The 72,089-nt window shown below is 34.2% G+C and overlaps 1 protein-coding gene across 2 annotated transcripts; it reads right to left on the bottom strand.

Moving 5' to 3' along the window:
- Positions 1–39,167: 39,167 nt before the first annotated feature.
- On the bottom strand, positions 39,168–69,426 carry LOC149549201 (uncharacterized). Of its 2 annotated transcripts, none has more exons than XM_089792622.1 (2): positions 68,356–69,426; positions 39,168–39,742 (listed from the first exon to the last, which is right to left on the bottom strand). In XM_089792622.1, the coding sequence occupies exons 1-2, from the start codon at positions 69,313–69,315 to the stop codon at positions 39,539–39,541; spliced, it is 1,164 nt and encodes a 387-aa protein (XP_089648748.1). In that variant the 5' UTR covers positions 69,316–69,426; the 3' UTR covers positions 39,168–39,538. The 2 variants fall into 2 exon arrangements, with proteins under 2 accessions (XP_089648748.1, XP_089648749.1); XM_089792623.1 differs by having other exon boundaries at positions 68,362–69,426.
- Positions 69,427–72,089: the final 2,663 nt, after the last annotated feature.

The following is a 72,089-nucleotide window of genomic DNA, read 5'->3' as shown; positions in this document are numbered from 1 at the left end:
ATATTACAATATGTGAAGCTTAGTGTGCTTCTAAGGAAGACTATATGAACTATATGTGATAAAAATTCTAATGTACGATCAAAGGAATATGAATATTGTGATGAGCAGCAAGTGAGATATCATATATTTTTGAAGATATCAACAGCAAGCAAAGAGGTTTTTGTACCTATCATTTTGTATCAAGGAACTACATTATATATTGCATGTTTGGGCAGTGGGATCTTCTTGCATACATTTTGTATTTGTATATAACAACTACTAATAGGGTTGAGGCTTCTAACAAGGACTGAGACACTATACATATGTAATAGACTCCTAAAAGGGTCAATATCTTTAACCTTATACTTTTGATTTGTGGATAATTTTGTGAGTACCATCCCTATTAGGGTTTCCCCTTGGCTAGGGTTTTCCTAGTTAATAAAATATGGTGTTATGAGTTCTCTTATTGCATGGTTCTATTTATTGTTTAGCATAATTAGCTTACCTTCGTATGCAAGTTAGAAGGTAATTAATAACATCCAATTTTGGGCTATAGTTTGTAGAATGTTGATTCACCTCTCCCCCCCCCCCCCCCATTATTCCCTATTTCTAACAATTGGTATCAAAGTTAGTCAGAAGAGGCTTAACTGCTTGAGTAAGATCCTTATGAATATGGAACAATTACAAAAGAACATAGAATAACCTCTTGAGAAAATTGACATTCTCACTAAAGAAAGAGATAACCTAAAAGAAAGATATGAAAATGTAAAAGACTACATTGGAAAGCTTAAAGACAAAATTCATCATCTCAAATCCAAAAGAGGATCTAAAGATTAGATTAAGGATAATGATGAAGTTTCAAGATTGAACAAAGAAAATGAGATCCTGAAACATGAATTGAGGATCGTCGAACTGAAATTGAGCTTAAAGAAAGATGATGGAAAAATGGAGTCAAATCTGAAATCTGAAAATGCAAATCTAAGATCCCATCATACAAAGGTCACATCTAAACTTGAATCCACCAAGTTAGAGTATGTAGAACTTGAGAAGTACAACACTATTGCAAAAGGAGAGATAACTTAGACTAACCAACAATTAGAGAAGTCATATTCTAATAGTGAGAAAATTGATGAGCAATTATATTTTCAGAGACCTTCTTATGATAAGACTTGAATTGGATACTTTATTGAAGAAAAATCACCCAAGAATTCTAAAGCTAGAAATGAAACTAGTCCTAAAATTCATTAGCCTACATAAGAGAAAGAGGAACTGAACAAATTTGAGCCAAATGAATCTGATAATTCACCTAAGGAGATTGAACAAGTTGATCAACTTAATCAAATTGATGAACCTAAGCAACTTGAACAAACTAAATCACCCAAGGAAGTAAGGTATGAATTCAAAGGTAGATGCTTTGTATGTAATGAAATTGGTCATATGAAAATGAAATGTATAGGTAAGCCATTTAAACATGTTACATATTTTTATTGTTATAATTATCATGGTTTTGGTCATAGAGAAGTTAATTGTAAGAAACCTAAATTTGATAATAATAGTAGCAACAGTAGGATGTTTAGAGGTACTAACCCTGTAGGAGAAAGAAGGAGATCCAATAAAGGAACTAATGGAGCAAGGAACAATATTGCATGTTGCAAATGTAACAACTTTGGACACATAGCTAGAAATTGCAACACACCTATAAACCAGCCTAAACCCAACTTTGGAAACAATGCACCAGTATGTCAGTTATCCAATAACTTTGGTCATATAAAAAGATTTCATAGAATGGATATGAGGAACATCAACATGAATCCAAATTTTACAAGGAAAACAAACAGAAATGCTAGAAGGAATGATATCAACAATAATAGTCAAAAAGATGAGTTGAAAAAGTATATAGAAGAATTCAAAGAAGTATTTGTCAAAGCAAATGATCCATCCAGTTCACATGTTGTATTAGAAGATCAAACATTTTATATACCCAAAGGAAGATTGAAGTTAGCAATTGTATGTGATTCATCCTATTTGAACTAAGTACTTTTCTATTAAAGATCGAGTATCAAAAATATGTATGAAATGATAAAGAGTGAGTTAAGGGTTGTGAAGTTAATATGAGGTACAATAATATATGTTGAAGTATTGGTTAAGTGTGCAGATAATTTGGAGATCACATTAGGCTATACAAATCAAAACAAGCTACTAGTAAAGAATAAAGAGCTTTTTATATATTATGTACTTGCACAATTAATGAAGTTGGTGAATGAAAAGGATTAAAGGGACAAAATCAATATTTTGAATACCATTAACTCACTCTTTATCATTAAAGCAAATTCATTAGAAAACCCTACATTCCATGAAATTAAGGTATTTATCAAATTTTAAGAGCTCGTCTATGAATTTAAAATTAGAATTTGTGATAATAATGGATAGGAATTTGATTCATAACATTTCAGATCAGGCTAAACTAAAAATGAAGATAAACCTGTTTCAACCTTTTGAAGAAAACCTTGCGGAAACATTTTTTGCTATTCCAGACAAAGTCCTATACTTAGAAGACATTGGAAATTATCTTAAGAGAAAGTTTGAGGTAGTAGGAGAAGCAAGAATAAAAATTGAGTTTGAACACATCTATAATCAAGACATGAGTTTCAAAATTAGTTATGAACACCTTGAACAAAATGAAATGATAAAGTTTATATTTTCACATGAGTTTGAAAATGAAGATTGGGTAAAGATAGTATTAAGAAAAATTCATGGTGGACAATTCTGGTTAGGAGACAATATAGTAGATATTTTAGCTAACCTAATTCATGATTTAATAGGATTATGTAATAAATGATATATTCTAGTAAATGAGAAGAATGTGAAGAAACTTGTGTTAGAAAATAAAAAGTTTGAATACAATGGAAGAGGTATTGTGATTAGCAAGATAACACAACATGATGTGAGATTCATAAGAAGAATTATGGCATCTCAAATTTGTGTCATCCCTAGAGATGATGATATGGCAAGAGGTATTCTTAGTGCATCTTATATGATCTATGTTGAGGGAGAAAAGGTAAACATGTGTGAAATCTTGAGAGCACAATTGATAGAGAACTTGGAGAAGATAACAATTATGTTTGAACACATCTAGAATCAAGACATTAGTTTCAAAATTAGTTATGAACCCCTTGAAAAAAATGAAATGATAAAGTTTCTATTTTCACATGATTTTGAGAATGACAATTGGGTAAAGATGGTATTGTGCAAAATTCATGGTGGACAATTCTATTTAGCAGACAATATAGTAAGTATTTTAGCTAACCTAATTCATGAGGTAATAAGATTATGTAATGAATGGTCTATTCTAATAAATGAGAAGAATGTGAAGAAACTTGTGTTAGAAAATATAAATTTTTTATAGAATAGAAGAGGTATTGTGATTAGAAAGATAACACAACATGATGTGAGATTCATAAGAAGAATTATGGCATCTAAGATTTGTGCTAGCTCTAGAGATGATGATATGGCAGTAGGTTTTCTCAATGTAGCCTATATGATGTGTGTTGAGAGAGAAAAGATAAACATGTGTGAAATCTTGAGAGTGCAGTTGATAGAGAATTTGAAGAAGATCAAGAAAGTGAAAAATAGTCAGTTCATATTTAAATCATTGATTATTTACATGTTTTTCCATATGATTAAGAGGTTTCCATTTCTATCAACTGATAATTTTCTTAATAATGATAAATGAACTATTGGAAAGATTACTTATTTGTATATCAAAAATCAAATTGATAAGATTGATAACAACGCAGATCTTATTATGAAAACCTTTCAAGTAGAGATGAAACAAAGGTTTAGGATCCCACGTTCTATTTTAAGGAAATTCAAAGATGATAAATGTTTTATGGTTGATACATTTTTTACCTACATAGAACTAGTTGAACCAAGAATGATTTATGTTGAACCTCTTGGTTATGAGATCGTTGAGGATAAAATTGAAGTTTATTTAGAGGTAATTCTAAAATCAGCTAGAGATGAAGAATTCAATAGGTTTGGAAACTATGAAGAGATAATGCAAGTGACATCTCAAGCTTAGCTTGAGAAATCTTAAAAGAAAAAGGTTGAAGCGACAATGAAGAAGATTATGAAGGAAGCAAAGATGAAACCTAAAGAAATTTAAACAGTTAGGAAGATTGTCACTAGAATGAAGCAAAGTGGACAACAAGAAATTATGTATGTATAGCCACTAGTAGTAGCAGGACCATCAGAGGGTATAACTGTGGAAAAATCATAGGAACCTACATCAACTATTCCTTATGTAGTTGTGTCATAGGAACTACCAACGAGTGCACCTTTTATTCAATCAGTAGAGTGAAGAAGAAGAAGAATTAAAGATTATGGAGAGAAAGAGGAAACCACCTGGATTATTTGAAGTTAAACAAGAGAAAGAAGAAGGATTGAAACATGAGAGAGTAAAGAAGATGGAAAGTGAACTAGGAAAAATAAAAAAGGTCTTAAAGACCTCTGAAGGAAAAAATATGGGAGGATAGGTAGAAACACTTGAGAAGGAAAAAGACTCAAGACTAGCCAAACAGACAAAACTAGAGTCTGTGAGAAAAGAGAGGCAACCATGGAAGCCTAAGATTGAGAAATTGAATAGTGTAATTACTAATGAAGGTAACTTTGGGATAATTAAATAAGTTTGATGATTTATACATCAACGTGAATAAGTTACAGATAGAGAATGCCACTATAAGATGTATGATTTTGAATAAGAAGAAGGTTGAGGATATTAAGGAACATATTCCTAATGATTTGTATGAGAGGCTAATTAATAGAAAGAGGAGAGTGCAAGAGGAAGACAAATAGATTAGAGAAAACATGATTAGAAAGTTTTGTGTTGTAGAAAGTGAAGAGTAATTGAAGAATTTATTACAAATTATTGAACCCTTTATAAGGAACAAGACTAGGGCTATACTAATCATGGGTGGAAACTATAAGGAGGTGAGAGAAGAGACTAAGGAAGCAAATGTAAAAATGATGAAGAATTTACACCTACCAGCCACCAGACTACAATAGCTACAACAAAAAATCCACAAGTAATAGTAGGTATAGATACCATGTAGATTGATATTGCTAATGTTACTATTGATACCAAAGAAGATCCTTTTAAGGATTTTGGTGCAAATGTTGACAATTTGGTTTGCTATGAGAGCTTAGAAGAAGACAAAGAAGGAGAAGGAAAAATAGAGAAAGAAGAAGAAGAAAAGAAGAAAGAAGAGGAGAAGAAAAAGGAAAAAGAATAGGAAAACTAAGAAGAAGGGGAAGAGAAAGAAAAGGGGGAAGGAAGAAATCAAAAGAAGAAAAAAGAGGAAAGTAGAAGAGGAGAAAAAGGAGAACGAAGAAGAAGGAAGAGGAAGAACAAAAGAGGAAGGAAGAGGAAAAGAAGAAGAAGAAGAGAAGGAAAAGAAAGGAAAGTTAGTCCTAGTAACCACATTGGAGAGCTTAACTGGTGATGATGATCTACAAGGTTTGATTTCATCATTAAGTAAGTTATTTTAAAGAAATAAGAAAGTTAAGAGTTTGGAAATAACCTTAAGCGAGGTGTCTAACAAACTACAAGAAGTTGTATATTTCAATATAGCAGATATTGATCCTTAGGTAAGAGCAACAAAATTGATAAGTTCATTTGATAGTGAGCTTACTTAGTTGGCAGAAGTTGCAACCAGACAAGCATAGATAAAACATGATGCACAATTGTTTGATACTGCTTACACAAATGTGAGGAATTGCCTACAATAACTTGTTGTTTACATGAAGGAGTTGAGAAGATGTTATGAAGAAGGCAAAAAATTGTATGGACAGTGCACCCTGTCATGCAATTACATCAAGGATATGAATGATGAGTTTAGTACTAAAGTGAATGAGTTACAAGTTTTGACATCCATATTATAGAATCCAGACACAAACATAGAAGATTTAGAGGAAAAAATTACACATGTACATGATGATATCTGAATTATTGATCTGAGAAAAGAGAGACTAGTTAAGAGATTCTCTTTACTAAGAGAACGTTTGACACTAAAAATTAGTAATGTGCAAAAACAACTTGAGGAGTGTCTTGCAGCTAATACATCCTATAATAAATTTGTATGTACAAACTTGAATGTGGTTGAAGTGGAATCATATGGCCTATGTATGTTACTAAGAATATCAAAGGTAGTAAGGGACACCTGGTAGAAAGAATTTGAGAGCTTGAAGAAAAGCTTTACAGACTGTATATATAGAGTCTCAAATTCAACATAAAGAAGAAGTAATATAATTTTGACTTGTAAATAAGTTTAGACACCTTTTTCATTTATGTCAAAGGGGGGAGAAAGGTAAGGAAAATTGTATAGAGGTTGTATAGATGTATGTATATAAATGAAGAGAAAGATAATGAATGTACATGTATAAAGGAGAAATAAGATATAAGATAGGGGGAGTAATTTAACAGCTAGAACTATAGTCAAAGGGGGAGTAGTGTAATAAGGATATATAAGGAAAGATGGTTGAATACAATAATCCGCAAGTTTTGAATTTTGAAAATTTTGATAAGGCCAATTTTATAAAGTTTTGAAGTTGTAAGTTTTTGGGACTTAGCCAATTTTTCCACATGTTGTCATCAATGCCAAAGGGAGAGATTGTTGAAATTTTGGCTAAGGTAATCATTTCACACTATCACTTATGGAAATGTATTAGTTGTGTAAAGAAGGAAGATCATAGAGATCTAGTTATGAAAGTTATACTTAGGAAATTATCTAAATATCACTCAGTTTATTTGACAGAACAAATAAATTTTTCGTCAGCAATGTTTATTGAAGCATATTAGACATGTGTAGAGTTAGGTATAGCTACCTAACATCATGATGATGATGCATGTGAATCTATAGGTCAAAATGAATAGTACAAATAAGTTATGGGTAAATTACCAGCGACAATAGAGAACGGGCAGAACAAAGCATTACAAGAAATAGATCATTATAGATTAAGGAATTATTTTGTTTATGAAATAATTACTTAATTAATTAGGGATGACATCCTAAATGTTAACCCTAATTCAACAAGTTATAATAATACATTTTGTAAAGCATGTGAAATCTTGAAGGTCGACTAGACAATACTTTGTAAATTGTAAAGGTATATAAGAAGATTACAATATGTGAATTTTAGTGTGCTTCTAAGGAAGACTATGTGAATTATATGTCATTAGTAAATTTGGACCTATTTTTCAATGAGCCTTGGTCATTATTTTGACAGACAATGGTCAAAAAATTGTGTCACTATAATTTCATCAAACTTTCAACATAATCTAGGGCTGTCAATATATCGACGAAAAACCCTGTTGAAAATGATCCCAATCTATGTCACAAGCCAATGTCAAACTACTACTAGGAAACGTCAAAAATTTGATGATTATGACATTGTTATCAACAGCAATTCTCATCTAATATTCAATATTTAGGAAATTATTATTGATGATCTTGTCATGCCCTCGACAACAGGCCTTGTCAAAACATCAACAATTAGGAGATTGTTATTGATGAGCTTGCCATGCCATCAATAGCAGGTCTTATCGAAACATCGACTAATGGTCGTTGAAACTTCAACGATAGCCCTAGTTTTTTTTTTTTTAATTCAATGACAAAATTTCAAAGCAAGACCTCTCCAACTGAACTTGGAGTTGCCATGCGAAGATATCTTTTTCCCAAAATAGATAGTGGAAGAATCATCGCCATGGGAAACTCATTGATTTAATGAAATTCTTATTCTCTCTATTCTATGATATTCAATAACATATAGATTGTTTCTCATCTAATCTTATTTCATACTTTGAATTGAGAAGACAATGAAAATGAAAATTTTACATTGTTAGCACCCTAGATCTAGTAGCAAATTGACCATTTTAGACCACTTTCTTAGCTCAACTTTCCAGTGCAAACATAAAGAATCATTGGGGATGATCAAACCTATGCTGGGAGGGGATGGATTATCAAAAAACCTAGGAATTAAGCATTATGAGTTCTCAGTTCTCCATCCAAGAGAAAATTTAAACACATAGTGACAAAGAAGATGTGGAATAAGAAATTGAGGAACTAGATGTTGTATTATATCACTACCAAAATCCTTTTTCAAAAATCCATGTTTCTTCTTAGGCTCCATCCCTAACCCAAGCCCTAGCCCCTAACTTGGAAATAATAGTTCTCAGCAATTGAATTGGAGCTTTAGCACATGAGTGAAAATTGTCAAAAAAATTTAAGATATGATGTATAAATTTTTGGGAGTGGATCAGTAACAGTCAATTTATCATAAAGATTGCATGTTCCCAATGCCTCTCTCTGAGGATATTCTCATCAAAGTCCACCACAAACCCTAATTTCTTGGGCCTTTATGACAAAGCATGCTTTGGTAACGTCTTCCAACCTACTCCTTGTTAAGACTCATGTGACCATTCCCACAAAGAGAAGACCCTATAAACTATTGGAGCTACCAACACACCCCCAATACCTTGAAGGCTTCATTCCATGAAGAGAGAGAAAGATCTAATGGAATTCATGAAGTGGGATACTAAGGGAAAAATCAAGATACAACACATTTACCACATAAGCTAGCCTGGGTTAATTTTCATGGTTTGTGTCAATGTGTTATTTTTTTTCCTAAATGCAGCTAGATACATGGTAATTGATAATTGAACAATTCGATATGTTATTTTTGAAGAGTGTATGATTCTACAATGGTGTGGAATTGGTTGGTGCTTTTATATTTCATAATCCAGGTATTCTTCACTTTTATGTTTCCTCGCATTTTTTAGTTGTATGAGCAAAGAATCCTTCATTTTCTTAGAAAAATGAAAATAATACACCCATTAATTACACTTGATAAATTATACAAAATGGAACTTCATTGTTAGTAAGCAAGTATCTATTCACCTTGTGATTTTTAAAAAATCTTGCACATATTGCAAGCTAATTTCTTTTACCAAAGAAAATTAAGATTGCTATGAAAGAGTAAGTGAAACAAACATTCTAAGAAGCAACACATGACTCACACACATTCTTTGATATATTGATTAAAGACAGGATTACGTGCAATGATGGTGCTTTCAACATTTTTCTAGGGAGAGTGATCGATCCCTATCATTTTACAAAAGCAATCCAACCATGTTGGAGGCTTCAAAGTTGGAGCATCCCCATCTACAATAATGATAATAATGCCTATAAGGGACAATAATGGCATGATATAGAAATAAGTTATAAATAAATTTCTTTTAATAGGGAAAAATAAGTAATTTTTTAGCCAAATCATAAATTTAAAAATTGTCCATCCCTGTGAAGCTACAAGAGAGAGTACAAGGTGAATAGAATTCATCTTGGTATCAAGAACAAAGGTCTCAAAGTAATCAATACTGTCAACCTGTGAAAATTCCTTTGCAACAAGATGTGCCTTGTACTTGTCAATAGAACCATTTGCAGGATACTTGGTATGGTACACCCACTGGTACCAAACAAAATTTATTCCTTTCAAAAGAGGACAAAGATCCCATGTGTGGTTCTTCATCAAAGAAGAGTACTCATAATCCATAGACCTATTCCTCTCTAAGTGTCCTATCACCTATGAAAAAAATTGTGGATCATCTGAAGTGGCACGAATCAAGAGGCCAATACTAGTGGTCTAAGCACGATTATGATGAGAATATATAGGATCACCTGCCATAGGTCCTACTACATCAACAATATCACAAGCCCACTTGAGCACTTGCAGAACAACTAGTGGAGGTGGTGAAGGGGGATCAATATGAAGATCTTCCTTAGAGGATGCATAATTTTGTGGAGGAGTAGAGGAAGTATTGGGTAGTGAGGGAGAATCTGGTGATGGTGGCTCCATCTGAGGATAATGCTCATTAAATTGAACATCTCAACAAAACAAGACATATCTAGAATTAGGATCAAACAACCTGTATGCCTTCACATCCTCATAATAGCCAAGAAAGATGAGTGGTCGACTCTTCTTCTTCATGGCTTTTCGCTAAGCATCTAGAATAAATGCCCAAGTCTCACTACCAAAAATGTGGAAAGTAGAAACATTTGGCTTGACATGAGTCCAAGCCTCCACAAGAGTCATGTGTCACAATGCCTTGTGAGGCATCCAATTCTAAATATAATTGGCACAATTGATAGCCTCAACCTAAAATAAAGAACTTGTAGCTCAAGATTGTATCATACAATAGGCCATCTCCCGTAATGTCTTGTTCTCTCTCTGCAACCCCATTCTACTAAGGGGTACGGGGAGCTATGAATTGATGCTATAAACCATGCTTAGTGCAAAAATATCTGAAAGATTGATTCACATATTCCCCCCATTTTCAATGTGTATACACCTGTTAGAAAGATCAGATTGCTTCTTCACAAATGTCTTAAAGATTCGAAATGAATCAAAGACATTAGGCTTGTACTTCAAAAAGTACACCCATGTACGTCTAGAGAAATCATCTATGAAGGTAAGCACGTATCGAGCACCTAAAAAGGATGGAGTGGGGAATGACATAAGATCATTGTGTATCAAATCCAATGGTTCCTTAGCATATGTGGATCTACCTAACAAAAATGGATCTCTATGATGTTTTCCAAGTGTACAACCTTGACAAATACCATTAGTACAAGAGATCTGAGGTAGCCCAATCACTAGCTCTTGTGTACTCATTTGTTGTAGATATTTGTAGTTGACATGGCCAAAACATGCATACCAAAATTTTCTCACTATGTTTGAATGAGAAATAAGAGAAACATCTATAGAATTGGAGCTCTCAAAGCCATCAAAATGACATAAGTGAGACTGGAGATCAACACTCCTAGTACCAACAACTAAGTCAGGATCATGGAGGTCTCAAATAACTACATCATGTGGTAAGAACTCAACTGTCTTACCAAAGAATGAATGAAAAATTTGAAAGATAGACAAGAGGTTCATAGAAATGATAGGAACCAAGAGAACATTTTGTAGTTAACCACCTTCTAAAGAGATAGTTCCTAAACCTATGATTAAAAGCTGCATAGAATCACCAATTGGAATCTATGTAGTAACACTATGAGCGAGTGAGGTAACCATATTAAGTGAGTGTTTCATATGGTGTAAAGTGTCATTTCCCTGAAGGAGGAGGTGGTGGCTTTGGAGAAGAAATAATATGTTGCTTCATGGCCTCCTCTAAAGCCTCAAGACATTTCCAACACTTGGAAACTAGATGTCCTTCCTTGCCACAAAAACTGTAAGGATCACCTATGTACTTCCTAGTCTTGGAGGAAGACTCACCAGACTTGGAATATTTACCCTTCGAAGAGGTTTTATGAGCATCTAATTTAGGAGAAGACTTGGATGAACTCTCACTACCTGTTGAATCTATCTTGTGCTTTGATTTCTAGTTCGGCTTCCCTGTAGATGTCTAAGCAACCAATGCCTATGTCTTTGAGATGGTGATAGTATCCAATTGCTTAGCTTGGACTACTTTCTGTTCAAGCGATCATAAAAGACCTTGAAAGTGGGCATGAAAAATCTAGGACCCAAGGCATCCATATTGGAATGGAAGGTAGAAGAGAAAATCTGAAAGTTTCCTTTAAGCTTTGATAGAATCAGATAGATGAACTCATTATTTGTCTTCCATTTTCAGCATCCCTGTAACAAAGTTCTCTATTTTTTGAACCTCATAAGAAATTCTTCAATAGAGGGGAAAGCATCGAGTACAAGAGAAGTAAGCTTTGCCTTAATTTGAAGTGCTTTGAACTCATTGATGGTACTAAACAAGTTAGTAAACTTGGCCCACATTTCTTGAGGAGTGGAACACTCATCAAGATGAAACTAGAAGCTATCTAAAACACTCAAAGAAATCAGACCCAGGGGTTCATCCATATTATTCTTGTGCTGCAAAGTTTGATATTAGCTCTAAAATACTAGTCGCATTGTATCTAAACAAGACCACAAACCCTTTGAAAGGAGAAGTCACTAAATATGAGACTTCCATGTGTGATAGTTGTATGGGTTTAAAAATACTAAACAAGAAGAGGTCTCGACCATTATTTTAAGAAAGTGTTTTGAAGTTTTTTCATATGCTAATATTATAACCAAAATTAATGAAAAAACACACCCCACAATGCAAAAAAAATTGAACCCCATCTTGCAAAAGGAATGTGTATACAAGAATAGAGAAAAAAATCTTTAGTTGAGTATCATAAGTACCTGGTATTAAATACTAGTTAAATGATAGAGAATATGGAAAGTTCTTAAGAAGAGCTTTCTGGTGCTTTTTTTAGATTGAAAAATTGAGCTATAGCGAACAACTTACGCCTCGCAAAAGATTAAAGACATCATCAGACTTCAAGTGCAAAAACATGTACCAAACTAAAACAAATCCAAAAGATACATGTACCATTGTCTCTATCTCTTAATCCACTTTTTGATGCTTCTTTTGAATCGAAAAAAGACCCCTGTATGCTCAAGTTAGAGAAAAACATCTGACATGGCCTCTGGAAAGCAAAAAAAGATTGCAAATCCCTTTTTCAAAATGTCAAGGGGCTAAAAAAATTGGTCCTCGGGCCTCCATGTGGCCGCAGTTGAGCTGAGAATAGGTTGGTGGCATATGAGTAGTGGAAGGGCAATGGATCCACGTGTGAGCAGGTGGAGACATAGGTGGAGGTGGCAATGTGGCTATAGCTGAGCAAAGGTGGTAGACTAGAGGCTCAATAAGTGGAGATCGGGTGCGGGCGCGAGGACGGTGATGCACGGGTTGCACTGGTGGATCAGCGGTAGCCAATCCACCCTCTATGGTGGTGTGGTATTTTTAATAGTACATGCATTTTTTTGCTACATTTTTAAATTTTTTTAATTAGAATTTGTGCTAGAGGTCATATAGCCTTGGTATGTAAATAAAATTGCCTCCCCTATAAACGTTGTCCAAAATTGACAAAATTTATATGAAAATGGGGGTTTTAACACCTTTTGAATCTAGCTATGAGGCATATTTGACCTCAAAGTGATCTGAAAATCAAAGACCCCCTATTTTTACATAAAATGTCAGATTTGTTCTATCAAACCCTCGTTCTTCTTTTTCTCCAAAAACTGAACAAGCTACAATAGATCCATCTCTGATACCATAAAGGATTTGAGAAATAAAAATCAACAAAACCTAAAGAATACCTACATGAAAGAACCTATCACAAAGAAGAAAAAGAAAAATAGAGGCAAGGGTTTTCCTCTGAGAATATGCAAATTGTATTATCAGACTAAAAGAATGAGAGATATTTACAAAAGATCAATCCTTATAGAAGGAGATCAAGAAACCTAAAAGGAAAACCCTAAGAGGTAAATGATATTTAATAATTACTAATTAATTATTAAATAGAAATACAAAGTGCATAAAGTGAAATCTTAAGAAGAGAGTAAAGGTAATTTAATAAATTAAATTAATGCTTTACTCTAACATATGGAAGCCAATATACAAGATAAACTACAAGAAACTATACACGATTCCAATGTAGGTATGTGAAACAATCTTCCATAAACAGGTTAGACATAAGGCTTACCTAGTTGCATTCATAAACATCCAAAATACAATCTACGAGCTTAGAATCTCAAGCTTACATGGCCAAATCTTGAGGTTTTCCTTCTATCTAAATTCGTTTTGTTTATCCTAACTCTAGATCTCAAAATATATAGCCACCAGGACCACAAGTTGACCTATCAAGTTAGTTATTAAAAAATATAGGTCATTTTCCAAAGGAGAATTCAATGACCTCACAATTAAGCAAGATAAATTATGTGGGGACAATGATAGCTCCACACATGATCCAAGAAGAAAACCTCAAGGATGCAGAAGGCCTTGATACCATACAAAACCTTATCAAATCCATATCCACATGTTACTCAAACTACCATGAAAGAACACACCACAAGAAAACTAAAAGGATAACTCCAATATGTGAATGAATCATTTTTTGTGAATAAAGGACAAGGATCTATGATAGGTCCATATTAAGGAGCCAACTGCACAGAAAGAGAAAACACAAACAACAAGGGTCATTCCTCAAACAACACACATGAAAAACTAAAGGGAAATTTTAATTTTGGTTGATGCAAGATTTCCAAATTACCCAAGATGCTCCTCCATCAAACACTTGGGGTAAGGATTGATGTCCACATCAAGAAGCTCTGACACTCTAAGAAGTATCATAAATATCTAACTCAACTTGTGATATCCAACAACTATCTTCGACTGGTTTATTCTTCCATTTAACCAAGTATTTGTTGTAATCCTTTCCTCTAGTGCTTTTATTGACTATGGTATCTAAAATTTGGTCAACTCCCTTTGTCTTTTTCTTCAGATAATCAAGTTCATCATGTGTGTCTTCATCAGATTCATAGTGCTCATAAATGTCTGAAATATTAAAGATAGGTAAAATATCCATGTCACTGGGAAATTCAACTTCAAAGGCATTTCCACTATTACACTTCCTTGATATTTTACATGGACCATACATTTTCATCTTCAAATTTCTATAAGTACCGACAGAAATATTTTCTTCTTCAAATATACCATTACTTCATCTCTAACCTCAAAATTCTTATGTCTCTTCCTCTTATCTAATTGTTCCTTATACTCCTAATTATTGTTATTCAGACTGCTCCTCACTTTCTAATATAAATTTTTCATAAAGTCCACAAATTCCTCTCCTTTAGTACTATGTTTCAACTCATTATTCAAGTTCATCTAGGATGAATTCCATTCTTAATCTCAAAATGTTTCTTCTTAATGCTTTTGTTCACCAAATTATCATATGAAAATTATTTTTGTGTCAAGATTAAGTCCTAATTAGTAGGTTTGTCTCCAATCAAACATCTCAACAAGTTACCCAAACTTTTGGTTACAACTTCAATTTGACCATCTATCTCTGGATGAAATGTAGAACAAATTTAAGCTTAGTGTTCAACTTCTTCCAAAGTGATCTCCAATAGTAACCAATAAAATTTGTATCTCTATCTAAAACAATAGTCTTAGGAAATCCATGTAATCTCACAATCTATTTGAAAAATAAGTCTTCTATGTGTACTTCGTATGATGTCTTTTTACAAGGTATGAAATGTGTCGTCTTAGAAAAATTTTCAACCACTACAAATATAGAACTATTACCTCTCTAAGCTCTAGTTAATTTCATAACAAATTCCATACTGGTATCTTCCTAAGGTTTACAAGGAATAGACAAAGGTGTAGATAATCCAACATTTTGACTAGTCCCTCTAGAAACTTGAAAATTTCTACAACTCTTCACCATCTTTTGAACATCCTTATATATCTATGGCCAAAAGTATCTCTCTGAAATCAATTTCATTGTCTTATCAATCCCAAAATGTCCTACAATTCCACCATTATGTTTCTCTTTAATGATACTATCTCTCATAGATCCTAATTTAGGTATATGAAACTGAACTCCTTTAAACAAGATCTCTTCCAAAATGAAATAATCAATCTACTTATCATGTTCATTAGTCACAAGGTTCTTACAATATTTCCAAGCTTCTATAAAATCAAGATCATTTTCATACAAGTTCTTCAAATCATCAAATCCAAACACTTCAATTCTCATCTATGCCAGCGAGTTTCTTCTATGTTTCAACACCAAAGAAATTTTTTGCATGTACTCAACCCATTTCATGTCTCTGATTCAACTTATTCTAACTTATGAAATACGGTAAGGATTTATGATTAGTGTACAACAAAAATTCTCTAAGCATCAAGTAATGTCCCCATTTCTTCAAGCCTTGAATAATAGCATAAAATTACTTATTTAAAACTGGATATTTTCTCTTACCACCATTCAACTTGTCACTGTAAAAAGTTGTAGGCTACCTTCTTGACTCAAAAAAACTCCAATTGCACTCACACTAGCATTACAATCAACTTAAATTTTTTTAGTAAAATTAGGCAAAGAAAGCACAGGTAATTATGCTACCTTCTCCTTCAATGTTTCAAAGCTTTTATTTTCTCTATGTGCCAATATGAATTCTTTTTTATCACCTCTTATACTCTTTATCATAGCATTACAAACTAAACCTAAATTTTTGATAAACTTCCTATTGAAACTTGTGAAACCATAAAATGACCTAACTTATTCAATGCTCTAATGCATAGACCACTGAAGAATATCTTTCACTTTCTCAAGATCCATCTTCAAACCATCAACAAAAATTGCAAAACCAAGATACACAATCTCCTCTTGAATAAAATAACATTTCTTCAAGTTTATCAATAATTTTTCTTCCTTCAACCTCTAGAATACTTGTCTGATATGCATTAGGTGTTCTTCTTTTGTCTTACTATAGATTAGTATGTCATCCAAATATACAATCACAAATTTACCCAAGAATTCCTTCAAAACCTCATTTATCAACCTCATAAAAGTACTAGGTGCATTAGTTAAACCAAAAGGCATAACCAACCACTCATACAAACCTTCATTAGTCTTTAAATTAGTCATTCATTCATCTCCTACTATGATTCTAATATGATAATATCCACTCTTCAAATCAATCTTTGAAAAATATTTTTCTCCACTCAAACAATCCATAATGTCATCCATCCTAGGAAAGGGAAATCTGTACTTAACTGTTATTTTGTTTATAGATTTAGAATCAATGCACGTTCTCCATTCTCCATTCTTCTTAGGTATCAATATAGAAAGTACCCAACGAGGAATCAAACTTTCTCTAATCAAACCTTTCTCAAGAAATTCATACGCTTGATTTTTGAATTCTTCATTCTCTGTAGGTGTTAGTCTATGTGATGCTTTATTAGGAAAACTAGGTCCAAGTATCAAATTCGTATAATGACTTACACTTCTCATAGGGGGTAGACCATAAGGTACATTATCATAAATAATATCTTCAAATTATGTCAACAAAGATCTAACCTTGGGGGCATGCTCAAGTTCATCTTGCTTCTCAGTCTTTCTAGGAACCGAAGCAAAAAAAACATTTTGTCTTTTCATCTCTTTAACAAACTAATTTCCTATAACTAAGAAAACTCTAATTGTAATAAAATGATTCTCTTCAAGTTTCTCAATCAAAGGAAACAATACTTGTTTCTTCTTATTAGCCCAATAGTATAATAATTCAATCTACCATCAAGTAAACTTTTTTTTTCTCATAAAGTCAAAGTCATCCAAAAGAATATGACAATAATATATAGCCATAATATCATACAAAACTTCATCAAAGTAGTTCTCAATCTTGAATTTCACAAGGCATTGTTCTCTTACCATTAATTTAGGTTCATCCTTGATCCAACAATGTGATAAGGGTTAGGGTGCTTCAATCGTTTCAACTTCAACTTAGATACCAACTCCCTAGATGCCAAATTATTAGAACTACCATTGTCAATGATCACCATTACCTTCAATCCTACATCTTGTTTTAAAGAGACTTTTTCTCAAAATTGATTCAGTATCCAACTTCTCATTCCACAAGGTTCTTCTCATCATCGGGTTCTTTCCTTTTTAAGGTTCATTCAGAGAATCAATAGCTTCCTCTTGAATCAAATAAATTATGCTACTCCTCCATGTCTTCTTTCCAAAAAATATACACTCAAAGGGTGGAAGCAAGAAGTTGGGTCTCAAAACTGCGAAAGTCTGCAGATTGAGATCATGATCCTTTAGAAATGGGCACCCATATTAGGCTCGGATGCTTGATCCAAATTTTAAAAAATGGGCATCCATTTTTAAAAAATTGGATGCCCATTTTTTATTTTCAAAAAATGGGTGCTTGTTTTTGAAAAAATAAAAAATTGATTTTTTTACAAATGGGCACCCATTTTTCAAAAATTGGGTATCTGTTTTTAATTTTTTTTAAATGGGTGCCTGTTTGTAAAAAAAATAATTTTTTTTTTGGGATTTAAAATGCATTTAAAGCGTCGACTTTATTTTTTCAAAACGGACACTCGTTTTTTGAATTTCAAAAAATGAGTGTCAGTTTCTTGCAACATGGGGCAGGATTTTTTTTCTTGCCTCGAATTTCGGTTTGGGATAGGCTTGGTGAGACCAAGCCTATGTCTTGACCTCTCAAGATTTGGCTAAGGCATTGAACTAACAAATTCAAGCCTTGCCATAAATTTTTAGAGGGTCTTCCCAATCAAATTATTTTACAAAACAAAAATCCATTAGAGTTCTTGATATCCTAATTTCATAATATAAATGTTATAGTGTTATGATATTATTTACTATTTTTGCATTATATTTCAATCAAAGGTGGTACCTAAATGTAAAATAGCGAGGTTCACTAAAATTTTAATAACTTTTTAATTTTATGGTTTTTCTTAAACTAATTTATATCATCAATCTGCATACAATTCTTTTGAAATATATATATATATATATAATTTTTGAAAAAAGTGAAATTTTGATCAAATTATGGTGTCCGTACATGGGAGGTTTTTAAATTTACCTTTATAACCAATTAAAAATTAATGATAATAAAATTGTTCAATAAAAAATTAAGAAAAATATTTTCATCAATCTTTGGTGTGTTAGGTAACTTCCTTTAAAACAATTTACAAAAATTCATTTATTTGTGTCGAATTATGGTGTTCGTACTCAAGTGTAGTACGGTCCTGAAATAGGCATTTTGGAAAAGTGGTTTTTAAATATCCATACCAAAAACAAAATATATCATATAGGCACACAAATAAATTACATATTTAAAAAGTAGATTCTAAGCACTAAAACTTTTATTTCTGAAGTTTTTTTATATTCGATCTCTAAATGCCTCAAATTTTGACATCAATTGACAAGAAATTTCAAAAACAAGAAAAACACTTCCACTCTTTGCCCAAAAGTGACACCCAACTTCTTGCACTTACACCAAAATTTATGTCCTTCACATTTAAAACAAGTTCCCTTAAACCAAGCTTTATCTTCATTCTTTCCATTATTGTTATTTCGAGGGTAAGTAGAAGAATTACCTCCAGTGTAGTTACATCTTCCTCTATTAGCATTATCATCTTTCCATTTAGATTTCCCACTATCATAATGTGTATTGTCTGATTTATTGCTTTCTCCATAAGATCTACCTATGCTCCTCTACAATCGTCCACCTCTTTCTTTCTGTCTATGTTCTTGATTCTTTGTCAAAATCTCTTCATCTCTCAAGGCATACATTTCTTTAACACTTTCCATCTCTACAAATCTAATTTCATCTTCAATAGAAGTCCTTAAATTATTCAAATATCTAGCAACTTGCTCAACCTAATTATCAACATGTCCAAATCTGATATCTAACTTATAAAATTCCTCAGTATAATCTTTCATATTCATACCTTTTGTCTCAAATTTTGCATTCTTCTCAACAAATTAACTTGATAATTAGTAGGAAGGAATTTCTTTTTCAACTTACCAATCATCTTTACCCAAGTCTTGATGTTTTCTTTTCCTCTTCTTTGTCTATCAATCTGCAAGTGTTTCCACCAAAGAAAAGTGAGGCCTCTCAACTTCGTAGTTGTTATCTTCACCTTTCTATCCTTGGGGATACTTAAATAAATAAAAAATATTTTTTCAATTTTAGAGATGCAATCTAACAAGGCATCAATGTCCAACTCTCCACTATAGAAAGATAGTTCAATAGAAGGTTTGGAAATCGCTATACTCAAGGCTCTTATGAGTCTTTCTTCATCTTGTTCAACCTCAAGTTCAAGATTAGATGCAACCTCTTCATCACTAACATCATCAAGGTGTGCTCCTTTTCTCTCAATTCTTTCAATAGCTTCAAATCTAGCTTCAATTTGTCTCAACATGCCCATAATAGCATTATCTACATTCCCTCTACCTCAAACCATTTTGACTATAGTTCCTGGAAGAATCATAACCTTCTACAAGTTATAGGTCAAAAACATAGTCAACTACCCTACAACCAATCCACAACAAGGTTCTCCACAATCCCAAATTTTGCAAGGAAAGAAAATAGACCCTAATACCACCTAATGCAAGAGCTAGCTAGTAAGCCAAAGAAGGAAATCCTAAGCTACCCTTGTTAAGAGTTACACATGGAAGCCAATATACAATAGAAACACAAGAAATTATGAATAATTTCAATGCGGACATGTGAGACAATATTCCATAAACATGCCAAGCTGCATATGGCCCACCTTCTTATAGCCATAAACATCCAAAATACAATTTATGAGCTTAGAAGCTTGGGTTTACAAAGCCAAATCGTGATGTTTTCCTTCTATCTAAATTCATTCTATCTATTTTAACTCTAGATCTCAAAATATATAGCCAACAAGACCGCAAGTCAGCCTATCGGACAAATTGTTACAAAATATACATCCTATCCAAAAGGATAATTTGGGTAACTTACAATTAAGTAAGATAACTTTCGCAGGGACAATGATAGGTCCACACATGATCTAAGAATAAAACCTCAAGGTCGTGAAAGGCCTTGATACCATATGAAACCTTATTGAAGCCAAATCCGCATGTTACTTAGATTGTCATGAAAGAACATGCCATGAGAAAATAGAAAAGATAACTTTGGTATGTGAATAAATTAGTTTCCACGAACATAGGACAAAGATCCACGATAGTTCCATATTAGGGAGCCAACTGCATGGAAAGAGAAAATGCAAACAACAAGGGCCATTCCTTAAAATGCAAACAAGAATAACTAAAAGGAAATCTTTTTGGTCAATGCAAGATTGCCAAAGTACCCAAATGCTCCTGCATCGTTCTTCTTGAACATCATCTACAAACTCATGAAATATAACATCTCTACTAGAAAATACCTAATGAATGGTAGTATTATACATCTTGTAGGCCTTGTGATCAATACAATAACCAACAAACATACATTTGAATGACCATCAAGTTTCCTTCTATCCTCTTTTGGAATATGACAATATGCCTTACTTCCAAAAAATCTCAAATGATTTACAACTAGCTTAATTTCAAGGAAAGCTTGCTACTTCATAATGAATTATATTTGCAAGATTACTTGGCAGGGATTCTATTTAATAAATAGATAGTTGTATTAACTACTTCATCCCACAAATTATTAGGCATGTTTTTTTCTTTCATCATGCTTCTAGCACATTCAACAATTGTTATTTTTTCTTTCAGCTACACCATTTTGTTCAGGACTATGGGCAAGTGCATATTGCTTAAGAATTTCATGTTCTTTGCAGTATTTCACAAACTTTTCTGAAGTATATCTCCCCTTGATCTGATCTAAGAATATTAACATTGTGAGTTATTTGTTTTTCTTCCATTATTTTGAATTCTTTGAAATATTCAAAAACTTCACTCTTGTTCCTTAAGAAATACACCCAAGTGTACCTAATGCAATCATCAACAAATATAAGAAAGTAAGATGCTTCCCAAGGTGATTGAATTTTCATAGGACCACACACATTTGAATGCGCTAGTTCACGAATATTTCTTTTATTTTCATTGGGTTTTATTGGATATTCATATCTATGTTATTTACTTACTGAACAACCATCACAATTGATTTGCTCATACTTAAATATTGGAATACCTTGCCCCATCTCTTTTCTTTTTAGAGAAATGAGATCTTTTAAATTTAAATGACCATACCTCTTATGTCATAACTCTTCAATAGATACACATGTAGCAGTCATTTCATGATGACTTTCAATTTTGACATCAAATTTATACAAACCTTGTAATGTCCCCACTTAGGCTTCACCTTTACTTCACTCTTTTGGAACATTTCCCTTTATAAAAAAATTTAAAATTCTTTTAGGATCCCCTTTGTTATCTATTTCTGTTGCTCACGTATCCTTTCTTTTATTTTAATGTTTAATGCATTCATGCCTTTGAATTCTTCGTGTAAAATTAAAAATATGGTGAGTGGTGGTTTTTATTTTAGATATTTTTTTCAATCTTTAATAACCAATCTCCATGTTGATCTCCAATCTAAATTTGGCAGTTTAATAATACATGGCCTATGTTTGGCCTTTTATTCAATGGTCTTCCTTCTATTTCATGTCATTTGATAGTTGTGTTTTTATACATGTTGCTCAGAGTGGGCCAATAGTCACATCCCTTAGGTTGTGTTATAGTTATGTTATAATATATATTATCTCATATATTGTTATTATTATTATATGTTATTTAAATATATTACATTATTTACTTTTATATTTATATATCCATATTGTATTATCATTTTATATTAATTATGGTATCATATTTATTAATATATAGAATATTATATCAATTAATTTATTAATCAATTTATTATCATTAGTTATTAATAGTATTTATATTCAAATGTGATAATACTTAAATATATTATTATCTTATTGGTTTATAATGTAATTATAATATTTATTTGTTCTTATATCTTGATATTATTATTTTATTATTAAATTATATGTCAAAAATAGGGATATCACAGTCCTCCCTTCTTGAATTTGCTTGTCCTCAGGCAAAATCATTCATACACAAGTTTCTTCATAGACACAAAACATATTTTCATACAAAAGGCCTAGAAAATTTAGGAAATATACATCTTTAATGAGTGAAAACACGAAGCAGACACGAAGTAGTCACATGAATGCATGAAAATACGAAGCATACACGATGCAAACACATCATATGTTCTTTACTAATTTTATAATTTGTTTCTCACAATGAAGTAAAGGAAATGATATACAAAATATACTTCCCTAGTGCATTTAATTGATCATGAATCCTGCAAGAACAAGTAATCATTAGAATGCATATGTATATAATATCTTTGAAGAAAAGATGAGTCATGATAAATTAGTTCTAAACCAATATCCAACCAAGCCCAAAGCGAAACTTTGGCCCTCTTGGCCTCAATGGAAGACATTAGTCATCCAATGAGGTGGTCTACTTGGCAGATTCTTAACTGAATTAAGTTGAAATGATGTCAATTTTTTCTTAATTTGACCAATCTAAGCCCAAGAGCAAAACTTTGGCCCTCTTAGCCTTAACGATAGCATTTTGGCATCCATCAAGGTGATTTACTTAGATGAAAATTTTTCCTACCTAAGCCCAAGAGCGAAACTTTGGCCCTCTTCGCCTTGACAGTAGCACCTTAGCATCCATCAAGCTGGTCTACTTAGGAGGTAATCTGATTCACTTATTATTATAATATTTGTTATTACATATATATGTATTCTACTAAAATTGTAGCTCATCTAGTTCTTGTTGGTCCTTCGCATTTTCATTACTCTCTTGATTATATTTAGGTCTCTTGTTCATCTTTTTTTTTACTTCCTCGTCGAGTGTTGTGTCCATTTTTCGAACTTGGCTTCTCTTTCCACATATGTGTCCTGGTTCCCAACTTTCTTTGCAATGAAAGCATAATTTTTTTCTTTTTAGTTTGTCAAGATAACTTTTGAGCTCTCTTCTACATTTATGGCCACGTTCCCATGGTTCCTTGCAATGGTAACATAACTCATTTTTCTAAAATTCCTTGGAGTGCTTTCTTTCTTTTTCATAATGCCTAGAATGTGTGCTTGGTACATGGTTCTTGGACCTATCCCTTGTCGGTTGTGTATCAAATTTTAATGCCTTCTAGATTGCATCTTCTAAATTTTTTGGTTCATGCGCTCCTACTGTGCTCTTGATTGACTCCTTCAACCCATCTATAAATAAATGAGTCTCTTTTGTGATATTTCAAGTACCATAGCTGACAACTTTTCAAATTCCCTAGAGAATTCCATTACTGATCCTTCCTATCTAAGTTGAGTTAATCTTTTGAAGTACCATTCTAGGACTAATCAATCAAATCACTTTATGATTTTTTGGGTGAATTCATCATAACTCTTAATTTTTTTATGTCCCTAGTCGTTAAGGCCATGTTTCCACCAATCTTGTGCTACTCCTCTTAAATGAAGTACAACAAATTGAATAGCACATTTTTCTATCATAGGATTTAAGGAGAGATATGTGTCCAATAGTTGTACCCATGAGTGTGCTATAGTTTTTTTTGATCCATCAAATTTTGGGAGGCTCACTTTATTTATCTCCTCTCTCAGTCCTTTCTCTTGTTGTATTTGTCTCTTTCTATTAGATAGTGACTTCATCCAAGCATCACAATAGTCTTTAAATGGTATCTCCCTTCTAAGTTTAGGATCAATTCAAGAGTACTCATTTACAATGTCATTTATATTATTTACTTCATTTACCCCGTCCTTATCTTCTTGTTCTTCTCCAAGTAGGAAGGGGGGTCTTGTGGGTCTATGCTCTGATTCCAGTATATGTAGCTGATTATCATCTTCAGATTGGTGAGAGTTTGTATCTCTCCCATTTTTGTTTATATTATGAAGGGCTTCCAAGAGGAGCCAATTCGTTTCACTTTGCTTGGTTATAGCTTGATCATTTCTTTCTGTTTATTCCATGAGTGCTTGAATAGTTTGGTTCGTCTCTTCCATGAAAGCTTTTAATTCATTACTTATTTGATTGTTCATTTTGGTGGACTATTTCCTTCCTTCCCTTTCTAATGCTCTCTGATCCTTCTGGCATTTTTGCATTAATTATTTTCCACAAGCTGGCAAGAAAGATGCTCTGATACCTCTTGTAATGTCCCCACTTAGGCTTCACCTTTATTTCACTCTTTTAGAAGGCTCCCTTTTATAAAAAAATTTAAAATTCTTTTAGGATCCCCTTTGTTATCTATTTTTGTTTCTCATGTATCCTTTCTTTTTTTTTAATGTTTAATGCATTCATGCCTTTGAATTCTCCATGTAAAATTAAGAATATGGTGGGTGGTGGTGGTTTGTATTTTAGATTTTTTTTAGTCTTTAACAACCAATCTCCACGTTGATCTCCAATCTAAATTTGGCGGTTTAATAATACATGGCCTATGTTTGGCCTTCTATTCAATGGTCTTCCTTCTATTTCATGTCATTCGATAGTTGTGCTTTTATACATGTTGCTCGAACTAGGCCAATAGTCACGTCCCTTAGGTTATGTTATTTTATATATATATATATATATATATATATATATATATATATATATATATATATTGTTTTTATTATTATATGTTATTTAAATATAATACAATATTTACTTTCATATTTATGTATCCATATTGTATTATCATTTTATATTAATTATTGTACCATATTTATTAATATATAGAATATTATATCGATTAATTTATTATCATTAGTTATTAATAGTATTTATATTCAAATGTGATAATATTTAAATATATTATCATCTTATTGGTTTATAATGTAATTATAATATTTATTTATTCTTATATCTTGATATTATTATTTTATTATTAAATTATATGTCAAAAATAGGGATATCACAAACCTCCTGTCATGATTCCTTCATCAATCATATTATTGTGACTTTTTCATATGTTTAACTTGGCAACTTGTCTTCAAGAATTCAAATTTTAGACCCTAATCAACAATTGTTGAGACAGAAATCAAATTCTTTTTAATTCTTGGGACATACATAATATTAGAAAGTTGTTTTACATGATAATTAGGCAGTTGTACACTTATATCACCACATCCTTTTACATCATATAACCTATTATCTCCTAAATAGATCTTTCTACCATCAGCTAAAAGAACATAATAAAAAATAAACCATTTTAAATCATGAAGGTCATCACTTATTGTATCCTCACTATTCACAAAATTACCCTCATATTTGTTGTATTTGGACTGACTATTTTTCTTTTTGTAACATTCATATGCATAATGACCAAGTTTTCCACAATAATTATGATTTCTATTCTTTTTACATTTGATTTGTATGATGCTTCATCATGATACATTTTTTCTTCTTTGTTCCTTTGGTTGTCAAATTTAGCCCATCCTTGTTCTTTGACTTTTGTTTTCATTTATATGACTTCTTGTCTTTCACCGTCAAAGTTGACTCTACATTTTGAAATCTATTAACTACATTCTTCTTTCTCTCTTCTTCTTGTAGAAGGATACCTACCAAATTCTCAAAAGAAGGTGTATTTTCCCTTACAGCCAAATTAGTAATGAAAACTTGTTAGTCACTAACCATTCCATTCAAATTAAGTATTACTAGATCATTACTAGATAGTTGTTCACCAACATCAACTAACTTACCCCTCAATTCCTTAAATCTTGATCAAATTTACTAACACTTCCATTTACTTCCATTTTGATAGATAATAATTTTCTCTTTAAAACAAAATTCTATTTGAGCTTGTAATCTCATACAAACCTTTCAAAATTGACCATGTACCATTAGAAATTGTAAATGTCTCTTATATGAGGGATAACTGAATCTTTTACTAACATATGCAAGAGAATCTTAGCTTTTGATTCTCTTTTCTCCTAGTCTTGGACAGCAGCTGGTGGTGTTGTAGGTTTGGACTCTTTGTCATTAACAATGGCCCAAACATTATGCCCCTCCATTAGAGTATGCATCTTGAAATACCAATCAACATAATTGACACCATCTAACTTATTTTATTCAGTTAGATAAGAATCTATAAGATTGGCAATCACCAAAAAAAAAAAAAAAAAAAAAAACTAAAGAGAAATTTTTACCAAAAAAATAATTACAATTGAGAGTATTGTCACAATGAGTATTGTTCCCAAATAACACCAATGATATCAACACACTAGCTGATATAATTTACAATAGTGACCAACACACTAGCTGATATAATTTGTAGTGGTGACCTCTATCACACAACTCCTCCTTTTGCAAGCATATTGCATCTTCAACACTCCAAAGGAGTTTGAAAACACCACTGGATGAATCTAAGACTTGGCTATGATACCATATTAAAAACAGAACTACAATACGCAAGAAAAAATAGATAAAGAAAAGAAGAACTAGTAGCTTAATTTTATTGAACAATAGAAGTCTATTTATAAAATAGAATGATTAACCAGCATACCTAGAAGATTGCTAAGAAGATTGACAACAAACTAAAAAAGTTTAAAACACTAAGAGGATTTGACAAGTAGACTCATTTTGACAACTAACTTGATCTGAGAGATAGATCTACAATTAGTTATTTGATCAAACTAAAACTCTATGATACAACTAAACTCTCATTGCCAGCAACTCGGAGATAAATTGTCACATGTGCAACATTGGTTATTCACTACTCTAACAGTCTAACCATTGTGAGCTAACTAACAATGTCCCACAATTTATTAACTCTCCTAAAAATAGGAATTGTGTCAAAAACCCCTAAGTAGATCCAAAAAGTCTCTTGGTGTGTTTCAATCAACTTTTAGTTCATTATAAATAATAAATGCTCCTAAAATCTAGGAGCCTATCTCAAAGTAGTCAAACTGACTCACTAACCCTTAATATGCTAAGTGACCAGCCTAAATAGAGGTCAATACATCACTTCATCATCAAGATCTCATTTGCATTTTTATTCGAGAACTTGTGTTCAACTTAATCCAAGGATAAAAACTCTCTAGAATTCTATCTATTAAACAAGTGTTAGAATTAAAAAATAGTAATCTAGATTTATTTAATTTATTAATCCTTAATTAATTTATCATGTCCCCTTCTTATTTTATTACGCTTAAACTAAAGTTTAAACTAAGATAGAATTTTATTATTAGTTCATGAGTTTATTTTGTTTCATACCTACTAAGAACACTTTGTCAGAGTTTAATTTAATCCTAGTGTAAGATTTCCTCAATGGTGGTTTCTTAATCATCCAATTCAATTATCAATTGAATTCAGAAGCTCAATATTCGTCAATTCAAAACTAGATTATAAAATTCTTTGTAATATATATTTTGGTTACAAGTAATTTATAGTTTTGGGATTCAAAAACCAATGGTATAATAAAAAAAGTCTCATCTTTAGATATAGGAAAAAATTTCATAAGGTTTGTATGTTGAGCTAATTTAGAGCAAGTCCGCATGCAATTGCTAAGCTTAATTTGACTAGCAACAACCACTCAATTTTTGTAGCAGCATTTTCTGTAGCTGGAGGTACACAAAACCAGACTCGAATATATTATCAGCAACAAAGTTACAACACAATTTTTTAAACAATTCTCTTTGTTTCATAATGTTTTACAACAATGTCTTGTACTGATAGAATTTCCATACAAAATAAAATAATTTCTTAAACGTCTACATTCCTAACAACTTCCAATTATTTTAGAACTTTCTTTCTGTACAACTCTTGCCAAAAAAATAAAGCAAGTCAACAGTAGAAAAAAACTGTGTGTTGCTCTAAGTCCATCCTTGTAGAAAATTTCTTCTTCATTTAGCATATTTTTAAAAAGAACAATAAAAAAGTAAATCATAATAAGACCGAATCACCTTATCCGGACAAATTTATAGTTGTCAGGTTGAATATATATCTCATTTCAAATAACTATTACGACTATGATGGATATAGAGATCAATCTAAATATTTGAAAATTAAGTGCCACTTTGTCATAATTTCTGAAAATTTTATTACCGTTTTTATTAAATTACATTTCTAGCTAGTTCTACACTTTGGTTGTTATTCGACATCTTTATGAGATCTAGTAACTGATTTTGGGCACTGTAACTATACATTTTCAATATCAAAGGGATTCATAATAGTTATAGTTATTACCTTTCAGATCCAGCTTGCAGAATTTTGGCTACTCTTTTCAGATTAAAAACAAATGGGAATGTTAGTCCATGCACTTATTTAAATCTTAAGTCATATGAATACGGGAAGCGACTATCCTTCTTACAAATTGTACTGTTGACTAAATTTGAAAAAAACAAAAAACACAATGAAATTTTTTGAAATTTTTAACATTTCTGTATATTTTATGATCGAAAACAACAACAAAAAAATTTAAAATTTCGCTATATTTTTCGTAAAGAGCTTAAACTTATCTTTCAGCTTTCTCGCATTTACAAGGAATGATCTAGACCTCTGTAGATGAATGAAGAGCTTAAATTTATCTTTTGGCTTTCTCACATTTACGGAGCTCTTTGTAGACCTCATAAAGTGTGAAGTGGTCTAAAAGTTCCATTTCAAAACATTCGTCCAAGGGGCTTCCTAAGACAATTCAGCGGGTACTCTGGAGATTTTTTAGGATTATTTTAAAGTGGGAGGTCCCATCAATTTTGTATTAGAGTTATTCTTAAAAAGTTTAAGCCCAATAATTTATCAAAGCGTGTAGTCTCATGATTTTTTTATTATTTTAACATATTCAATTCACTTACTAAATAAATAAATATGTTTTAAAAATTTATTGATAAAAAAAAAAAATTGGTATATGATTGACAAGCGGCACAAGAAAAGCCTAAGTTGTTGGGGCAATTTCTATACTCTCTGAAATGGTAGGAGAGAATCTAGGCAGGATGCAAATATGAATGGGTATAAGAAAAACAATGCAATGTAGAGAGGATGTCTATGTTATTAATGACAAGTATGGAAGACTCTGAGATGCAACCATGAGCTTTTGAAACCCATTCTTAAAAAAAGTATGTCATCCACAACTATGTTACCAAAAACAAGAAACAAGAAACAAGACAAGAAGAAATTTTTGAAAAGTTGCCATAAGAAACGTATATATATATATATATATATTTAATAAAGTTCATATAACTAAAAATAAAAAAATTAACTTCTTAAATAATAATATACAATTTCAAATATAACTACAAATAAATTTATATTCAAAATAAAACCATAGAATTTATAAAAAATAAAAATACATATCTATGTTTTATTTTTATTTTTTTTTAACTATAAACTATTTTTAAAATGACTAAAATAATTAATTATTTCTAAAATTAAAACTCTCATAATTCTTGAGAGGATATACTCAATAATGTCTCTGTCACTCTTTATATTTAACCAATCAGAATTTAATTAACCAATGGTTATGCTCTATTGATCTGCAATAAAAGTTAGTTAAAATCTAATTGTTTGGTACAATTAATGCTAACATCCCTACAACTACACTTTAACCTCTTCAAATTTTGAATTTTGCATCACTAATCTGACAAACATTGCTAGAAACAGACATTTGCAACGGCAAAACTAGTTTCGCCTATTGAAACATGAAACGGTGGCCTTTCGTCATGTTTCTGGCAACATAGATCCATAGGGAGACATATCCTCATGAGCAGCTTATTGGTTGGGTTCAAGTTGTAGCCCATCATTATCAAACGAGACATTCCTATAAGGGCATTCATAGGAATAAAAACAAATCCTAGAACTTGGTAAACATTCAACTAGCCAAACATGTTTATGATCAAATAATAATCATATGTAACAAGCATACGATTGCAGAGAGAACTACTTTCCATTTCAAATATGGTCAAATACAAAGATTAGGTTGCAGGAGGATAGAAGTATAAAAGTTTACCACATTGAATGACATTTTTCCAAGATGGAGCATCCAAAAGTCATAACAAGAATATAGGTCAAGGAATCCTCATAGCAATCTATCTCAAAGGTACCAAGTACACAAGTAACATCTAATCCTAGAGGCAACAAAGACATGTAGGAAACCTAATATTCATGTGGGCAAGTGTCATGACATGAGTCAACTCTAAGGTTTCCCTGGCAGTCTCTCTGGACTCCGACCCCCTAGTGACTCTATGCAGCACCGGTATCCTTTCTTATAAACAAGGCACACTAACTAATCAAGGTCCCAACCAAGCATCTTCTCTACTCCAATCATAGCCTATACTAGCACTTGAGGCATGGGCTAGGTAATACACTGATTCTTGTTAATTCATTTTAATCTCATTAATGAAATGTTATCACTCATTAATACACTTACAATGGGTTACCCAAGCAGCCTCTTTAGGGCTTCAACCTCCACTGCAAACCACTTCCCAGCATACACATAGATAACCTATCCTAAGCTCATAAAAAAAATATCTCATAAAATTACAATATTCACCTTAGTCCTATACAATCAATTAGAAAGCACCAATAGGTAATTGATTGAAACCTCATAGGTTACAGCAAGAAAATTACAATCGTTAACTCAGTCCTATACAAGCAACTAGAAAGCACCAATAGATAATTGATCAAAAATCGCATAGGTTACACCAAGAAAATCACAATACATGAGCTTACAAAGAAGAACTCGATCTCATCATACAAACACGTGAATATATCACATTGGTAGGGAATGAAATAATCACGACAAAACAACATCACATAGCAACATCATAAAACCATCACTTCCCAAGCCTCGAGTAAATAATCCTATTTAGTTGCACTACTAGGTTTCTTCGAAAAAATCATCACAAGATAAAACATGACATTTCGACATACATGTAAAACAAGTGTAGTTATTTAGTCTTATTTTGGTTTTTCAATAATTCCATAAAAATTGATTTGCGTCAAATTCAATTTTTCATTACAAAATCGTTTCACAGCCAAGGTTATCAATCATGCAATATTATCATGTTATTAATTTAAATAATCTTGATTTAATCAATAACATAAATTTATATTATTAGATTAAATTGTAATATCAATTTCATTTCTAAAATATTAATGTCACTTCTATTTAAGTCTAAAATAAATAAATATATATGCTCCAAATTTAGTCTTTTAGTTAAATCTTTAAATTTATTTCTTCCATTAGATTAATTTCTCAATTAAGTACATATAATAGAATTGATTTTTCTTTATGAAATTTGTGTTTAATTAAATCATTTAATAATCTCTTTGGTTGATTTTATTATACATGAAAATCACAACATACCCACAAACTCCATAAGATAAAACTCGACTGAAAAACAAAGTACGAATCAAACTCAAAAGTTAAAATTTTAAATTCACGTCACTTTGACGAATGCAGAAAGGTGAAGAACTCATCTACTTGTCCTATATTCTAGGACAATTAGGCTTGAGTTTAGAATTTGGACTTAGGAACTATCTCCCCTCTTTTACCATTGAGATATTGTGATAGGGCGCACTCATCCTGACAATTCAGGGAAGTTGATGTCTGGTACCTACAATCTGCATAAAAGTCAAACTTGTATATATATATATATATATATACACACTAAACAGGCAATGGAAGGGAGTGATACATCATGTAGATCCTAACTAATAGGTGACTACAATCATTCCCTCAACCACATCAGATATGTCAAACATAAAGTAAAACATACATGTACACCATACACATGCAACTACGATATAAGTAACCATAAAACCATATATAAATCATCCATATAATTGTCATCATGAAATCAACTAAAATCACTATATGAAGTATGTAAAACATGACCATCATAACCATGAACACATCAAATATCTGAGTATAAGGTTTCTCATCAAATATATAATCCAAACATGTAAATAGTATCAACTAAATCAGGGAACCAAATACCACTAAATCAAATCATGTAACCATTAAAATTGGCCTAAAAGAATTCGGCAATATAACATAAAAGCAAACTAGGGGTAGGCACTACATGGAAGCTGTATAAATTGCTCATGAAACACTTCATTCGATCAATACTAATCAACTCTCTAGTTGTATTATAAAATTAGATATGATGAAAGCCTATGATAGGGTTTGTTGGCAATTTCTTTTGGATGTTCTTAAAAACAAGGCATGTGATGGGAGAATTATTCTATTAGATTGCAATGGATTATTCCACATATTATTTCACAAGAATGAGATGAATTTGTGCCAAGAAGAGACACTATGTTGAGAGTATTAATTGCTCATGAAACACTTCATTCCATCAATACTAATCAACTATCTAGTTTCATTATCAAATTAGATATGATGAAGGCCTATGATAGGGGTTGTTGGCACTTTCTTTTCAATTTCCTTGAAAACAAGGCCAATGATACAAGAAATATTCTATTAAATTGTAGCAAATTATTCCACATTATTTCACAAGAACAAGGTGGATTTGTGCCAAGAAGAGAGACTATGGAAGGAGCATTAATTTCTCATGAAACACTCCATCCCATCAATATTAATCAACTCTCTAGTTTCATTATCAAATTGTATATGATGAAGGTCTATGATAGGGTATGTTGGCAATTGCTTTTGGATGTTCTTAAAAAAATTGGGTTCTTGTATCAGTGGTGCAAATGGATTATCGTTTGTATTTTCGGAGCATGATTTTTTGTCATTATTAATGGAGTCCCTACTAGTTTTTTCAGTCATCTTAGGGGGTATAGTAAGGTGATATTATTTACATACAGTAAGGTGATATTATTTCCACTTTTCTTTTATTATTATGGTAGAGGCTCTTAGTAGACATACAATTTAAGCATAGTCTTGGTCTTTGGAATGAAATTAGACTTTTGGGTACCTCGATCTCAGTGATGCATTCTTTGTTTACAATGACACTTTACTATTTGGGAGTGCATCTATACAGGAAGCCAAGTAGATTAGAAGTGCTTTAGATTTGTACATGTTTGTTTCTAGCCAAAAAATCAATGCACATAAGTCTAAGATATATATGCTTAATATGGATGAAAATGTTGCTAATCAGATTGTTAACGTGTTTGGCTTTCCAATTGAGCAATTGCCTTCCTCCTATCTTTGTCTTCCTTTCTTCATGAGACCTAATAAAACTTGCTATTGCGTTATTATTATTGACCAGATCAAGGCTAGAATCTCAGGAAGGAAAGCTGGGTGGTTGTTCCTTGCAGGTAGAATTTTATCAGTAAAAGTTGTTTTGTTTGTGATTCCAAATTATTATATTGCTATTCTTAAAGCCCCTATAGCAATTGTGACATAGATTGAGAAATTTATAAAGAATTGTGTGGAAAGGAAATTTATCGCAAGAACAAAAGAAACCTCTTTTCTACTTCAAGATATGGCACAAACACAAGCAATTGGGGGTGCAGGTATTCATAATATATCACTGAGGAATAAAGCCTTTGGTGGCAAATTAGTTCAACACATGTATAAGAATCATGAAAAGAAATGGTGCCAATTGTTGCAACAGAAATATCTTGATTGCAATGATCTAAAGCGGGTGCTTACTATATTGGATCCTCCAATGGGATCTGCGGTTTGGAACTTCATGATATTGTTTAGATAAGATAAGATAATTTATTAATGTCCAACAAAAGACCACAAATGGGTCTAAGGGACTAAGAGTACAAACAGGTGTCAAAAGGCAACAAGACCACCAAACGGTGTCCGAGCACAACAAAACACAAATGGAAACAAGCAAGGCAAGAAGAGGAAAAACAACAAGAAAGAACAAGGGTGGTTACAAAACCGCAAAAACTAGCAATTTGTAACAGTGGAAAAGTAGCTCAAAACAGAAAGGATAACTAGCTATGTGCAGAGAAATCTAAGCTCGATGTCAGAAAGAGGAGGTGCATAGCAGTTGGTGGTGCAAATGGTCTCTACGTAGTCTCCTCAATCTAGTGTGAGTATCTGTGGACAGGCACCGAGGCCACTTGGTTCCCCTAAGAGAGATGACCAGAGTAAAAAAAGAAGTGATAAGCAGATGAAGAGACATAGACCTAGGGGCAAATAGCTCCCGAAGGGTGAAATCCCAAAAATGGAAAGCCTCCTGTAAATATAGATCAAGGCACCGCTGGTCCTCATACTTGAAAAAGGAGGACAAGGACCTACACTCTCTAAATAAACAATGGAAACTCCCTCTAATCTCATAGTATATGGGACAATAGAATATAAAATGTATCTCATTCTTGACCGCATCCATGCCACAACACTGACAAAACCTCTCAACTCTACTGGTCTGATGATCTGTCTAATTTCGAAGCCGATGAGAACCAGCTCTGAAAGAACCTAGATGTATACTTAAGGCATGCGGCCATTGTCGAGAAGAGTAGTAAGGACGAACAATGATATCGTCATGTATGTCAATAAAGTGCTCTGCATAGAATGCCATATGAGGATGGAGACCCCCGCGGAGGGTCAACCCAAGTCACTTGGATATACCTCTTGTAGATGTCCATCCTGGTAATCTCGTTCAACTCCGACTAAGATGGAAGGAGAAGAGCGAGCACATCCAACAAATACTAAAAAGGGGGAAGATGATCAATATCAATACCAACAGTGTTGACAAGCCTAGAAACCTGAGCATACCAACAACGAGCATCACTAGTCAGATCTGAGGCAGCAATCAAAGGTGAGGAACAATAAGCCAAGGAAGAATAATGGTATCTACCATCAACAGAGTTCGCAAAACCCCCGAGTCTATGAAGTAACCAAACTAGATCAAATATTATGTAGAGTCTGAAGGGATGAGCACCGAACTCAGCTAAGATAATACTAGTAGGAGTAGTCGGCTGACAACGGATGAGGCGTCGCAAAAGGGAGAGTCTGGACTCTCTCCACCAAAGCTCAATCAGTGATCAAGAAGGATGGCTCCCAGATGGTCGAACCATAAAGGACAGTAGGTCTAACCATGAAGTCTAAGATAGACATCATAGACGTAGTGTCCTGAAAGTGGTGTCTAAAGCACTTTCACTCAAGCAAGGCCAATGAACCTAGCCATTTATTAACTCGCGGTGTCATGGCAGGTCTCAAACTGAAACACAACAAAATGCCCAAATAGGTGTTACTAAAGAAATAGTTCAGAAATATGTCATGGGAAGTGAACATGGGGGACAATGTCAACTTTTGGGAAGACTCATTGAGCGGTATTGCCCCTTTACTTAATAATTGTCAATTGAATATTGTTTTAATGCCTCCACTCAACACTGGGGGGAAAACTTATCAGATTATATAGCATCAGTTGAATTATCAGGTATGGTAAAATGGAAGATCCTAGTGATTTGCAAATTGAGATGGAGTAATGTAATATGTTCCAAGACATTATGATGGATAGTCATTTATTTGTCAAATAGGGAGGATAGGCTCTTTTGGGCCCCTACAAAAGATGGCAATTATACCATAAAAGAGGAATACATAATGTTGATGCAGTTACATGACCTAAAGCAGCTTCATCGAGCTTTTTCTTTTTGTTGGAAGAATGATGTCCTTCTCAAAGTTGGTTGTTTCGCATGGTTAGTCATAATATACAAAATTCTAACCAACGTAGGTTATCAATACTTTCTATTGTTGGGCCTTTCACTTGTGTCCTATGTAATGAAGAAGTTGAAACTACGAATCATCTATTGTTGAACTGCACTTTTGCACAAAAAAGTTGGTTTTTTGTTCTTGGGAAAATGAATTATTACATTACCTATGAAGATTTGGGATCTCTTTCAATCTTGGCCCACATTATGTTATGCATCATTATTCTCAAGTCTTTGACCCATTTGTTGGGAATGGAATAAACATAATTTTTGTAAAGAAAATAATCAGTTGCAGGAGATTTTGAAGGGGAATGAACAAGCAATAGTTGAGGTTGTTAATGTCAATAGAATGTGAAAACAAAGGAGAATATCTCTTTCATCTTGGAATGGTAAAATGCTTAACATATGGAAGGGGATAGTTGTTCCCTTTGGATCTATTTCACAATGGAAATTTGGTCAATCTACGGATAGAAGACATGTTCAATGGCTACCACCTGTGCAAGGTTATATCAAAACGAACTTTGATGGCTCATCTAGAGAAAACCCTGAGAAGTCTAGCATTGGTGTTTGTCTACAAGATCACCAGAGACATAGCATTGCAATCAAAGCATGCCTTGTTGCACCAAGAACTAATAATGTAGCAGAAGCAACTGCTCTACTCCATGGATTGGTGATAACGAAAAGTGGTGATTTCACAAACATTTACATTGAAGGGACTCGCTGATAATAATTAATTTGTGTTAAAAAGACTTAGGCTAATCAGAAACTTGTATATATTTTGAGTTAGATTTGACAAATTATAGATCTATTTCAAGATGTGCAGATATCACATATCTTCAGAGTAGGAAACAGTCGCAGACATATTAGCAAATTAGAGATGTGATGGAGAGCATATAGAGTTACCGTAACCAGATGAGATTAAGCACTGCAATAAACAAACTCAGGATTTGATTAATTTCGACGTTTCTCCCAAATGACAGATAAGTATGGGTTTTATCGAAAGATCATGGCAATGTAACGTGTTAACTGGGGATGGAGGAGGAAATATGATTGGTTTGGTAAGTTGAAATTGCCAGCGGTAATGCATGCGTGTTCCATCCAAATACTAGTGAAAGGACGAATTAACTGGGTGTGCATGTTGTGGGTTTTTGTCCTACGTGTTCTATATGCGGGAGCGTCCACAAGGAAAACCTTCCTCCAAATTACAGAATTTTGATCATGCCAAAGTGTGGGGAGATGGTTGTCTTCCAATTGCCTTTCGTTTTTTCCTTCAGTTGGCTTTTGATTTGGTTCATTTTGGGTGTTAATGCAAATCTCGCACCTCCCACCATAGTGTTCGAAGAGGAATTTAGGAATGTGGAAGTAAGGATGGAAGATTTTGTCTATTGCTCTTCGAAGTTCCTTATTTTTCTCTGGACTATGGTTGCATTTTTCAAGTTCGACGATTCCTTTGTGGTAGTACAGTGCATTAATCATGTGCTGACTTATGAGTTGGCACCAGTTTTGAAACATACTAAGTTAAATTATTGTTTTATGTTGGTCGTTTGGGATGTATTTCAAGGTTGTTTCATTGGACACAAGTACTAGATATGGTATGTTTTATTGCAGTCCACAAATGTGCAAACAATTCTGATCACCTATCTCTATGCAGCTAAACTAGTAGCCTTCTCTATTTTGTAATGTAACAAGGAAGCAAGATTTTCTTACTGGTTCTTTTCCTGCGGAGCTAACAAACTAATTATTATATATAAAATATCAGAACAAATTTTATTAAAAAACAAATTGTACATCAGTTTTCAATAAATCCAGCAAACTCTGGCATTGATATTTAACCAGTATAATAGAATTCATAGTTTTGCAATCAGCATTGCTGCCCTAATTTTTTGCTCTATCCTCTGTGGCGTGATCTGTTCAACGACTTGCATTCTACACTGGGTATTAAAAAGAACAAATTCTACATTAATGTCGATTTTTTATTTTTTATTTACATGACCTGTAATATAGTATGACTTGCAGTCAACATGAATCTATACCTCTCGCAAATGGGCGTGTGGTGCAACAGTAAGCCTCTTGGTTGATGTGAAATGCAAGTGATTCAGCTTCAAGTCCTATGGAAGGTATATTGTGTTGGAAATATTAAATCCTTACTGAACATTGGAAAAAGAACATGTGAATGTGAAATGCAAGTGATCTAGCCTCAAGTCCCATGGTATATTATGTTGTTAATATTAAATCCTAACTGGACATTGAAAAAAAAAACATGCGAATCCATGTTAGATCTAAATTACCAAGTATGGTGAAAATTATGATTGTGCACTATGTGCAGAATAACAAGTTCAATACACCCTCAATACATGCATATGCGTGTACACACACAGATGAACATAAACATAATAGACGCCCTAAAAGCTTTCCAAGCAACTTCTTTCTCATATTAGCCTGGACACATGCTGCATGCACTCCCCACAACTCTCTATGACACCACATTAGAGAGTCGAGACCATAAGCTTCTGTCATACCACAGTCAGCATAAATTCCAAATAATAACCTGGCAGCAAACAGTTTGCACAGCCTCTAAAGAATATTAAAGCAAATTAAAATACATTAAAAATATAAATTACAAGACTAAGAACTTGCTCATTTCTATTTACAAGATCTGGACAGGTGTTTCTACAGTCTCAATGATTCTTGATGCAGCAGAAAGCCCATAGATTTTCATACTGCCATGATCCTCGAATAAACCCAGTTAATATTTTTACAGTTAACAATCAAATATGGACAAATTCCAAAACACTCTGTGCTTGTAAAGCATGCCTCAATTGTTTCTAGAAGTCCGCCATACAGAAAATAAAAAACAAATACCATATAATTCAGCTTATAGATCACAAATAATAAGACACTTGTAATAATAACAATATCAATAGCAAAGCAAAATAGAACATTGGTATTGGTGGAGAGCAACATTCATTCTTGTCAATCTATATTCCTGATGATTAATCCAAAGTTTAAACTTTATTTCCAATTAACATCATAATGCAATCTGAAATCTAGATGTCAATGATTTTCCATATGAAGCATATACATTATAGTTCTTAGTGTAAAAATATGAGAAAGAAATCTATAAATACTATTAGGATACAAAGGCTAAAAAGTAAATCATTTAAAAGTCAAGACTTCTTTTTAATACCAAAAAAATGTATTTACATCATCCACCAAGATTAAAGAAAAATCTCCTCAACATGTTTGTCCTCCAAAACACGAGCAAATACACATTTCCTTAAAATAAGGTTTTCTAATACCGGACCTCTAAATCAAAGTGGGATGTGAAGTTTGCCTCATTTCATGTTACAAATTCAATGACCAGTAGGATGGATGTACTTTATCCAGAAGAAAACCAGAAGGACATCATGACTTGTGTTCATTAAACTATAGACACCCCCGAGCATGACAATGGAAGGACATTTCAATTGTCTCAAAATTCAACAATTGCATATTTTCCCTCAAAAATTGAAGTAAAAGGAACATGTAAATCATTCAGAAGCAGGTTCTTCATCTTCAACATTGTCGGTGTCACTGTTATCAGAAACTGCAGCTTCCAAATCAGATTCTATATCTTCTTCTGCAGATTCTGTTTTGTTTGTCTCATACCCTTCTGCAGATTCTGTTTTGTTTATGATATCCGCTTCTGCAGCTTCTGTTTTGTTTGTGTTATCCCCTTCCACCGGACCTTGCACCTGATGAATCCATATTAAAGGATGTCAGCAAAATGCAATAATGTGGTCAGCAGTTCTATGTCTGATTCCCAAGAAAATGCTTTAGAGAGATTAATTAATAAAATAGTCTCAACATAGTGAAGACAAGAATAGATTTTGAGGATATGCACTCAAAACCCAAATAAATACAGAAGAAAAATCATGTCAGTCAATGAACCAAAAAGCAGAATGCAAAAAGATTGACCAAAACCCATTAAATTGGATGCTGCAACTTCAAAAAATAATTTGACAGGAAACAAAGAAAAGCCGATGCAAGACAGCAGCAATTGTCAATAGTATATACCTGCATTACCAGGTATGCCCTTAAGGCATCCCGCATCTATAATGGTTATAGGTCCACTCTGGGGTACACCCAGCTACGTACCCAGGTGACTGGGACACCAAGGTACAAACTTGGGCATGCCAAAAAGTGCTGAGTACCAAAGAGCAACTAAAAAGACATTTTTTGCCATTTTTTTTTGCATCCAAAAGCCCTAAAAGCATCATTTCTCCCAATACAAAGATCATTTTGCTCTCTTCCTTCTCTCTTTTCTCATTTGCTCTATTGTTGGGTTTTTCACACATCTAACACCTTGTGCAACCCCCAAACCCATTAGGGTCTCCACCCCAAATCCTCACTAGTTAGTGGGATTTCTTGTCATATAAGAAATATGATTACAATGAGGGGATCTAGGAGCGGAGACCAGAATCAAGAACTTAGACGACTAGAATTATCACTATTAAATGTCAACTGACAAAGATGAAAATTTAATCAAATAGTAAAAGTTTGTTTTCATTCACACAAAAGCATTCCTTATGATTCTGAACGCTCTTTTCCCTCCTGCCACCTCCTATGGATTTTTCTTTCCCACCAGTGAACTAGACAATTGGTCCATGGAGATTTTCCTTTTAAATGAAAGAGAGCACAACTCAAAGACTTGCAATAACTATGGTCAAGGTTACAGCAACAGTGGTAATAGCACTCCACCGTCTCCAACTAGGCAGCGGCAGTCAATAAATCTGCCATAAAATAGACACAAATCACAACGCCCCTCAAAAGACAAATAGTAATTTGCGATTTTCTAACCCCAATAATTGGTCGACTCATTCTCCAAGAGTAGAGGGGAGCAACAACTTCAGTATTTAGATTTAGATTTTTTTAGTTTGGCTTTTGCTTCTCTTTTTTAAAATAAGATTTTGTATCTAATTAAAAAAATTGCATTCATGATTTGTTATTTATTCAATATAAAAAATTAGATTTTTAACTATAGCATATTTATTATCCCTACATCTATAATACTGAAATTAAAATTTTAAACATAACTTTTATAATGTTTTTGAATATATTATAATATATATAGGTTTACTATATTAAAAAAAATTATTTTTTTTGGTCAGTAATAGTTCTAATTTTATTAAAATAACATTTTTTACATCATCAAAATTAGGCTCTTATAGATTAGCCTTTCATTCGCATATACACATTCCTTCAAAAATCTCCTATCCAAGCTTTCTAAAGCTTATACATCTTTACCCCTAACTCCTAACTTTCAAATACATTGTTTTCGCATTCATCTTTGCTTTACACAAAAAGAAAACATAAACTTTCCGCCATCTGTTCATCTGTTCTTTCTCCGCTTCTTCCACCTGCAGCTCGCACACATCTCCTCATCATCCATGAGGCTTCTTTGCATTTCACCGAGTCTTTGCTTCTTCTACTCTGAAAAAACCAGCCAAAAATCATCACCTTGTTTCTTCCTGAACTTCATCTCCCAAAAGCTGCACAAAATGGAACAATTCTATAGCTGAGTTGCAGAAAATATTGTTGATTGCTTTCCCTTAATCAGGTTCCTTGTCGGCATTTACGTGCTTTTGAAAACCAAAAACAAAAACAGACAAAATTGAACACCCTTTTACTGCCCTATTAACTCATCACTCCTCCACCCTTACTGGAAATTTGACCCACACCACCCTCCTTTTCCTCCCCCCTGCACTACTCCACTGCTTCGGATGGACAATAAGGAAGCCCAAAACCTTTCTTCCCTTCCTTTCATTAAATTTACCAATTTCCTCCACCAACTTGTGGCCCAAGCCACTTTGATCTTGGCTTTATAGACATCTTTGTCAACTCCTCTTGGGCATAATAGAAACCCAAACTTTCCAAGTTTCCTGCCCTCCTCTATATTTTCATAGCATTCGCTATAGTCAAAACCCTTCCCTGGCGATGCCCACTCTAGTAGGGAATCAATTCCTACAATCAAGTCCACCGGAAACAACCTCTTCATAACCCATTCAACCTCTTCTACAGGACATGCTAGCTCCAAACCCCATGCCATTACTATCACTGCTATATCAGCATTGATCTTCCACTGGTGAGAAGAGTTTTGAAACAGCTCCCCCATCGTCTCCTTCACAACATCTACCACACCTGGCACAGGGCACTTAAGTAGCAATTTCAACCTCTTATTCTGCACCAAACCAAACAAAGCTCTCTGCTGCCTATTCATTTTATACGTAAATGGCGCTTCCATTCTTCCTGTCTATTCAATTACTTTCAGCTCTATACAATTTACTGTTCACACTATTAGAAAGGCCTTTTTTAACTCCACTATATAAAGCCTATCAATAGTTTCCTAACTTGTAAAACGTCCTATCATCACTCACAAAAATCATGCTTTTTTTTGCTTTCGCACCCTCTCATGATGTAAACATTGATTACAGATCTTCCAAATCTGTTCAACTTGCTTTTACTGATAGTCCTTTATAACGCCAGTCACCTTGTGATCGCATCTATACTAAAAACACAAAAAACTAATAAATGCCTTAATCATATTTGCCAATTCCATCCCAACAACTACACATTTCAAAAACTGACCTTCCATCCTCCATTAAACCTACCGCCCATTTTGAAAGGCTGTTTGTTTCTCTGTTAGCTTCTCTATAGACATGACAGATTTGAAATTCCTCGAAGGCATTTAACTCTTCATCTATACACACCAGCAGATTTCCTAAGTGCCATGCAGAAATTGAGTTGCTTCTAATAGCTTGTACTACAACCATCGAATCCCCTTCTAAAATCACTTTATCTCCTCCGACCCTTTTCACACATTTTATTGCCAAGAGTGCACCCTGAAACTCTGCTTCATTATTTGTTCCATCCGGTAATCTTAAAGCTCCAAAGGCCAAAGTCACCCCTAAATGATCCCTAATAATGCATCCTGCACCTGATTTTCCGAGGATCCCTTCGATGCACCATCAAAATTTACTTTTATCCAACCTTCTGCTAGAGCTTCCCACTTTGTACCTTCCCTCTTATTTGCCTTATAAGTAGATTTCCCCTTTGCTCCTGCCACCCCAATTTTTATCCCAGGACACACTTTCAAAATAGCTCTCTCATAATTCATAAACACACATTTTGACATATTTTTCCTAAACATTGTAGCATTTACAACTTCTTCTATTGAATGATCTATCCTTTGCAATAGCTGGTCAATCGCCTCTATCACTTCCTGAAAAATCCTTCTATTCCTTTCCTTCCACACTTCCCATATGACAATTGAGGGGCTCACTCTCCATATACATTCAAATAGATTTCTCCTTCTCATTCTTGGCCACAAAATAAAGAAAGCCTTAAGAGAGGGACTCCAAGGTCCAAAACACCCCAATTTTCTCTGAAGACAACTCCAATATTTAGCTACAACGTCACAATTCAGCAACAAATGATCAGCACTTTCCTCCTCCCTTCCACACAACACATTTTGTAGGACCCTGGAAGCCAAATTTCCTTCTTCTATTCCCTGTTAGGATTTTGCCTTGTATTGCTAGCCATGAGAAAGTTCCCACTTTTGGAAGTATTTCTTTAGTCCAACATAAATCCCCAGCTTCAAAACACTCTTCCTCCTTATTGTCAATAATTTCATAACCAAGTTTTACTAAAAACTTACTAGATGCAGTCACACACCAACTTATCCTATCTTCTCTATTAATGATGCACACCTTTCTTCTGTTAAAAATCTCCATTAGAGATTGTTGTTATCCTTCAAAGAGACTATCCACTCTCCAATCTTTCCACTCCCACCTTTTCACAAAGATTCCCTCTATTTCCACAACATAGTTTCTAACTTTCTTACCCCATAAATCCCATAGTTTTTGTTTCAACTCTCTATCCACTTCCTCATCATCTAAAAATTTATTACCATTCCATTAGTCCTCTCAAAACTTTGCACAATTACCATCCCTTGTGACCCATGAAATATGGTCTGTTATTACATGCTTGCAAGAAAGAATAAAGTTCCAAATTGCTGAACCTCTAATCGGATTTTGAATTGTTAAAATCCTTATATTCTCATTAGAGTCTAAAAATTTGGCCTTGAGGATCCTAATCCACATTTGATCTCCATCATTTGCCATTTGTCATACCAACTTTGCCCCTAGGGCAGTGTTCATAGTGTTCCAATCTCTAATTCCAGTTCCTCCAAACTTTTGGTCTGCAAATTTTTTCCCACTTAAGTAATGGCCATTTTTCTCCTCCCTCACCCCACTCCAAAAGAAATTCCTCATCTGCTTTTCCACTAAATTAATCACCTTCTAAGGGGATTTTTAAACACATCATAAAAGAAAATAGGCACCGTTGAGACCACCGATTTTAACATCAAAATTCTTCCTACAAAAGACAGCCATTTAACCTTCCATCCTTCCTACAGAAGACAACCATTTACCCTTCCATCCATCCATCTTCCTAAAGCATTTTTCAGCCAGACCCTTCCACACTTCACTTCTATTTTTCTCTTGAAATAAAGGGATCTCCAAATACCTACTTGGAAGACATCCCTGTTTAATATTCAGATTTTTTCTAATTGCTATTCTTTTATTAAAAGGAGTGTTGAAAAAGAAAATTTCACACTTTGCCCAATTTATCTTTTGTCCTGAAACTTTTCCATAAATTTCCAAAGTCTTTTTCATCAGTCTGGCTTTCTGCTCTAAAGCTTCACCAGTTAAAAACATGTCATCCACAAACTGCAGATGTGATATTGGGTCCACTCAACTTGCCACTTTCACCCCTTTCCATAAACCTCACTCTTTTATCTCTAATCAGCCTCCCTAAAACTTCTGCCAGAATAATAAAGAGGAAAGGAGAGAAAAGGTCCCCTTGCCTAATCCCTTTTTCTAATTCAAAGAAACCTTAGGGACTTCCATTTACCAACACAGAAAATCTTCAAGAGCTTAGGCAACCCTTCACCCACCTTATCCATTCCTCATTAAAACCAATTTTTTTTAGAAATTTGAACCAAAAAATTCTATTTACCTCATGATATGCTCGCTTAATATCCAGTTTTACCATCACTTTGCTAAGTTTGTTTGTTCTTATTGAGTGGATCATTTCATGGGCAATAATCACTCCTTCAAAAATGGATCTTGCTAGAGCGAAACCACTTTGTTCCTCTAATATGACATCATTAAGAACCCTCTTTAGCCTATTGGCAATCACCTTCGAAATGATTTTATACAAGATGTTGCATAAAGAAATTGGTCTGAAATCTTCAAAGGTTCTGCACTCATCTCTTTTTGGAACCAACACAATGAAAGTATTATTCAAATCTTTTAGAACAAACCCCCCACATCTGGATTCTTCGACCATCCCCCATATCTCCTCTTCTATACAATCCCATATTAGTCTTAAAAAGCTGCCTGTAAAGCCATCTGGCACTTGACTTTTGTCCTTCCCTAAACCCCATAAAGTTTTTTTAACCTCCTCTCTTGAGACTTCAGCGTTTAACATTACATTTTGTCTTTCTGTAATACACCCCTGAATGCACTCCAAAACCTCCTCTGCTAAAGCCTCCTCCCCATCCTCCATTCTTCCTCTTCCTTTGAAAAAGTCTACTGCTTCTTTCATAATCATCTTTGGATCACTAATCACCACTCCTACATTCTTGATAGAGAAAATCTTGTTATGAGCTCTTCTTATTTTAACTAAATTATGGAAAAACTTTGTATTCCTATCCCCTTCTTTCAACCAGGTTTCTCTTGATTTCTGTCTCTAGAACACTTCTACTCTCAAAAGGATTTGATCATATTCTTTTTTCAGCCTCTTTTCTTCTTGGAAATCATCCTCCTCCATCCCTTGTAATTATTCCTTCATTCAAAGTTTTAAGTGCCTCTTCCAGTTCACCTTTTCTTTTAAAAATATTTTGGAAAGACTCTCTATTCCAAACTTTCAGCTTCCCCTTTATATGTTGTAGCTTCTTGAAATTTTTGAAAGCTTTATTTCCTTCCTATTTTGAAAGCTTTATTTCCTTCCCATTCTGGGGCCTCAACCCACCATTTTTCCACCAACTCCTTAAACCCATCCGCCCTTAGCCACATAGTTTCAAATTTGAAAGGACATCATTCAGGAGCACATCCTTCCTGAATTCTCAGGCTAATAGGGAAGTGATCCGAACCATAAATAGGCAGAATTTCAACTTCAACCGACCAGTCCACCCCTAGAAGGAACCTGTCAAGTTTTTCAGCAAAGATAACAAAACCTGGCCTCCCATTGTTCCAAGTAAAATCCCCCTATTTAAAAAGGAATATTAATGAGACCATTTTCCATTACAAAGGTTGAGAAATCCTCCTATTTAGTCAATCTCCACCCCTTTCCACCTTTTTTTTCCTCCAAGTAGAGGATAGCATTGAAATCTCCCCCTAAAATCATAATTTCATATTGTAGAATTTCCAAAATCTATGTTAAAGTCTTCCACAATTCTCTCTTCTCTCTGCTTTGAACTGGGCCATATACATTAAGAAAATTAAATTCATATCCTAATTGTTTTGAGGAAACCTTCATCCACTGCCAATTCTTACCCATCTACATTACAGTTCCAGCCACTGTCTCTTGATTCCATAACACACAAATCCCCCCTACGGCTCCCTCTATTGCCACCCACTCACTATTCCATCTACTAAACTTCCACTTCACACCATCTAAGCCTTCCAACTTTATCTTTGTTTCTTGCACTAATACCACATCCGGTTTTGCTTGATCAAGGCCCCTCCTGATCAAGCGCATTTTGTCAGGGGCATTACATCCCCAGACATTCCATGAAAGGATCTTCATCCTTTCTGGGAGGGGTTCTTCCCCCTTCCCATTCTCAATTTACTCTGGCGCCTTGCACTTCCTACAATTTGGATCAATGCATTAATAGTTCTTCTTCCCCTTTTTTGGCTCTCCCCAATATGGGCTTTATGTTTTTGACTTTTTGGTTTTTCAATGGTTCTTTTTTCTTTTAAGGACCATAGTCTCCTCCACCCCAAAAAAATCTTCTTCCCTCTTCAACTTCCCTCTCTAAATCTTCCTCATTCAAGCTTTCCTCCGAGCTTGACTCCCCTGATCCCCCTTTCAAGTTTCTAATTGGAGAGATTTCAATGTCCTTAAAACACTCTACCATCCCATTTTCTATTTCTCCTTCCAAACCTGTCCTATACCCTTCAATTTCCTCCCATCCCCTTTGTGTTTCCTTCGGCTCTTTAGAATCACTACCTCCCTAATCCCGTCTTCATGGGACATTTGAGGTCCTTCGGGGTCCTTACATCCCCTTTGTTCACCCTCACCAGGAGTCCTGCAAACAGCACCATCCTATATAACTGACCCTTGTATTTGTTCTACCCTCATTTTGTCACTATCATTTAAAAGCCTCCTCTGCTGAGCCTCACCCCCCTCCTTTTCTTGTTGTAGTGCCTTTTGTGAGCCACTGCATTTTCCATCCATAAGGACTTTCTCCTATGCAATTTCCAAACTCTCAAATAACCCACTCCCTTTTTCTTGATAGTTATTTGCTCTAGTTTTTAACATCATTACATTTTCCACCTCGGCATTATCCCTTTTCAAGAGATTTGTTGCCACCTCTTTCTCCTCTTCCCTTATCTGAGCCATCTCTATAACCTTCTGGAGTAACCTTTCCTCTTCTTTACCTTTATAACGTCCTTCTTGCTTACAACTTTCTAGATCATGTTTCTCACATAGACAAAACTTGCACACCATTAGCGTTTCCTCCAAAGACACTGGCTGTCTCCAAACTACCCCTTCAATGAAGATATCAACCATTTTAGGAATTGCATGACGATCATTCCACATTATGTAAATTCTTGGGAACATTTGAAGAGTTTCTCTATCCACCATTTCAACCGCCTTAATAAATGTTCCTAACTTATTTCCAATCACTTTATAACAGTGTTCCTACCAATATTCCTGAGGCAAATTTCTCAACCCCACCCATAGAGGAAGTTCCTTTATTATTTCTTTTGTAGGATCAAAGTTCGGGACCCATTTTTTCATATAAAACCTGAATCCATCCAAAAAATATGACCCACTATTAAAGATCCAATCCCTATCTTAAGCCATTTCCACTATTAGCATACAAAAGTCATTTTCTAAAGTTCTAAAATCTTTCACCTTTCCCCGTTTCTCATCACACCAAGTTTTAATCTTACCTAGTGCTGGCCTTGGACCTCCCCAATTCAAGAAAGAGGCATTTCCCTCCAAAAGATCTTTCTTCTCCTTCATAGAGCCGCTATCAAGCACCACCCTCTCTACTGTACATCTAGTCGTTTGCTATTCTTTTATCAATAGCTGCTCTTGGTTTTCCACAATCTGTGGTTTTCTCAATCTTTTGGCTATGTTTTCAAAAACCACTTTCCCTCCAAGATTTACTATTGTGAATCTTTGCATTGGGTGACTTCTCAAGCCATTTAAACTCTGTCTCTCTCTTCCATTTTGCCATCTATCACCATTGTGCTGTCCCAATTTTTTCCACCGAAAGTTTTCTTGGTAGTTTCTACTCCCATCCTGCCATCTCCCATTCCTATTCCCCCAGTAGTTCCTTCCTTCATGTCTTCTGAACAGCTCTATGCCCCTTCCAAACCGACCAAACCTTTCATTTTCTCTGTAATCCTCAATAAACCCTCTCTGGACTCCATTCTCCAACATTTCGTCATCCAAAGGGGAAACCAAATTTCTAATATATTCAAGTTTAATGTATCATTATTTACTTTTTACAGATTTATAATTTATGTTTGTAAAAGATACATTTATACAAGGCAAATGTGATTTTTTAACAGGGATAAAAATTCATTAAATAGCAAACGAACATTACAAGGCAAGCTCAACCAGAAAAGCAGACAATAGGGACCACAGCCAAACAACCAATAGACAATCACAGCTCTTTGATCACTCCCAAATATCCTCTCAAGTCTTCCATAACAAGCTCGTTCAGATATCTAGAATACTTAGTGCATAGGCATCCCTAGAGCCTAATATCCCACCCATCCATCTGCTCAAAAGCACATTTTGCCAAATCTGCAACTCAAATCCATTCTTGTTGGATGTAACAAAAAAATAGTCTAAAGATCTACACATCCCCGCAATCAAGTTGACTACTAAGGCCAATTTTTTATCCTCCCTGCCCATTTGTCTCTTATTTAGCATATCCACCACCATTTGTGAATCAAACTCACAAATAATCCTTCATCGTTAAAGGGCATGACATCTCTCCATAGCATAAAGAATAGCCTAATATCCCGCCCATCCATCTGCTCAAAAGCACATTTTGCCAAATCTGCAACTCAAATCCATTCTTGTTGGATGTGACAAAAATAGTCTAAAGATCTACGTATCCCCACAATCAAGTTGACTACTGAGGCCTTGTCTCTTATTTAGCATATCCACCACCATTTGTGAATCCAACTCACAAATAATCCTTCACCGTTAAAGGGCATGACATCTCTCCATAGCATAAAAATAGAAAGGGATTCCATAAGGTTATTAGTAGGGTGCCCTTTATAAATAGAAACGATGAAACGAACAACTCCAAAGTTATCTCTACCAATTGTAAGTCCAGTGTGCCCAGGGATCCCCCCAGATGAGCCATTTGTATTTATCTTCAAGACATCATGAGGAGGGGACATCCAGGATCCATCTCAACAAATCTTGCTCTTAACTTGTGTAACATCCCGGAAGGGGTATGTCTCACCAACAACTCTCCAAGTCAAATCTTTGATTAATATCCAAATCACTGAATCCACACTACCAAGCTAGTCACATTTCGCTGATAAGTTTTCTCGCAAACCACCAATAATTTGTATCCATGGCTAATGACTTCTCAATTGCTTCCCCTAAACAATCTTTATGTTCCTCTCCAACCAAACTTTCCAAAGAATGAATGAGGAGCCAATTTTCCAAGTGATGCACAGAAAGAAAAAAAAAGTTAAGGATATTTCCAGTGTATTCCAAAACTCCAAGGAGGCATGGAAGCAGGCTTTGTTTCAAATCCTCCACCAACAATGTCAGATTTCTTATGGGAATGAGCATAGGAAAAAAATACAAAAACATTCCTCACTACTATTACACAAGACACACAAAGGGGTCACTACTATTACACAAGACACACAAAGGGGCCCTGGAATCCTCTTTTCCTCAAATTATCCCAAGTTAGACATCCATTTAAATTTCTAAGTAAACCAACCACAAAAAACTTGTTCCAAACCTATTTTTACCATGAAACACCAACTCTCCCATGGTTTTGCCTATTTAACACTTGGTAACCCAAAGCAATAGCAATTTACCTTTTGGGTTAAGGCCCTAAGCAATCATATCTTTCTCCTCCGAGGAGCTACAAACTCTACCAGCCAAAATCTTAGCCAACTCTTGTTGATCCTCTTCAAAGCCTCCAAGAGACCATTCATGAGAATCTCCCTTAAAAATCTCATTCTGACCCAAAAGCACAAAGGATAATTTTCTACCCTATTCCACCCAACCTCAAGAAAAATGTTACTCAAAAAGAGCAAGCAGATGCAAAAATAACAGCAAAGTGAACCCATCTCCATAATCAAGCCAAAATAAAGTGTCTAAAGTTTAAACCATGGTTGCAAATAAAAAAAAGACCTTTCTTAGTTGCATTATCCCCTCTCTTGAGAGTGCTCCAAATTATAGATCCTTTACTGTCAAGGTCGCAATGAGGAACATCATCATATCCACCCTACTTAGATACTTCATTGTAAGGTAGCACAATCCTGGTCTTAATGACAATACCATCTCCAATAATGTTTAGCCACCAAAGCCTAACCATCAAAATCAGTTCGTTGGAGGCCTAGACCCCATCCTGCTTCAATCTACAAATAGAGTCCCACTTCACCAAACTCTATTTTTCAAAGAGAAGATTGTCAACCCACAAAAATTGTCAAGATAGGGCATCAAATACATTAATGAAACTAGGAGCTGAAAAAATATATATAGAAGAAGAGCTTAAATCCCTGATCTCAAGAGAATCACCCTGCCAGCTAAAGAAAATCGCATAAAGTTTTAATGGAAGACTTCCTGGCAAAACTTATCAAAAGTTCCCTAACAAATTCTAGGTGCTAAGCCTATAGAAATGGGAATACCAAGATATACAATGTAGAAGTGAAAAATCCTTGCAATCCTGTTTTATATAGGCATATAAGTGTTAATGAATATGGAGGACATGTCTTTATCAAGCATTTGCCCAGAGGCAACCAAATAAATATCCAAAGCCCTTCTTAGATTAACAACTTCATATACTTTTGCTAAACTCGTCAAAGTTGTATCATCCACAAACATTGAGTCAAAGTGAGGAGGAACTATGTCTCCCCAACTCTATCCCTGAATCAAGCCGTGCCTCACATGAGATGTGAAGAATCTCCCCACAGATTCAACCATTACGATAAATAGATAAGGTGAGAACAAATTTCCTTGAGGCTTACTATTTATGAGAACTAGAAAAAGAGGCAGTAACACAAATCTTGACTCACTCAATCCATTCATTGCCAAAACTAAAGGCTTTCAAAACTTTAAATAAGGACTAGATTGACATGGTCATAGGCATGCGCTATGTCAAACTAGATAAACATGGCCTTCTCTTTTGGATGTTTCCACAAAGTGAACAACCTTTATAGCCACAAAAATGCCATCCAAAATTACCTCCTTGCTTCTCCAAAATAAGAGAGCTAAGCCATGGCTCAAGTCTCTTAGCAATCAATTTAGCAGTAATCTTGTAAAACAACATCGCACAGGCTATAGGCCCAAAAGGAATCAAAGTAAAATCCCTATCCTTTAGGAATGAGAGCCAGGACAATAGCATCGGTGGCTTTCAACATAAGTTTATTCTTTGAGACATCAAAACCACTTCCAAAAGATCCAACTTAACAATATCCCAAAACATTCTTTATAAAACTCTATTGGAAAACCATCAAGCCCAAGGCCTTCCCTTTCTTCATCTAGAAAACAATTTCCCACTAGTTCCTCTAAAGCGATGGGTTTTATTAACACAGCATTCGTCTCATTAGGAAACAATGAAGGGAAACACTGAGGGCCTCATCCTCCCTAGCTACAAGATTATCCTCAACAAATAAAGTAGAATAAAAATGAACCACCCTCTCTTCAAATCATCCTAGCAAATAAAGTTAAAGCCAAAATTTGAGAGAAGAATTAGAATTCTCTTGCCTCCTATCCTTAACAACAAGTGAGATTGGCCAGCCTCCTTAGCTCTAAAGGCATTACCAAAACATTGACTATTCCATATTTTCAACATATATTTAACAAATTGAAGTTTATTGGTAAAAGAAAGCATAGCGACTCCAATGTCCATGTTCCAACCCTCAGCCGCCCTTCAAACAACAAACAATGCCCCCAACAAAACCCATGCAGAAGGCAAACAACACAAAAAGAGCGAGTAGCACCTAGGGTAGGGTTGCCCTAGACAATACGCATCATCCTATCATACAAGGTAAATTTAATCACGATATGTTTCCACCTTGTCAAACTTCATCCTAGTTTTATTCTTGTCAAACAAAAACTTGAATTCAAACCTTGTGAAATACTATATTTATATACACATACACACACGCAAACCCACATACACGAGGACAAAAAACTGCATGTACCATGTACCCACATACCCAATTCTTCTACCCATAACCATGCTTGTACCCATACCAGCAACTTAGGTAGACACTTAACAAGAGCAGAAGCAAAAATCTTGCAAAGATCAATCACTAAAGGAAAAAGATTCTTAACAAAAAACCCGAATTACCCAATCTACCACCTTCCATTCCTCCCCTTGTTAAACCACAATGAGCATGTGTCCACCTCTAGGAATTGGCAAGCCAAACAGAGGCAACAACTGGTATAAGTGGACAAGTGAATAGAGTTGAACCCATATTTGAAAAATATACTCACAGAATTAATGTCCGGGGCAATATTACTTTTCTCCAAAGTCTTATTTAACGTCTGTGGGATCACAAAAGAAACTTAAATAAAATGATACAGATCAATACTGTAAAGAAGACCTCATTGATTTGAATCTATTTCAGTTTTGTCTACATGACATGCTCATTCCATTAAGGTAGCAGTCCCATGGACAAGATTTCTGCTCCTATTTTCACTGCCCTTGGGATCTTGTGTAAGTTGCCAGTACTGCTACAAGGAAAAATAGAACCTAAGCAAGAACAGCCTGGGCATCTAAAACATTTCAAAAATAGACATTTGGCAAATTTGGAGCAGAGGAATTAAAGATTCAGTGTTGGCTTCTTAACAAATTTATTGCCAACCGGCAGCTTACTGAGTGATTTTTTTTCACATATATTTTAATATAAATGACTTTTTATGCTGATGTCTCCCACATTCTCCCATTATGAAAAATTTACTCTCTCAGAGCCACTAATTTAAGACAGCCCAGCACTATTGTAGTGGTTGCTTCTAGCAACCACATGATACCTTCAAAATACTAGAAAAGAAAAAATTTAACTTGACCTTAGATTAAATCTTAAATTAGATGCACCCGATATGAAGGGAAGATGCTCATAAGCCTCAATTCTTCCTAGGTCCTAGTCAGTAGCTACAGGAATCCTTCAAAATAATTGAAGAAACCTTGATACTGGTCTTTTAAAATTGGATCTTGTAATAAGTAGCACCTTTGAGAGAAGAGTATGAATCTACAAGCCCCTCACACACAGTCTAGGGGGGGAAATTGCATAATAATGGTGCATTTATTCTACAAATGTACAATAAATTTTGAATGCAGTCCTAAAAAATTGCTCAGTTTCAAGGGATAAGCTACCATAAATCCCTCCAAATGAGTTCTCACTACGGAAACTATTTCCCTAATTAAGACTCCCTGGAGTGAGCATTCTGAGGTTTTCTCAAATGGTAATACAGAAAAATTTCAGGATATTCTACAATTCATAAAGTCTTGTAAGAGACGAAATCTTTTCTTTAGGAGATTTTAAGGATTTAACTTGCAGAAACTCATCAAATTATTCTTTGTAAAGGAAGGCCACAATTGCATTGCCATCTTAACTTTTAAAAATCTTAGCTACTCCCACAAATATTTCACCTCCGCCACCAGCAATGGCTGACCTTATTCCTTAAAAGGCCACTGCTCTATTTTCAGGAAAAGATTCTAAACTTAAGTGCAAGAATTTTCACCTTCTATGGGATACTGCCACATCAAAAGAACAAGGGCAATGGTCCCTACACGTAACCCACCTTAAAAATAAACAGAAAAGTCCCATTAAAAAACCAGCTGAATAAAAATATTTGTTTTACTTCCCTCGTAACATTATAAACCATAACTACAAGAATTTCCCAAACTCACCAAGACTCAATGTGTTACATCCCAAAGTTTTGACCTAATTAATATAAGTTTATAACCGTCGTGATGATTAGTTAAAACTATCAAATGTCATGATTATGTGAAAAGGGAAATTATAGTTAACTGTTTATTTCATGTGAAATTGATTTGTTATAATCTCGTGTATTAAAAATTGGTTAATTGTTTATCATGTTTACTTGTTTATTGATAATGGTAGTTAGTTGTCACATTTATCAGTTAATATAATCTAATGTTCGATTTAAATGGAGGAACTTTCTATTATTGTGGAAATGTTGCACTGGTGGCTGCAGGAGCAGACGAAAGGGAGAAAGCATTGCTAAACGGGACTCAAGGAATGGGGCACTATCCTAGTCCATCATTCAATCAAGTATGACCTCTAACTACCTTGATAGAAGATTTAGCGACTTCACAATAGAGTACACTATTGGACAAATCATGAGCTACTTGGTCAAACATTTAAAATCAGTGAACATCTAAATGTCTTGTTTAGAACAATTACCTCTCTTTTGTTCTAAGACACCGGCAATGTTATCATTATAAGTTATTATATAAATGTGTATGTGTATATATATATATATATATATATATATGATGTCACCATAATACAATAATGATATCTATAATCATGCTTATTAGTGTATGTGTGTGTGTATACGCGTGCATATACAGAGGGAATATGATGTTAGAAATAAATCATATGTATTCTCTAAATCACACACATATATAGATGTACGTATACATAAAGGTATGATCGTAGATATAACAAAATAGCATGATGATACATTATATTTAAAATTATATATTTATATATACACATGTATATAATGGTTTTAAATAAGAAACCATGGAAAAATACAAACTTTATAATTCCTCTTGTTGAGAGGTGGCCATCTCAAGTTGGCACCCATCTTTCAAATCGATGATCTTTTAAAAACTATTGATCTTGAAACCGACATTGTGGTACCGAGTTGGGAGCTACAAGACTCCACAGATGTGGATGAATAAAGATGGTATTCTATTGTTCGCATAACATCAAACCAGCTGACGCTGCAAATTACCTTCTATTCTTTTCGATTTTCTCTCTCACATATTTCACTAACAATCGGGCCATCAAAACCTCACAGTGGTGGTATCATACAAAGCTGATTTCAAATCGACCATTGACATATTTCACTCAAGTTATGAATTTCTCTCCATTCTAAGTTTTCCATTTTAGCGTCATGGCTAATAGAATCTTTTTTCGGCAACATTAGAAACACCTCTATCGAGCATGATATTAAGCATATCTTTGAGGCTCGATATGCAAGGGATCTCATACATTTCTTCTTTTGTAATCAAATTACTTTCTTTATGAGTCCTGTAACAAAATCTGATTTCAAATCATGATATATTGATATACGCACTAGTACTTGTTGTATACCAGCTAAACATGTGATAAGATCTCAGTATGATGTGATAGTCTTCGAGGACTTACCCAAGGCTAGTGAAGCCAATGATAGTGGGTGGAGAGGGGTGGTGATCTGGTATTTGATGCCCATCTAAATCCTTGGCCAAGGTTGATTGGAGGCATGCTTGCCCATTTTGATCACAAGATGTCGATGGTGCCAGCTATGCAGGCATGCTTGCCTATTGCTGAACAGACACTCTAAACACCGGTAAGCTCATATAGCTGTACTGTAGTGCCCCACACCTAACCCGAGGTACGGAGGGCCTTTCTTGTTTAAAAATTGTGTGGGGATTATATAAGGTCCATGGTTGGGAGGTTAAGCCTAAGTCAATGCTTCTCCTTCTCTTTGAAAGTTGAGGCTTGATCAACGCAACAGCAAATATTACAATTACATGTATGAAATCTGATTTCTTATCTAGCCCTTGTTAATTATCAGCATAGATTTCATTTGTAGTTTCTTTCCAATTATAGATTAGAATTGTCATTTTCATTCAAATGATTATAAATGTTGAGAATATGATTTTCAAATCCTTTTATAAATGAATTAGAATACATTACTTTCGCTATGGCATTTATCATGATAATCTTGCTTGATGTAGAATCGTACTCTTTTCCTCTATGTGATCATTTAACGGTTATAAATTCTAGGACACAAAATTGTTTTATACATTTATAGTATAGGGTAATTACTTAGGACTTGACCTTAGGTAAAAGTCATCTATTTTTAACATTGGGAAAATCCGTATGTTACATATGGTATCAAAGCGTTGGGTTCAACACTGAACCTCAGGCTCATCACTTAACCAATTAGTAACCTTAAAAAAATAAGATCTAAATGTAGCAAGATGTACACACGGAAGACTCCTCACAAGAAAGCACGGCATCCCTACATTTTTCTACTTGATTAAGAACATACCAAAGTATGACTATTCCTATTTCCATGCCCCAGGACAATGAAACCTTAACACAAGCACTACAACAAATGAAGGAAAGGGTCAGATGGACTCCTACCAAGAAGGTAACTTATAGGGACAAACTCATCAAAGCATGGAATGTCCGCCAGGCTAACCCCCTTATGCTCTTTCATATAACTTGGATGGTGCGGGATATGCACAGAACTGAAACTAAACAAGAAACCTCAGAATACGACATCGGAATGATCAAATTTGTATTTCATTGTAATAACCTCAGAAGAGGAAATTTTGCAAATAAAATCTGCTACAAATGTAGCTAAGAAATTAAGAAGATAAATAACAATTAGCCGAATTCTCGTCTATTTTTATGTTTTATTTTTATTTTTTTCTCTTCCTCAAAAAAAAAAAGGAGAAAGCATGAGCAGGAAATTAACTCAAACCTTGTATTTACTTTCAAGCCAATTAAATAGGAAACATGAACAACAATGGGAACATTGCAACAATGAAATGACTAATGAGAACAATCCACCCTTTCCCTCGGATTTGCTGCTTCAAGTTTGGCAAGACACGCAAACGAAGCTAGAAAATATGGAAAAAAAAAATGAATAATTTGGCAGCCCAGATACAGCAAGGCCAATGGTTACCCCAAACTTTCTACGACTACATGCTGATGGACTTCCAAAACCTTAGACAAGATGTCTAGACACAAATACTGGGAAAAATTCACTCGCTTGTTGAAATACATACCTCTGTATCAGCAAGACAAGAACTTAAAAGTTAGAAAGTTTATCATGGGATTAAATAATAGGATCGGAGGAGTAGCAGATGTTCTTAATCCTTGAAGCATGGAAGAAGCCCTAGAAAAAGTTATTCGTCAGGAAGATAAAGTAAAAAGAGATGTTTCTATCTAGGATAATAAAAAAAAAACTAATTGGAACTCAGAGGGAGCAAATTCAGGATCCTACAAAAAAACAATTTAGGAACTTCAAACCCAATAAACCAAAGCCGAGAGGAAACGGTAATAAAGAATTCAAAGGTAATTCCAATGCAAACAGGAATACTAAAGGAAATGTAAAGAAAGGACCACTAGCGGGATGTTACAATTGTGGTGGGGATCACTACGCCAAGAAATCCCCTGGTAAGTTGAACACCAAAGCCTGTTTATCAGCAGAGGATTCATGCAGTAGTGTACAACTAGCAGAAAGAACAATAGCTAGGTCCAATTGAAACTCCGAGTAAGATTTACGAAAACCCTATTTCTATATTAATAGATACCGGAGCCTCAGAGTGTTTTATATCCCTAGAGTTGTTAAGTAAATTTTCAAAGAGGTCCAGTTACATGGCAAAACCATGGACAGTTCAGTATGCAAACCAATCAAGGGCTAAGGTAGAGCAATGTTTGTTTGAGGCTCGGGATGACTTTCCAAATTTCTCTACAAAATTGAATCTATATGTAGCACCTCTTGGGTCCTATGACATCATCATAAGCATCCACTGGCTTAGCAAACACAAGGCCAAGGTTGATTGTCTCACCAAGACAGTAGAATGTTTGGATGATCCAGGCAATCTTGTAAGTATCAAGGGAGTTTTGCAAAAAATCAAGCTATGCCAGATATTTGCCATGCAACTCAAAATATGTAGAAGAAAAGGATGTGAGATTTTTGCAATTAAGATTGAGGACTCAAGAAAGAACAAAAATGATCTAGAAGATGGAGAAATAAGGGGAAAATAAGAAAAATCATTTGAGGATAAGTATCCATATCTCAAGAAATTTCAGGATGTGTTTCTAGAGGAACTTTCAGGACTACCCCCATCTAAAGTGTTTGATTTTACTATAGACTTGGTACCTGTGGCAAAACCTATATCCTAAGCTCCTTATTGAATGACCACCACAGAGTTGATGGAATTGCAAATACAGTTGCAAGATATGCTAGATAAGAAACTTATTTGACCCAATGTCTCACCCTAGGGAGCCCCTGTGTTGTTTGTCAGGAAAAAGGATGGAACTATGAGACCATGCATAGATTATAAGATGCTTAACAAGGTCACCATTAAGAACCGGTACCCGCTTCCTAGAATTGATGATCTATTTGATCAGATGAAAGGTGTTACTGCATTCTCAAAATTTGACCTAAGGTCAGGATATCATCAGCTCTGCATCAAAGATGAAGACATTCACAAGACTGCGTTCAGAACTAGAAATGCACATTATGAATTTACTGTACTAGCCTTTGGGCTAACCAATGCTCTAGAAGCCTTCATAAACTTGATGAATAGCATTTTTCAAGACTGTTTGGGTAAATTTGTATTGATCTTTATCGATGACATTCTAATCTACTCACAAAACGAAAGAGAACATCAAGAGCATTTAGAGATGGTTCTACAGAGGTTACAAGAACATAAACTATATGGGAAGTTGTCTAGTGTGCTTTTTATCAAATGGAGATCCAGTGCTTAGGACACATTATATCAGCTCAAGGTATAGTCGTAGGCCCAACAAAGATTAAAGCAATCATAGAATGGCCTATACCTAGGAATGTGACAAAGGTCAAGAGTTTCATGGGTCTGTCAGGATTTTATAGAAAGTTTGTTAAAGATTTTTCTAGGATAGCCTACCCTATCACCTCGCTTCAAAGAAAAGCAAAGAAATTCATTTGGACTGAAAAATGTCAAACAACCTTTGAGTACATGGGGGAGAAGTTAACTACTGCACCAATACTTAGTACCGGATCCCTAAAAGGAATTTGTGGTTATAACTGATGCATCTGGGGAAGGGTTAGGAGGTGTAGTGATGCGAGAGGATCAAATTGTTGTATATGAGTCGAGGAAGCTAAAAAATTACAAATAAAATTACGCCCCAAATGATTTAGAATTAGTCACCATTGTGCATGCCCTCCAAATGTGGAGACATTATCCTTTTGAACTTCGATCAGATCACCACGACGTCAAGTAAATTTTCGCTCAACCAACGGTAATGCCAGACAAAGGAGATGGTTGGAATTTCTAGCAGATTATGATTTTGAAATTAGCTACATTAAGGACAAGGAGAATAAGGTAGCAGATGCCTTAAGCCGGCAAAGGCATATCTCCACTATAGCGATCATAAATATCAGATTAAAGGATCAAGTACTGCAACATCTAACAGAAGATGAATTCTATACTGAGATCAGCCACGCACTTCTCAGAGACCCACAGGATCCCAGGTATAAAGATTACAAATTGGAAGGGGATAGGTTATTGAGATACAGAGGCAAGATGTACATACCCAAAGTTCCAGAAATCCGAAGAATGATTTTAGAAGAATTTCACACAATTCCCTATTCTAGACACCCTGGAGTGACCAAGATGATGGCAGATATAAAACCATTGTATTTTTGGAAGGATATGAAAGGAAAAATAACAAATTATGCGGTTGGGTACAAGACTGTCAAAGAGTCAAGGCGGAGCATCACTAACCAGCTAGCCTCCTACACACAAATGAGGTACCTGAATGGAAATGGCAAATATTCACTATGGATTTCATACAAGGGTTACCCATGACCTAGAATAGACACAACAACATCCTAGTAGTAGTAGACAGATTAACCAAAGTAGCTCACTTCATACTCGGTAATTTGACCGATAGAGCATCAGAAATTGCTCACAAGTTTGTGCAAGAAATTTTCAGACTCCAAGAAATTCCAGAAAAGATTATATCTAATAGGGATGCAAGGATAACATTCAAATTTTGGCAAACATTATTCTTCACCTTGGGAACCAAACTAAATATTAGTTCTGCTTATCATCCAGAAAGCAATGGCCAAACAGAAAGAGTTAACCAAGTTTTTGAGGGCCTTCTGAGAGTTTATTGCATGGATCGACAATACTAATGGGAGATGTATCTACCCTTAGTAGAATTTGCTTATAATAACTCCTATCAATCCGCTATTAAGAGGGCACCCTTTGAGGCCCTATATGGTCATAAATGCAGAGCCCCTGTAAGTTGGAATCATGTTGAAGACATAATTATCATTGGGCCAAAAATACTAAAGGAGATGGAAGAACAAGTAACTCAGATCCATCAGAGTTGAACAAAGCAAATGATAGACAGAAAAGTTATGCAGATGCAAAAAGAATACCTAGATAATTCTCAGTGGGAGAAAAGGTCCTATTAAAGGTTAAACCCCAAAAGAGTACCATTAAGTTCAGAAAGAATGCGAAATTGGCCCCAAGATATGTGCGACCCTTCGAGGTGCTAGAGGTTGTAAACCCAGTAGCTTATAGAATCGCACTACCGCCAACCCTTGCCAGGATGCATAATGTCTTCCATGTGTCATATCTTAAGAAATATATCACTCATCATAAACATATAATTGATTGGAATCCTTTACAAGTACGAAACCCAGGGTTGGTGGAAATAGAACCACTCAGAATACTCAAGATGTGTAAGCTCCACTTAAGAAATCGAGACATAACCCAATGCAAGGTCCAGTGGGACCAGTATGCTGAACAAAACACTACTTAAGAAGACTGATGAGATTTTCCAAAAATTTCCCCATCTTTTCTCCAAGATCAAGGCATAAACATTTTTTTCTTGTTGTGATTAAAACATTATGTGATTACATAAGTACTTTTTCTTAATTTTATTTGTAAAAAAATTCATCAAGGACAATGAAAACATAAGGTTGAGCGTATGTTACATCCCAAAATTGACCTAATTATAATAAGTTTATAGTCATTGTGATGATTAGTTAAAACTATCAAATGTCATGATCATGTAAAAAGGGAAGTTATTTTTAACTGTTTATTTCATGTGAAATTGGTTTGTTATAATCTTGTGTATTAGAAATTGGTTAACTGTTTATCATGTTTACCTGTTTATTGATAATGGTTGTTAGTCGTTGTTACATTTATCAATCAATATATTCTAACGTTTGATTTAAATGGAGGAACTTGCTATTATTGTGGAAATGTTGCACAGTGGTTGCAAGAGCAGACGAAGGGGAGAAAGCATTGCTAAATGGTATTCAAGGAATGGAGCACTATCCTAGTCTATCATCTGATCACTAGGTATGACCTCTAACTACCTTGATCAAGGATTTAGCAACTTCACAATAAAGTACACCATTGGACAAATCAATGAGCTACTTGGTCAAACATTTAAAATCAGTGAACATCTAAATGTCTTATTTAGAACAATTACCTCTCTGTTGTTCTGAGACACCGACAATGTTATCATTACAAGTTATTATTAAAATGTATATATATAAATATATGATGTCACCATGATACACTGATGATATCTATAATCATACACTGATGATATCTATAATCATACTTATTAATATATGTATATATATATATATATATATATGTGTGTGTGTGTGTATACAGAGGGAATATGATAGAAATAAATCATATGTATTCTCTAAATCACACACGTATATAGATGTACGTATACATATAGGTACGATCATAGATATAATAAAATACATGATGATACATTATATTTAAAATTATATATATATATAATGTTTTTAGATGAGAAACCATGGAAAAATATGAACTTCATAATTCCTCTTATTGAGAGGCGGCCATCTCAAGTTGGCGCCCATCTTTCAAATTGATGACCTTTTAAAAACCGATGATCATTTAAAAATTGTTTATCTTGGAACTGACATCGTAGTACCGAGTCAGGAGCTACAAGACCCCGTAGTTGTGGATGAATAAAGATGGTATTCTATTGTGTGCATAACATCAAACCAGCTAACACTGCAAATTAACTTCTATTCTTTTCGATTTTGTATCTCACATATTTCCCCAGCAATCGAGCCGTTAGAACCTTATGGTGGTGGTATCATACAAAGCCAATTTCAAATCGACCATTGACATATTTTGCTCAAGTTATGAATTTCCCTCCATTCTAAGTTTCCCATTTTAGCGTAATGGCTAATAGAATCTGTTTTCGGCTGCATTAGAAACACCTCTATCAAGCATGATATTAAGTATATCTTTGAGGCTCGATATGTAGGGGATCTCATACATTTCTTCTTCTGTAATCAAATTACTTTCTTTACAAGAGTTTTGTAGCAAAATCTGATTTCAAATCGTGATATACTGATATACATGCTAGTACTCGCTATATACCAGTTGTGAAAATTGTTCAAAGGAAACATGCAATAAGATCTCAATATGTGATAGTCTCCAAGGACTCACCCAAGGCTAGTGAAGCCAATGATGGTGGAAAGGGAGTACTACTCCAAAGGAAAGAAACAACACAATCAAAACTTCCATACATGAACATTAAATTTTTAAAATGGTTATTAAAAATCAAGTCAGATCATGATTGTCAAATTTTACTCTATTGTTAAGTCGAGCAATGGTGATCGGGTATTTGATGCCCATCTAAATCCTTGGCCAAGGTTGATTAGAGGCATGCTTGCCTATTTTGATCACAAGATGTCAGTGGTGCCAGCTATACAAGCATGCTTCCCTATAGCTGAGCGGACACTGTAAACACCGATAAGCTCGGATGGCTGGACTGTAGTGTGCCAAGCCTAACTCGGGATAGGGAGGGCCTTTCTTGTTTAAAGATTGTGTGGGGATTATATAAGGTCCATGGTTGGTAGGTTAAGCCTAAGTCAATGCTTCTCCTCTTCTCCAAAGGTCGAGGCTTGATCAACGCAACAGCAAATATTACAATTACATGTATGAAATCTGATTTCTTATCTAGCCCCTACTTATTATCAGCATAGATTTCATTTCTAGTTGCTTCTCAATTATATAAATGGCTTAGATTAGAATTGTCATTTTTATTCAAATGATTATAAATGTTGAGAATATGATTTTCAAATCTTTTTATACATGAGTTAGAATACATTACTTTAGTTGTAGCATTTATCATGATAATCTTGCCTAATGTAGAATCTGTAATGACCCTTTCCAATAGGCCACTAAACAAAACCCTAAATTTAATACACGGCTAAAGTATATTGTTGAAATAAGGAAATAATAGTGCCAATGTATTCATTCAATGAAAACCAAATGTTTTTACAAATGATATGTCAATTTTCAGCACTGAAACATTATGACCTAGCACATTACAGACAACCCTAACTGGCTGTATACAATTGAGAACTTATTACAACTACAAACTGAAATGAGAACCTGGATTGGTCAGATACTGGAGACTGACTGCTTAAGATGATATGGTGAAAGTGCAACTCCACTTGAAACTCCAAACTAGCAATTAAGCACAAGTGAAAGGACTGAAATATCCTTCCCACAGCTGCAATAATTCAAGTGATCTTTCACACCCTCAAAATTGCGTACCAATTGAGAGTTTTTGTTCTCAATGGCCAATTGTGACTACTTGTAGAAACCCTAGGCTCCACAACGCACATCAGCAAAAAGAACTAATAAATCTCGATGATAGGCAATGAGCCCTCAATGCCTATTTATTATTTTTTTCTCGATAGGTTGGCCTCCTTTTTAATTTTTTCTCCGCTTCTTCCAGCAACCTCTAGAAGATTGTTTTATTTAATGACTTTATAAAATATATCGCTTTATTAAGTTAATAATTAACTCCTCCAAAAATAGGGACATTACAGAATCATACTCTTTTCGTCTATGTGATCATTTAACGATTATAAATTCTAGGGCACAAAACTGTTTTATACATTTATAGTATAGGGTAATTACTAAGGACTTGACCTCAGGTAAAAATCATCTATTTTTAACATTGGGAAAATTTGTATGTTACACAATGACTCTTCAGGCAATTAACACTAAATGAATCTAGAGTACTTGTTACCCAAGTACTTAGCAAATCAAGTACAATTAACCAAGTTTGCTGGACTCGCTGGACCCACCAATTCCCAAAGATGAAGACTTGGCTAAAACAAGTACATTGGAAAACAATGAGACTTTTTATTTGGTCTACTATGGCAAGGACTCCACCCATTAACCTCATCTTATATTGCAAATGGGAGCATGCCGAGAATACTGCTCTTGAACCCCATAAGGAGTGCTTCCCCTCCGTCCGACTAGGGAAACCCCACAAGAGGCATCTCCCTTGACCTTGACCCTGCTCGCTGCGCTACTCCCTAATGCCACTAGAGGTGTTACTCACAAATCCTCAAATCTCGTTTTAATAACAAAGAAATGTAAAGCTTTTATAGCCATGTTAGATGGATGAAGAACAGTTCCTTATTTTTCCAACTTTTCCCCAACTAACATCCCAATAATCAAATTACATTTATACTCTAATTTTCTCAATGTAGAGACTGCACCCACAAAACAAGTGCCACATCAGCAATCTCCATAAAATGCAGAAAGTCTACAAGAGCCAAGGTCATTGACAAGTCAATTATTATAACATCCATTAAATTCAAAAGATATATATACATATGAAGGAAGAAAATTAAAAAACAAGTTCTAATTCAAAATAACAATTTACCAAGGTTTATGAACTTCATAAGCCACAGAGACCATAAATCAGTTACCAAAATACCAAGATGTTCTAGGCTCCAGAATCTGCTCAAGAACACAAAAGGGCGAGAATATTGTAGGAGTCCTTTACCACCCTACCACAAAGTTGATAAACTTCCCCAAGATCTTTCCTAACATGAGATATACCCAACCCAGCATCAAGTAAATCTAAACAAGCAAAACAAAGAGATCAAATTGTGCTGCAAAATAGTGTCGAGAATGCACTAAAGTCAGAAAAACGTATCAAAATAACAGAAGCAACCTTATAGGTAACAATTTAACAATATAACTTGTGGATGGAGCTTCTCTAAATGAGATTAATTCATAATGTAGATGCTAAAAAATGTTAAATGTCTTGAAAGAAATTATTACACCATATAAATTCAACAACCTTGTCAGGCTCTAAATCAATCCTGAATATAGAAAACCAGATAACTGAACCAATCACCAAATGGCTTGGGCTATAATATTCTCCAATCTTCAAATACATGTATTTAGACAGCAACAAGATCACAAATGATTAACCATTATGTTTAAATCTCTGCCTCAAAATCAAATAAAAACAACATCGGAGTTTCACTCCAATAGCACAACAAAAAGAACAAGTGGATAGTTATAAAGTATAAACTGAATATGATTAACAAAGTACAGAACAAGCCTAAGAACAGAAGCCAACAATTAAGTGGACATCTCTTGATTTTGGTGAAACATCAGCTGTCTGAATGATATCTAGAAGTTAAAACTAACTGACAAAAGAGAGACCAGTCCAGCCTTGTGGGATTCAAGCATATATAGAATCATTGTATGTTGCTTATAGTTTTAGAACATAATCCAAGATGGTTCAAATCAGGCTCTAAATTGGATAATGGCCCTCCTACAAGGGATCCCTTCAAGGGAGCTAAAAAGATCAACAATAAGCCCTTAGACAGTACTTCAAAATTAATAAGCTCCAAAGAACAAACCACTCTACTTAGCTAACACCCCAAAAAAAATGTACAAGCTGTATCTAAAAATCGGACCAAAAATGTGTTTGGAACCTCGTCTTGATAAGGCTTCAAAGGACTCTTGAAGGGCAGCAAACGATCTTTGATCCCTGAAAATCTAGCCCATGTAAAGATCTTGATTGTGTAGATAATTTCAATATAATTTGATGCAAAGTCCTCTGTAGAATAGATGAGGGAAGGCCAAAAAAGGGAACAAAAGTTCTAGCTCACACAATTTCCAACCTATCTCACATCGAATCCATGAAAAAATGTCTTACACAGTAAATAAAATAAAAATCTGAGGATTACCTTGGAAGCTCAGACCTCTCCGTTAACATTGAGCTATGGGAGATGAAAATATCGGTGCATTTGGTATGCTATACAGTCTACAGTCATCACACGCGTATCATAAAATTGAGGCCTTTACCATTTGGTATGCATTGACAAGACTGCCTCAGTCGTACTCTCCCTTCCTCCCTGCCTTGTTTGACTTTACTCAAAATTCCTACCCAGCTTGGAATGAACTCTGTGAACCTTTCATAATCCGTGAGCACCTCCCACACACTCCGCTCCTCTGCCTCGATCACCAGCCCCTGCTCACCCGTCTCCCCCTCCATGATGTAAACCACTCCTTTTCCTTTCCAAGTGAAAAGCTTGGAGGGAACAAGGGATGGAGAGGTAGTAATTGCAATCATAATGAACAGGGTGTACAGGTGCACAGATGTAGTGCCAATAAAACAACCTCCTTAGCCAGCATGCTGCAAGTGCAAATACAAGAATCTCCCAAGGAACCATCTAACAATTTGTGTCCTTCCTAGAGAAATCACTCCCAGCGTCCTTCCCGCCAATAGGAATATAAATCACCACAGGCATGCCATTTAGATTTGTAAAATATAGGAAAATGACCATCAATGCTGTCAGATACTGGTCTGAAGATTCTCTTAATTAGAGTCTTTTAATTAAATTAGTAACTGATGTTTTTAAATTCCTACTCTCCACAAAAGAAATATAACTGTTTAAATTCCTCTATTCTAATTTACTCAACAAAAGGAAATATTTTCAACTTCAGAAATTTTGACAAAATCCAGGTGACAACAAGAATACCGATTTATTCGGTTTATAAGAAAACAGATTGTGACACTCAGTAAAAACCTATCCTAAGTAATGCTGTTCAGGTTATTGCAGCAATTGCAAAATTGTTTGAGATAGAATCACATGATTCTACATAGTGCTAGTATTAGTATTGTTGGGCTAAGAAGAAAAGCTCTTTTCTACCATAGCTCATGGCTCTGTGAAATTTTTTAATGCCCTCATTATCATCATAATTTATGAGTTTTGCACACCTTAAAGACTTGACAATATTTATATGTGCAAAAATATTGTTGACTTTAGCTAAAATCTGCTTTTATACTCGTGCGATTGATGTATAATTATGTATGCAATATAAGTAGCTTCTATGTAATTAACTAATTGTGTCTTCATATATTGTACATTGAAGGGTGCATGAAACTAGTTTGAAAGCCTTAAATTCATATAGTTCAGGGTTTTTTCAAATTGTCGCGTATTATAACACTGTTATAAATTCTAATACAGAACTTAAAACGTTTCAAATAATAAATAATTCTATATGGCAACACAACCGCCTCTATATCACCTTAACTTCCGTAAACCAAAAATAGTAAGTAGTAAATTTGGAAAAAATTGAAATAATAAGTGGGAGCTAGATGAAAATTTCATATCCTATGGAAACATTTCCCTCCAAAGGAATCCCAAATAGCTCACAAGCATTATTAACTCAAAAGGATCCTAAATTAACTCAGCTCCATTCCTTTAAGATATGTCTAACCTTTGTTGATAGAAAAAACATGACCTGAGCCGGGTGACATTATTAACTCAAAAGGATCCTAAATTAACTCAGCTCCATTCCTTTAAGATATGTCTAACCTCTGTTGATAGAAAAAACAAGATCTGAGCCGGGTGACCACTAAGACGTAAGCTTTATAGGCGATCCGGTGTTTCAATCAAAAATTCAAAATTTAATTTTCTGAAACAAAATACACAACATAAAACCATTCAATTATATAACTGAAAGTAAGAAACATATGAAATTATAGACCTTAACTTCGTCTGGAGGAGGAATGCATCCCCGGGGAACCATTAAACTATTAGGCTTTGCTATGCTCGGCAATCGGTCAGAATTCCATCCCAACATTGTGCAGATGGAACGGCCATAGCCGCGATGTGCCGCCAACTTCTTCGTTTTCATAATCTTCATAGCATGCTGAATGAGACTCACGCAATCTGGAAACTTCTTCCCCGCCTTGGCACCAACGGCAGCACAAACCAGGCACTCAAAGCTCCCACAATTGCAATTCTGCTCATAGAACTTCCTCAGCTCTTCATCCCGAACAAACAGCTTGTCAAAAAACTCCTCCGCGGAGACTTCCCTGGCATGAGCACCGGACGGCGCACAGTCAGAATCTTTATCATCATCATCATCTTCCGTGTCGTCCTCGCTGTCGGGACCTTTGCTCAAGAAGTCCTTACAAGCTCGAGTAGCTCTGTTCTGCAGTCTCAGCTGGGCCAATTGTCGTTCTTCCTCCTCGGACAAAAGTAACCCCTCAGACTTCTGCGTAGTCCATTCAGCTGGAGCGCTCTTCTTTTCGTCTTCCCATGGATAGGGATTCCAATTGTCATCATTATCTACCTCAGGGTAATCTAGGGTTTCAGAGAGAGGTTCACCTGTCTGCCAGTCCGAAGTTTCTCCCTGGTTCTTCTCTCTGCGCTGCTTCTTCCTCTCCTGCATGGATTCAGAATCTGATTCTGAATCTGATTCAGCTGATGCGTCCTCGTCCTCATAGAAAGATGAGCTTTCCTCCTCTTCATTAGCAGGGGGAATATACATCCCAAGAGTTCGATCCGGTGGGGGGCCCAGGTGCCACAATGAGTGCAAAAAGCGTACATCCTCTGCTAACCTCTCCTCAGTAAAAAATGTTGAAGAAGATGGGGCAGTATAATATAATGCCATGGGATTCATGGCATGATGAAGGTGATTGTACATTCTACTGTCCTGCATTTTTCCCTGTATTGCGTGCAAACTCAGAGTAAACTACTGCAGGTTTTTATCATTTTTGTTCATAGCCCTCCTTGCATCTGTTAAACCCTCCTGATGATGTTCTGCAACACTCTATTTTTCCACTCAGCTTAGGGTTTATATATGTGGGGTTACGGGTTTAGCTGGGTTAAGGATTTGCCGAAGCTGGCATTGCAAATTTGTGGACCTGACCAGAGTTAGTGGAGCATTTTGTAGAGTCCCAAGAGCCAAGAAAAATATTTTCCTTTTTATCTTAAGCTGCGGCTTAAAGTGGGGACACACAAAATTTAGTGCGCAGTTATGAATACTCAATATATTGAGCTGATAGATTTTGTGAGTTTTCAAAGCTTAGATTTTGGAAGGTAGGCCTATTAGGGCTCACCTATAGATATATTGGGGAATAATAAAAAGGTTCATGTCACTTAAAAGTGGCGACTAATGTTTTGGGATAATTTGTTCTTATTAATCTTCTTATGGAGAATTGGGTGAGTTGTTTTATATTGAAGTTATTAAAATTAAATTTATTTTTTATGCATCTTCATTATTAGTTCTTCTTACAAGTAATTTATGCTTTTGCTTTTAGTCCATTGTATTAATAGCTGCACCAATCAAATTTTAGATTTCATTCATATAGTAATGTTTGCAAAAAGTTTTGTAATTTGCATGATTTTTTGGAATTGAAAAATACAATTTTTTGAAAACTTTATTGGCTCATGAGGAAAAAGGTAATGAAAAAATTTAATTTTCTTCAACAAAAATACAACTATTTTTTCCAACACCTCTATTAATGCAAGTATTAATTGCAACTTTATATTTTCTTTTCTAGTGACAAGTGGATAAATTTTATTAAAAAATAATCATTTTCCTAACACCTAATGAATGCATTAATTTCAATTTTACTTTTTCCACACTTGTGACTAGTGGACAAACTTTTTTTTAAAAAGACGATCACTTTTAATTGATGTATATTTTTGTAATTTGTAAAATGCTATTAAATATAGATATTTTAATCAAATATAGGTATTTTAATCAAATATAGACATTTTAACTCTTTTAAATTGTCAATTTCTAAAAATTATTTTTTATATAGCTTATATTCATATTTATTTTAATTTTAATTTATATATAAGTTTAAATTAGAATTTAGTTTCTTTTATTTTGACATATCTAAACCAATGCTTTTAATAGATTTATTGTTTATTTTTTATTTTTATATATAATTTTTATTATATTGATATTTTTAATTTATACTTTAAAATACATAATACTAATTTTGTATCAATTTTAATAAAGTTCAAATTGTTTAGCTTTGTATATTATCAACTTTATTTATGATAAGTGTGTTTGATTTTTTTAAAGTATAAATGTTATTTTGAAATTAATTTATGTTTATTTATTTTTATGCATTAGATTTAAGCTTAAGAATATTGTCCACCTTCTTCAATTAGATGAATTTATCACTTAAACAAGATATATCAAACAATTTCATCATTAAAATTAATCAATTTAACTCTTTTTTTAAAAATTATATAATTTTATCTATATCTTATATATAATTAGTTCATAAATATCTTTGGTCTCATAAATGTTCTTTACGATGTCATCTAATTTTAATTTACCATGATACTATAATATTTATTTATATATTCTTTTACTATTTTAATTAATATATATCATTGCAGTTATATAATTTAATAATATACTGACTATACTCTGTAATTTAATTTAGCTTACCGCTATAATATTCTATTTGTCATTGCTATTTATTTGTTATTTTATTAAACTAAATACATTATATTTTAACGAAAACCTACTTCAATCAACCATAAAATCATGAAGGCTGGAACTTTGGCGCTTGCACCCCTTGTTTATGTTCATTTTTGTTGATAGTTTTTTTATATTTTCATTCAAAAATAAAAGGTAAAATGTAGTGGTTGTTAAAAGAAACATTGCACTCTTGAGATCATTAGATGGGTGGAGACTATGGCATATTGACCCATGAAAATAATACTTTTCATGTTGTAGTTTTAAATAGCAACAACTAAGAGAAGTTTCTTGAAGCCTTCATTGAAGCACTTGCCATGTTATTTGTGCTCTAAATTCGTTAATTGCCTTGTCTATTTTTCTTATATCTTACATTTAGTATTATTCAATAGTTGTTGTCTCATTTGTACAAAGCAACTTGATGGAAGAGGGAGTGATTCTTCAACCTCATAATATATATGTCCATTAATTCCATGGATGTCATTATATATTCAGGTGATTAGTAGTTTCCCTCATACACTTTGCATCATAAGTTCATAGTATTCTTCTTATTTTTTAATCATTTTATGTTTTGCAAATTATCTTTGTTTATCTTTGTTTGGATTCACGTTGTTTTAAATGTAATGGATAAATCATCGCAACTATTTTTTTATCATACCCATGGAGAAAGAGGACATTTTGTGCAAGGCCGAGCATTTCTAGTGATTGTTTTGTAGGATTATTAGTGATCGTGATATGTTTCTTCATACTATTGGGCTCACTTATTAATTTGGTATTATTGTTAAGTTGAGGTTTTGTAATGGGTACTTCTAATTACTAGCACATTGCTTCATCGACCCAGTATCTTTGCTTATTATCTTATTTTGTTTTTGTGTTGAATTAGAGTATGAGTTAAGATGTTTTCTTACCCTCAATGTCGCGATTTAGAGAAAGGAAGTCTCTTCTTATTATTTTATTTCTCATTAATGTAATTTGAAGATTAAATTAAGACC

The sequence above is a fragment of the Cupressus sempervirens genome, chromosome 7 (assembly GCF_028749045.1).
Source record: "Cupressus sempervirens isolate cs-2001-9-10 chromosome 7, ASM2874904v1, whole genome shotgun sequence".
Classification (NCBI taxonomy): Eukaryota; Viridiplantae; Streptophyta; class Pinopsida; order Cupressales; family Cupressaceae; genus Cupressus; species Cupressus sempervirens.
This window is presented reverse-complemented; position numbering and strand designations above follow the sequence as displayed.

Coding starts and splice junctions, on each gene's coding strand:
- LOC149549201 (XM_089792622.1), bottom strand. CDS start 69,315: ATGCAGGACAGTAGAATGTACAATCACCTTCATCATGCCATGAATCCC. Junction 39,743..68,355: donor CTCCTCCAGACGAAGTTAAG/GTCTATAATTTC, acceptor TGGATTCATCAG/GTGCAAGGTCCGGTGGAAGG.